This window comes from Cavia porcellus, unplaced genomic scaffold (genome assembly GCF_034190915.1).
Source record: "Cavia porcellus strain 051 isolate PalLab524CR breed Dunkin Hartley unplaced genomic scaffold, mCavPor4.1 scaffold_19, whole genome shotgun sequence".
Lineage (NCBI taxonomy): Eukaryota > Metazoa > Chordata > Mammalia > Rodentia > Caviidae > Cavia > Cavia porcellus.
In genome coordinates this window covers 40,240,403-40,312,491 of record NW_026947502.1, presented here as the reverse complement: position 1 = coordinate 40,312,491, position 72,089 = coordinate 40,240,403, and the positions used below count along the sequence as shown (strand labels likewise).

Genomic DNA, 72,089 nt, shown 5'->3' with positions numbered 1-72,089 from the left:
CATTCTTCTCAGCAATGCATGGGTCATTTTCCAAAATAGACCATATATTAATTCACAAAACATATCTAAAAAGTGCCTCTCCATATGTCAAAAACTAAAACTAGACCCATGCCTATCTCCGTGTACTAAAATAAAATCTAAATGGATCAAAGATCTAAATATTAAAACAGAAACACTAAATCTATTGGAAGACAAATTGGGTAAAAACCTTGAACATATAGGAGTAGGTAGAGAATTCATGAACAGGACTCAAACCGCATGGGAAATACTTCCCAGAATCAATAACTGGGACCACTTCTTATTAAAAAGTTTCTGCACGTCAAAAGAAGTCTCCAGTGTGGTGAGAAGAAAATGCACAAATGGGGAAAAATCTTACTGAACTGCCCCTCAGACAAAGGACTTCTGTCTAAAACATATAAAGAATTAAAAAAATCAGACCCCCAAAATTCAAAGACCCAATCCAAAAATGGGCATCGGAGATGAATAAACAATTATCAGATGAAGAAATACAAATGGCAAATAAATATATGAAAAATGTTCATGATCATTGTCATTAGAGAAATGCAAATCAAAACCACACTGAGATTTCATCTCACCCCTGAAAGAATGGCCAAGATCAAGAAAACCACCAACAACAAATGCTGGAGAGGCTGTGGAGAAAAAGGAACTCTCCTGCACTGTTGGTGGGAGTGTAGACTAGTGCAACCATTGTGGAGGTCAGTCTGGAGATTTCTCGAAAACTAGGACTGGAAGCCCCATATGACCCAGCTATACCACTTCTAGGCATATTCCCAGAAGAACTGAAAGCATCATACCACCGTGATATATGTGCATCCATGTTTATAGCAGCATAATTTGTAATAGCCAGATCTTGGAAACAGCCTAAGTGTCCATCAACTGAAGAATGGATAAAAAAGTTGTGGTATTTTTATACAATGGAATATTAGTCAGCTATAAAGAATGACCGCATCGAGACATTTATAAATAAATGGACACAGCTTGAGACCATACTTGTCTTAGTTACTTTGTGCTCATCGCTGAGACAAAATACCTGATGCCCAAGTTGGGAAAGGAAAGGTTTTTTTCTTACAGGTTTTGGAGGTTTCAGTCCACACTCTGTTGGCTCCCAGGCAGGCGGGCATGGCTGGGCTGCCTTTTCATGGTGGCTGCAAACAGCAAGCGGGGACCAGCAGAGCAAGACACAGCTTCTTCCTGTCATTACATCACATCATGGCTCCACCCCTATGTGAGTGGCACACTGACACCACCAATCCAACCACTAGACAATGAACGAATAACAAATGCACAATTCAAACTCATGAGGCCTGGGGGACACAGATGTAAACCATGACAATACTCATAAGAGAAATAAATCAAACTCAGATGTATAAATACCTAATAGTTTCCCTAGTGTAAGAAACAATAAGAATGCACAGAAGTATGTGGTAATCATGATTCCCAATCATATTGGTTTGAAGCCATATAATGTTTTCACTCATTAACCACAATGGTTTTAACCTGGGTTGTTTCGATTTTAGTATCTATGATAGCACGAATAGCTATTTTGAAGAAAGCAACACAACATAAAAGCTAGTGCTGATTTAATATCATCTTGTCTTGAAGTCCCATCAAGGTGTAGTACATCTGTTTCCACTGGTTTTAACATGTTGTATCTTACTATATTTCACTATATGCTATAGTATAAACAAAATTCTTTATAGGCAAAGAGATAATATAGAAACCATTGTTCATTTTCTATTAGCAGGTTCTAAATACCCTGTAATTAATTCTTGCATTCTCTTGAAAGGCTTCACACTATCTAGATATGCTTGATATTATAGCATGCGAAGTTACACTCAAATAATTTAAGGAAAAAGGCACTATGGCGACTACTATTATGTTAGATTATCTGCTGGTGAAACATGATGATGCTTGAATTACTTGGTTCTGCCCTGCATTGTTCTATTACAATGTCCTCTCTTATCTCAATCTCCCCCCTTTTTTAATTAATCTATTTTCTCTCAGTTTTTTAATTAAGGGAAAACTAAAAAATAATGGGACATATTATAGTAACTTTTTTGTTGTCCTATTAACCTGACTTGAACCCCAGTATTGCTCTCCCCATCTTGTTCTGTCTGGTTATTACATATTCTATTTTGTTTGATAGTATCAAGTTTTAGGGTATAGACAATTACTTTGAAGGCAATAAGATATACTATAATGCCCAATATGGATTGACTATTATCGTTTTTTTTTTTGAAGCCCTGTAAGGTCCTCAGTGTAGGTTTTATTGGTTTTGATCTGTACTGTTTTGATCAATTCTATTATACCTGATGATATAGACAACTCAATTTAAAAATAGCAAGAGGCACAATGGTAACCACTTTTGATCACCTGGTATTCTATTTTTGTATTATGTGCTATGCCCACCCTTCTGTTCTGACTCTGTTTTGCTTAGTCACATTTGGTTTTATTCTCTTCAAAAAAGTAATAAGAACCGTGAGAGTAATAAACTCTAAAAGTCTAATTGTTACTGTAAAAAAGAGAGGAAAGTAAGGTGGACTAAGGGATATAACCGCAGGTATGTTCGAGTGTGTAGGATGGAGAACCATATAACTGAGCTTTTGTTGGATCATTGAATGGAACTGTCTCCAATTTCACTGTATGAATGTCCACTTTATATGCTTTAATTTAGTGATATGGGCAACTGTTTTGGGGAAGATAATATGTAACCTATTAACTGGTGATTTCGTACTGTATATATTTTTTTCTTGAAATACTGTATTATTTGTACCCTTTTACTGTATTTTTTATGTCCTTTCTTTTTTTTCTTCTTTCTTTAAATAAAAAAATTTCTTTTGAAAAAAGTAGAAGAGTTAGGTATAAAGTCATACTGTTTATTTTAGACAGCTCTTCTTTCAAAATTTGTGTACAATACTGGAGATCACAGAGTTAGCCTGCATTTCTTGTGTGCTTGTCCTGGTTTGTAAATACAAGACTAGAGAAAATAGCATGTGGCTGACAGAGCACAACAGCATTTGGGGCACTCTGTGAGTGTGAGCTTACATGCGTGAGGCCAGCTGTGAGTAAAGACTGCTGACTTTTGAATGCTGCCTTTGCTGGGCATTTGAAGTTGCACTCATTATCCAAGATGGTTCTAACGGGTAGCTGAGAATCTGTCAGCAGGAACTTTGCCTTGAAACCCTCATCCTTTTTCTTTTTCTTGGATCCCTAAGACACTGGGACTTAAGTTTCACTCTTATTACATGACTTTAGGAATTCACTTTTATTTGGTTTTAAATCTCTTTGCTTTGCCTTGCTTGTATCATTTCAAAAATTTATGTAGAACAAAATCTAGTAGCTTATTTTTACACAAATCTTTGGGCATACAGTCATTTGGTTATTATGGTAATTTTAGTCATTTTTTAATTCATTGCATTTATTGTTATTATTATTATTATTTTTGATGCCAAGGATTGAACTCATGACCTCACACTTGCCAGGCAGCTGTTGTGTCCCTGAGCTAAATCCCCAGCCCCATTCAGAATTATTCTCAGTCACAGACAGATGATATCATTGGATTCTCTAGTAGGCATCACACTGGAACAAGGCCAGGTAAGAATAAGGCCCAAGGGGAGAGATAGCCCTTCGTTAGAATGCACATTGTTAATCAGCACCATCAGAAATCAAGCTGAATTACTATGAAACTTTCCAGAAAAAAAGTTCATGAGCAGATCAGCATCAGCTTGTGCCCTAAGGGAAAGAAAGAATTCTATCAATGTATTTTACAAAGCTGTCTGATGGCAGCCTGACAAAAATGTTTTCCCTGTAGGTCAACTGACAGGGAAAGAGAGACAGGCTTTGCTGTGCTTCTATGGACGTGCACCACCGTCCCACTGGAATTCTAGCGCTGAGGGCACACTGGTTAACGGAAACATGAATGTGCCATTTGGAAATGTGAAATTGCTGTCATGAAAATCACATGTCCATACACAGAACACGTGTAAGGTAGAATGGAGTCTACTGAAGATGTTTTAGGATAGCATAAACCTCATGCCTTCAGTCTCTAGTTTCATTATCTGCAGCCTACAGCAGCCTGAAAATACGAAATGGAAAATTGTGGAAGTAAACAGTTCACAGGTTTTCAGCTGTGTGCCTTCCTGAGCAGTGCAGTACTGTTTTTCGCTGTCCTTTGCATCGTCCTTGTTTAGCGTACCCACACACGTACCCTGGCTGGTCCTTACTCACTCAGTGGCTGTTTCAGTTAGCAGATCACTGTGATGCTATTACTGTGCTTGCATTCAGTGAACCCTTAACGATGCTCTCAGAGGACAAAGTATCAATGTCGAAAACTGTATTACATTGAATGCTCATAATCATTCGATTTTATTATTAGTTATTGCTGTTAGCTTGTTATTTTGTCTAGTTAACAAATTAAACTTTATCATAAGTATGTATACTTAGGAAAAACAGTAAATATAGGGCTTGATTTCAGGTATTCACTAGGATTTTACAACACACAATGTGGGATTGAAATATAAGATGAATATTTAAATTAAAAAATCATTACAGTAAAAGACACATTGCTTTGTTTCCTGCAAAATATTGTCCCTTGTTTCAATTATGATTGAATAATCCATTATCCTTGCCACTTTGTGACACAGTTCTGGAAGCCTTTTTTGTCTTTGTGAGATATGATCAAGTACCACACACACACACGCACACACACACACACACACAAAAGCACACACATGCACACACACACACACACACACACACGCCCACACACTGACAGTCACAAACGGTTATGCTGCTACTGAGTGGAGTGCCATTCCACAGGAAGGCAGGCTTGTACGGTGGATGTCCTCACCAGTAGTGGCACAGTGTGGCTCTGGTCTTTACCCATAATCAATATTTCCATTACAGGTGAATGCTGTGAATCAGTTGAGGACATCGAGACAGTGACTTACACCACCACTAATGGTACTTATGAAAGAAGACCTTGAGAACGGCTTCAGAAAGTGGCAAGAGTGATGGGTGAGTCTGAAGAACAGTATTTTGAAGGAGATTAATGGCAAAATGTCTTTCACTGTAATAATTTTTTGGGGGGGACTAGGGATCAAACTCATGAGCTTGTGCTTGCCAGGCAAGCACTTAAGCCACTGAGCTAAATCCCTAGCCCCAATAAATTTTTTTAAAAAAGTAAACATTCACCATATTTTCAATCATACCTTTGACACTCTGCACATATGGGGCAACTACCCCATGGACATGGTACAGGTGTGTGTATAAATTGAGTGTGTGTGTGTGTGTGTGTGTGTGTGTGTGTGTGTGTGTAAAACAATGAAGCTGAAAATTTCAATTCATTGGGACTTTGATGTCAAAGGAGAATATTTATATGAGGCTGCTATGTAGGATGTGGCTCTCTTGCCAAGTACTCCAGTTATTTAGCTTATTTCCTAAAGAAATAAGAAAAAGCACAGCCAGCAGACTTGAAGATGTTAAACATCTCTTCAGCCCCAAGTGAGAAATCACTTTAAATGAGACAAGAATGTGTTCATTTGTATTCCAAGCAAAAGAGGAAAAAAGCTTCTAAATTATTAATTCTCCAAGTGGCATGCACTATCCTGAGTTACTGTCCTGGTCTGGGCTGAATTTCATGCCTTTTCATTCTCTACTTGAAAAGCAAACTGCCATGGCATGGAGGACAGAGCTGCCCCCTCATATGCACGACCCCAATGCACACCAAAATTACAACTTCTAATGAAAGGGTTAGACTCCTGGGACTCATTCTTATCCATATCTTCTACTGGTGAGTGTTACTGACACAATATGAATTTGACTTTTCCCCTCAAGTCAACACTGAAATAAAAATGCATCTTACACTATAAGGAAATATTACTCATAACAAGGAAAGGAAAAAATATATGTACACATGTATGTTTAAAAATAAGGTATATTTAAAAACCATATACCATGTTACCACAATAGTAAGTCCTGTGACCTCAGGTCTGATGTACAAACTCTGAAGTGTGAAAATGTTAGAAAACATTTATTTTAATTTTGATAAACTTATTAACATACATATTATATTGCAAAACAAATATTTGCCAATTTACACAAGTGGACAGTATAATTTCTTAAAGTTATTAAGAGGATATTCAGTGTGAAATAGTCTTCTACCCATTTACTTATGATCAGAAGCAGTGTTATAGTTAAGAGTTGTGCAGAGAACAATTAGAATCAGGATGTGGAGTTTATAATAATATTATTTTTATGATGGTCACCAGGAATTAACACAAGAAAATGCAGGAAATCTATCCACAACACCAAAAACGTAGAATATTTAGTCAAGGGCCTAAATCCCACAGCAATGTCCCACATGAGTCCAGATGAAAACCCAGGGCTCATGAAAGTTCCTTCCATGAGTCCAACTGGAGGTCCAGAGCCCACAATAAGGATTCACACCAGTCACTGTTATGGATCTGTGCTGGGAAGGCCCAAAGGTCAGCGGTGAAAGCCAGAAAGCCTATGCCAGGGGGGTGAAGGAGCTGTGCTGGTGGGATGAGGGTTCTGTGCTGGCGCTTAGAAGTCACACTCACAACAAAGACCAGGGCTGTCCTGAAAAGCACTACAGCCATCCTCAGAGAAATGGAGGCCCCGAGCTCCTCCAACGACAAGCACAGTCGGGTACATGCCAGGAAGCCAGTGTGACGAGCTCATCCTAGAGACCAAGCAGCACACGTCTTCCCCTCCAGAGCCAAAAAGCAATGCTTGATGTGAGGACCAGAGCTTCTCCAGGTGAACCAACGGCTCAAACAGCAACTCGTAGGAGAACCCACAATGCCTCAATGCCTCAACTCAACAACGCATTAACGCCTTCCTTCTCCACCCCTCTATTTATGCTGGCAATTTTCCTCAAGTGGAACATCTACGCTCAGTGCCATGCTGATGTAATCCAGCTGGCATTAAGTTGACCACAAGTTCTTAATCCATAACAAGCAGATCATAAAAATCTTAGATTATCTTGCAGGTAAATCTGACTGTATCTTCCAAACAAAGCAGTAAAGCTAAAATATAAGACTCTAGGATTGTTCTTAGCTGGGATTCTTCATGTAGTATGTGTTTCTGCCTTAAAGTATTTAGCTAAGAAATATCTATAATTAATACTACAGTAATGAATAAAATTCTCTTAACAGTTAAATAGCTAAAATTCTAATAAATTCTCTATAGTGATTTTGGGGCATAGTATATAGTGTTAGCATGCTTAATTATTTGGGCTCTGACTGTGAGGGTATTTTCAGAATGTAGAAAGGGTTCTTGGCAATCTGACCAAAATGGGATCCAAGGTGAATAGAATATTTCTTGCCGAAAAGTCTCGTGTATTTCTACTACTGAAGTTCATTCTGCAAATGCTGATAGTAGCAACCATTAGAAAACATGCTTTTATTATAGTGCAGGTTTCTTAAAGAGTATTTTAATAAAAATAGCATTTGGCAATAAAACTCAGTATACAGTAAAAGATCTTAAAATTGCACCGACTAGAGTTCAGTAGGCGGCATGGGTTATGACATTGTTCTCTGGAGCAAGAACAGAATTTTAGTAGTGCAGGAAACCAAGACCTACTGAAGTGTCAGGTCATGGGAATGGCCTGCTACGCAGGAGGGGGCTGCCCCCTGCTAGCCAAAAGACCTTTGATGTTGTACCTCCTCCTGTCTCTGCCTCACCTCTGCTTCTGATCTTTAACCCAATAAACCCTAACTAACCTAATTGGTGGCCCAGCACACTCCTCCTGCTGTTCAGCCCCAGCCTAATGGCCAAGACTGGATAATTAAGCTTTTTCTTGGCTGCCCCCAGCCTGGCCTCCCTAACAGCTTAAGTCAGCAGGCTTGATGACCCTGCACGGCCTCTGCCAGCATCCCCTGAGTTCACTGGGACAGGTTTTTACATCCTTATGCTGAAGTCTTCTCACTGGGTTCTTTCATGAATCAGTTTTTGCCAAGCAAACAACTCTCTCTCTTTTCTTTTTTTGGTACTGGGGATCGAACTCATGACCTCGCGCTTGCTACACAGGCGCTTACACTGCTGAGCCAAACCCTGGCCTGCAAATAACTCTCTTAACATTCAACACGTCCAAATTACAAATTTCACTTCACAGCGGCCTCACACTGGACTGCCTCTTCCCCTCACCGTGCTCATGCCTTTTGACCCCATTTGAGATGTAAATCTTTACAACATACTCTTAATGAGGCTATTTATTTTTCATGTCCGATGAGATGGCCCCTTCTGTAATGGGTTCTCAGTTCTGAGATATGCCTCATAGGGCAGATACTCTAGTTGCTGCAGGAATTAACCTTTTAGCAGAAGATGGGCTTTATTACTAGATGCGCTTTCATAGTCCACGTTTGTGACCATTTAAGAATGTCACAGCGATATGTGAAGAGATTTTGCATCTACATATAGATCAATTTCATGAGTCACAGTAACCAAGGGTGAGTAACAATTTCTGCTAGCCGTGTAGTTAAAAACACTAATTTATTTTTAAAATGGTGCCGTACAGTCAACTCATTTATTTATGAAAGTGGCAGGAAGGAGTGACAGTGATAATTAAGGTCCACTTGCAATTTCAAATCTTATTTGGTCAACTTGCTAACCCATTCTCTCCCTTTTAGAGAAAAATCGAACATGTCCAAGGGTGGACACACTAGATACAGAATATTGAAATGGCATTCTGTGGGTGTCAGAGAAAGTGCTTCACAGTTTCATGAATGCTGATTGGGTGCTTTAGACTGCCTTGATAAGTGTATCTGGGACTTGGCACAGGTGGTTGTGCTCCTTTCATTTTAATCGGTGCTCACCTTATTTGTGTGTCTGCCAGTTGCACTTAAGCACATGGAGAGCCACTGAATCTCCAGGGCACCAGGGCTGGTGGCAGGAAGCTGTGATCTCAGCTCAGCATGGCTGAGGTCAAGAGGAACTAGAATATTTGCTGGAATCCCTAGCATGTAGTGTAGGTCCTGCCGGTCATTTATACACAACAGATCTTAGATGGAAGTTACCAGAAAACTTCCTTGAGTAGCTGCACTTTCTTCTATGTGCTTATTGATGCTTCACTTGATGGTACATCAGCATCCAGAATATTAAATCTTCTTTACACAATTAGGTTGTGTGCTTATGCATACTAACAAGTGTGTGAGCGTGGGATGTTTATTTTCTTCCTGAGGATTATAAATTCTTTTGGCAAGTACTGTCTCTTTGTATCTGACTGTGTAATATGTGCCCTGAGGCAACTATTCTTGGCCAGAACACATCCCACAAACAACAGAAATCGATAAGGTTTAAGAATGTCTTGAAATCCATCTCGGATGTGTGGCATTTTTCTACACTAATGAACCAGCCATTTGGTGGCTATCCTCCTGCATCCTTACATGGATGACAATGGTCTTCAAAATATATCTTTTATTTGGTAATCACAAAAAGAAGAGAAATTAGAATTTGGTTAAATATAAAATACTATGCTTAATGTTTTAGACAATTATTTAAGTGGCTAATGAATAAACTAAATTTTAAACCAAAAGTATAGCGGGTAATATTTTGAGATTTTGTAAATGTTCTTTACGTTTTCATTGTAATTTTTATTTATTTGTTTTGTTTTTTTTTTAACCCATCCTTCTTGCATCTTGCAGAGATCTTCAAGCATGAACTGGGCCAGCAGTTACTTGGTGATTCTGGCAGTCTGCGCTGGCCAGTGCAGGGAGATACAGCCTTGCCTGTCTGTTGGGTCAGACAGCACTGCGCCTACACTCTGCCTCAGGAGAGCAAAAGTCTGTTCTAGTGAAATAGGAAGAAAGGAAGAAGGGAACATAAAGCTTCCCATCTCTGAATTTTTTGAGGGGCCCATAGGACTGTACTGACCATTTTCGTGTGGTCAGCTTCGCGTGGAGGACATGTGAGCCTCTGTCTACCAGTGTTACTGTATCCTATTGCTTCTTTTCTTTTTTCTAGCAAATTTTGAAACTAATGTATGCTTTATCCTCTCATGGTCTTGTAACAAACACTTAGCAATTATTTGCTAGACACTCAAAATTGAGTGTCCGATAGTTGTGACCTACGTTGTGGATTTAACATTTCTAGTGTATCCCTCTGACATAATGTAAACGTATTCTCTACCCAGATAACTGTGAGGGATCTCAGTCCTTATGTAAGAACAAAGAAGTGATTTGAAATGAGTATGGCTAATTGCTAGTCTCCCATATAATGACCATGGGTGGTAATTCTTTCTGAGAAATGCTGATGAGGGCTTTGAACACATTTCTGGGAATCCTCAGCCATATGGTTGATCTTCCTGCATGAAAGCACCTTTGTGAAGCTACACCCAAGTGAGCTTAATATGTGTCTGTATATATTTTGTCATAGAAATACAATTTTCTTGCTACAAATAAGCAAGCTCTCAGGTCTTGGTCATAGTTCTGTTGCAGAGATACCTTTTTTTTTTTGGTGCAGTGCTATTTTCCTTCTATCATGGGTGGCGATGTGTTTTAAATAAAGATTTGGTGGTTGTCATTATTCTCATTTTGTAGATAAGTAAATTGGACACAGTGTGGAAATAGTTCCTGTAATTATTATATCTATCATCCATATATCTATGAAGAAACCATAAGGTTTTTCCTTGAAGTTTTCATTCAGAGGTCAGGAAAGAAAAATAGAAACTTGGTCAGCTTATTCACAGGAAATAAATTAAATAGCAAGCTGAGTGCAAGTAGGAGAGAGGAGTTCTAGGATTATTGAGAAAGTTAGCTCAGGGGGTTGTGCTGGGTTCAGTGGGAGAGGACTGGCTCCCCGTCCTGTGGCCTCAGGGATCTCCTGTACCCTCCCACTCTCTTTTGTGCAGAGAGTAAAAATTCTTTTTCTTCAAAGTGAAAGTACACATGTGGGGCAGAAAAAATGGTTCCAAAGTGTTACAAGGTGGGCGCTGGGTAAAAGGTAAATCTTTGTTAAAAGGCCCAGAAAAGTCTGTGAAATGTTGCCAAGTTTTTGTGGTGGACAGCTTAAGTCTAAGGAAATTTCAATCTTGTGCAACATACCCAGTAACAATAACAATACGATAAAAGCAGAGATAGCACAGTGATAACGCTGTTAGCTAGCTGCTGTGCAAGTTTCTAGGTGTAGATTCCTGTGATATGTATTTGACAAATGTAATCTTATTATAATGCAATAGTTACAAAAAGATAGTGTTGTTATACTCTAAGAACAAGGAAATTAACATTGATAGAGGTTAAATAACTTCTCATTGTTACAGTTTGGATCTGGAATCTCCCTTGCCTGTTGGAGGCGTGTTGCCAAGCTGGTAGCACTACAGGATGAGGCCAAGCTTTACAAGGTGAGCCTAGTTGCAGGAAGAAGCCCCTGGAGTTGGGCCCCTGAAGGGATGGGTGTGTCAGGACCCCAGTCTTTTCCTCTTTCACTTCTCGGTCACTGTGAAGTAAAGCAGCTCCACCTCACCGTTCCCTCTCTCAGTGATGCCAAACCATGGGCACAAACAAGGGAATTCGGTAGCCATGGACTGAATCTCCTGAAGCCATGAGTCAAAATAAATCTTTCCTCCTTGAAGCTGTTTTTCCTCAGGTATTTTGTCACAGTGACGGGGAGCTGACTAACGTGTGTAATGAGACCCAACTCATGAGGAGTTACATTTATTTAAGAAAGGGAGCAAGTTTCTCTTGGGTGTTTGTAATTCTGTCACTTTTTTCTGTAAAACTATGACTCTCAATCTCGATTATACTTTAGAATCATCTGGAGAGCTTCAAAGTGGCATCTGATCTCTTCCACTCAATTTTCATTCACTGATGTCGGGTGTGAATGGAATTTTCAGGTTCTTCAGGTGGTTTTAAAATTGTAGCCAAGATAGAGAACCCTTGCTTTGAAGTAATATTTTTTATTTAGACTTCCATTTGATTTCATCTCTCAAATTAATAATAATTTGTGAATATTTTATTTATGACCTGCTATCTTACTTAACTGTACCTTCCAAAAATCACAGCCTCTTTCAAGGCACAAACTACATTTGTCTTGTCACTTTCATCTCCTCAGAGATTAGCTGGGTATATAAAAATGCCCAAGTTCTATCTCTCTCTCTTTGAAAACAGTTAATTTCCAACTAGAAAATATTTATGATTGATTTTTATACCAACATTTAGCACTTTCATTGAAACAGCAATGTACTTAAAATACAAGGGTAAGGACAATTTCAACACATAAGTGACCACTGTCTCCACATGTGGCAGGCAAGCAGAGGAGAAAGACAGAGACCAGGAACTCTGCCAGGGTGCACTGTGCTTTGAGAAGTGCGTCCTTTGGGCTTTCGACCAGCAGTATGTCAGATTTCAGGCACAACTTTGAGAGTGTATTCGTGTGTGCGCTATGAGGTGCCTTAGAGAGAACCTTGGTCTGAACACAGAGCCCATGCATGTTTCCCACGTGTCTGACACATAACCCAAGGGCAGTTTTGCACCACACTTGTAGTTCATTTATTGTGACTGGGACTCAACAACATTGAATCAGGTGTAGAATTTTCACTCAAAGTGTGTCAGGTTGGCAAAAGGTTTTGGATTTTGAAACATTTTGAATTTCAGATTTTCAGATTAGGTGTGCTTAGCCTATGCAAGGATGTTTCCCAAGATGAAAAGCGGTTTTTAAAATGTCATTTTAGTTGTAATGTTTGAGTCAAACTTCTAAAACAAATGTAGGCGTAGGAAACTCGATGGACAGTGGAGAGAGCCCGAGGTCCCCAGCACTGCAGGGCATGAGTCTGTGCTCTGGAGGTCTCAGCCTGCACGGCAGTGCTGTGCTGCACTGTGGGACACAAAGCTCTTTTGTGGCTGCTTAGGTTGAGGCTGGATGCTTAACACAGCCAAAAGACATCTTTCAACCTGGACCACAATTCAGCCCCCAGCAGCTCATCAATCTGTTATTCCTTTGCAGCAGCAAACATTTAATACATAAAATAATTTTTTACTCCCTCAAAAAGAACAAAGATTTCTTTGCAAAAAATAGTCCTCGTTTAAAGTTACCTATAATCACACCATTCATACTTGATTGCACACTTAATTTGGAGTCCAAGTAATAAAGATTTGAAGCCAAGTTTTACTTATAAAATGAAATGATTAGCTTGGAAAATTGTGGTCTAATGCTTAGAAAGACTGGCTGTGGGGAGACACTGGCCACAACGCTGAACGGGGACACATTGCGTCAGTCATAGCGTTACTATGTGCACACTCCAGGGTTAACTCATTAAATGATCACATCGACTCTGTGAAGTGCACATCATCATCATCCCTGTTGTGCGGACAAAAACCAAAGTGCAGTGCAGCCAAGAAGCTTGCTGAAGGTCACACTGTGTGTTAGTGACACAGCTACCAGCACCAAAATCTTGGCCATCTGGTTCCAAAGCCTGTGCTCTTAACTACTATGTTAAATTCCCTCTCTAGGAAAACATCTCACTGGCCGATCAAGAGATTGCTTCCCACAAAAAGAGGCCATTCTTGCTGCTTCATTTAAAAATACTGCGTGTCTAAGAGGGGAGGTGGTGTTTGTAAGACTGCTGAGCAGCAAGGACTGGCACCATGTGTGCATCCCGAGGGAGTGGACATATGTTTATTTGAGAAGCCCTTCCATCCACAAGTGGTTAAAACCAAATATGTCAGGTCCAATGTTTGTGTCTGTGTTCAAGTAGAAAGAAAGTCTATGAAAGATTTCTGGATGAGTGTGTAAGAAACGGTCTCTGGGAAGAAGGTTGAGCTGTGAGGTATGAGGTGGCCACTAACTTTTCTTTCGGTATCTTTTGTGCTACACATTTTTCTTTCTTGATACTATAGAATGTTTCATAATATGTCAATGAAAAAGAATATCCCCCTACATGTGTACCAGATGGGTAAGACCAGACTCAGGAACTCTCAGTGGTTTTTGCGGTAATTCATATAGAAATTGTATCTGCACAAAGGAATCAGTACTGAGTTTGGGTTTGGGGGCTGTGAGGAAAAGATAACTATAAGAGTTAGAGACCTGTGGGTTCTGGTGTGCTTGGCTGTGTGCCCACAGTAGCAAGGTGAAGGGTCCCTGCAGGCTTCTGTCATGGGGCGTGAGTAATGCTGGTGACACACAGATGGGGCTGAGGGCATTCTGGAGCAGAGACACCTACAGAGCAGGATCCGCTGCCTCTACTGTACCTGCTGAGGATCTGCAGCACCAGGGGAACCGAGATGCGAGATCCCACGTCTGTTGGCATTATTTCTTGGGATTCGGAGCCCTTTGATAGGCCTTGTTTTGGCAACTTGCCGAGGTGATTGTGGGTAGGAGGCAGCCTGTGCCTATCTGAACTGACAGACATTTGTGCAGTGCATGTATCTTTAATAGAATTAGGTGTCATGAATGAAGAAATGTATAATTAAATATTTTTAAAACTTTGGATAATCAGATTGTAGAAGAGTAAAATGAATAGGTTTTAAAACCTTATTGTTTCAGATGTTAAGCATATACAGATGCAATCAATATTTTTCTCAAAGTGATGACCTTAGATGCCAGAATTTATTATTTTATGCATGAAATTTTCTCTAATAAGTATACACTGGGAAATGATTTCACATCTAACTTTTCTTTTAAGAAAGGATGAAATATTAAAGAGTTTGGATCAAATCTCATATAATAATTTATTTTATATAGAAATAAAAATGATTTTAATAATAAATATGCAGTTAAAACCTTATAAAAATATAGATGGTATAATACTGTATGGATTCTAAGGAAGCCAGAAAAATGATTGCTAATCAACTGTTGAATTAATATTTATTATAAATAAATGCTTATATTCAAAATTATAATAAAGCAGAATTGTATATTTTGTATGCTATAGTACTTTGAAGTCCCTCATATAATTAATGTGTAGGATTAATAGGAACACTTTTAAAATCAGTATTATATCATTTTATTGTTCCCTGTAGTGTTTGCTTCACTATGAGGGTCAAAATAAAAGTTCTTACTGCTGTCAGGAAAGGAGATTTTGGAAAATTTGTTTAGTGTGAAAACTAAAGGCCTCAGTGCCAGAGAGAGACAGTACAGGGTCAAATCTCAGCTCCATGCTAAGTAGCTGTGTGGCCTTGGGAATGTTCTTTAATTCTTCCTTTTTTATTGGTATTTCTAACACATACTAATTAGATTAATCCTGGGAATTAGACATATCACATCTCAATTACTTTTCCTCCCCTTCTCCTTCTTGTCCTCCCCTAGATGAATAAAAGTTACAGAGGTGTCTGACAGATACAGGAATCAGATGAATTAGTACACACAGAATAAAGCACTTAGGACCACGTGTGGTTCTCGGAGTGGGCAAGTCATTCGTTACGTTACCTTTGTTCATCATCTGAGTGTCAGGTAAGCGATCAGCTACTCTCACATAATATGATTGGCTCTTGGGAGACTCAGTTTATTGGCGCAATGAGCTCTTATGACCTGTTACAAGGAGAAGGAATGATACCTCGCACTTGTTGGGTGCTTGCTGCGTCCACACTTTTCTAGCACGTTGCATATACTACAGAAAAAGGAACTGACATTGAAAAATGTCACCAATAAACGTGATGAAGAAGAATTTTCTCAACATCTAACGGGTCTGTTTAGTGAATGTGAGACTATGAGTCCTGGGAAGAGAAAGGCCTTGGGTCACACTTCCTAGCAAGACGGCTCTGAGAGAAACGGAGGCTTGATTCTTCTGGGAAAGTGTATCATGAGAAGTTTTGTAAACATTTTTTTTTATGGAAAGATTTCGATTATGGAAACATGGAAAGGTCATCAAGAGTAGAGGTGCTGTGTTTCAATACCTCGGATCTTTGCGGGTCTTGAATCTGGACCTGCATATCCGCCAGTCCTCACCAGAGGGCGCGCTGCCCACACGTGTGCTGTGGGACCGCACCCAGGCTCCTGCGTACCTACAGCGCTGGAAGATGCGGTTGGGTAGTGGCAGCTGGGGTGGAGAGCAAGCTTCTTTCCAGGAAAGGTACTCACTCATCCTGTGACCCATGCATCTGCTCTTCAGATGCTTGAGCCTACATGTGAATCCCGTGAAGGGTGAAGAGGCCCTGAACACTCAGAGGAGAGAGACTTGTACTGTATCAATAGTGGGTGATGAGCTGAGCATCATACTGAACTTCAGGACACATTTGTGCTCGTTTTAGAGACTTTTACAAAGGTATTCTGTAACAAGAAAACATCTATTCTTAGATTTTTCCAAAGCTATCTAATCTGTGTGATCCTGGGTGTATCATTCAATGTGTTCCTCAATGTGTTCCACCTAAAGAATCAAGGGACTGGATTATAAAATGATGTAAATTCCTTAGTAATTTCTCTGAAAATAGTGTGGGATTCAGTGTGATGATTTTGGATATGTGTGGAAATCATGATTAGATAACTTGAACTGAAAGTTTCATATAACTGATTTGCACAATGAGCGAGAGAAGCCTAGAACTGCCTTTTGGTTGGAGATGACTTGTTGGTTACAAGAGGAAAACCAACAGGCTGGAGAACAAAAGCAAGAAGGTGACTGGACCACAGGCACGTGGTAATGACATTTACAGTCCTTGCCCTCTGGTGACTTCAGCAGAGCTTTGAAGATCTTTGTTCCTCAGGAGAATTTGCAGAATGGCTTTTAATGTACTAAACTCAGTAATTTTCAGCTCATTTCTGTTCTTCTTAGGTTATTTGAATTCTTTAACTCTGAGAAAATAGAGAATAGCAAGCTATGCAGCTATGCTCTGATTTCTAAGTGCTGGACAAAGGAGAAAAATAGAAACAGTGGAAGAAATAATTTACGAGTGCTTTGGTGCCCAGTGCTTGGCTCCGGGACATGCTTCCACAAATACAGGCAGATTTTCTCCAGGGAGGAGGAGGGCTTAGTGATGAGATTTTATTCACTCTCTGCGACCTTTGTTCCAGCAGCCTAAGTGGTACATAGCTGTGACCTGGAGTGAGCCAAGGAGTCAAAGGTTCAGTGAGTCAAAGGTTCAGTCAGAGGTTCAAAGGTTCAGTCAAAGACACAGTGAGCACCAACCAGGGCTATAGCTATCACGACGGTGACCTCCCTCCCTTTGCCTTCCTTCCTTCTCTGGTTTCAGAATAATAGTAGAGAGTTATCTTTTGGTATGTACCATTCAGTTGTTAAGTGCTCAATATTGTTACGATGTTTTTTTTTTCAAACAAAAAAGGAGTTTAAATTTGTGCAAGCATGACTCTCTTACTTTCCTTCCTGTAAATCTCTAAGCAAATTTTATTAGATGACCATGTTCTGAGTGTTTTAGTACCTTCCCCATGACGCACGAGGGCCAAATCACACCTAACTGTTCTGTTTATTAGTTAGGTTCAAACAACTTACCTGCCTATACTGAACAGTATAGTAACTCTATGATGGAGTAATATACCTCCACCGGGAAAATTATTTCACTCTTAATGTAATGACTGTTACTTGATGATGGGCTGCATGTATCTGGTTGGAAGTGCTGACTTCCAAACTTTGGGATCAGGTGTAATCTCCTTCACTTCCTGCTCCACACTGATTTTCACGAGAATCAGCAACCACTCAAAGCCTCGCTTTGCAAAGATGTGACAATTATCGTGTGATCGGAGTTTGAAACTATGAACTGTCTTGAGGTGGGAGTTCATGCTATATCTAAAATACAACATATATCATATTTTTCTCAAGTATTTAAATTGTCTGAGCAATTACTACAGCATCCCAGGGCACAGCGGCACATGGTCAAGAACCATGACTCTAAATTTTCACAAATAAAATTTAAGGAAATCAGCACCGTGATAGTGAGTTAGACAACCAACAACTTTTCCAAGACATGTCATTATGCAGATAGTGGGAGCTGAAAATGACAATCTACATAGCCAGGACGGCAAATGTGACTGTGGACAGGTGTGAAGGTAACGGTTCTATTGGAAAAGCGGTGGGAGAGATTCTTGGCTAATTTTAACTCAGTGGATGCAGTAAAGACCCTGAGAAGAGAGTCATACTCATTCCCAGATGTTAGGTCCCAGTGACTGCTGGTAGGGTGAGTGGGTTTTGAACACATGCGTGATGCAATGCTTGATATATAAATTATCTATATTTTTCTGCTACTTGTTGATTATACTGTAGCATGTGACTCCTGCTCCTGGATTTCTGTTATCTTAAGAGTACAGGGATCCATGTTGCTATCCATAAGAATTTCTTCTGTGGGTTAAGTCTTGTTAAGCATGCTCACTGTTACAAGCTAGTATTTCCCAAAGTATGTCTTATTAATTTACATGGAAATAGCTTTCTCTGTTTAGATATATTTGCTGAATGCTGGATTAAAAAAAGTTTTTATAGAGCACAAATTGTAAGCTTTAGGAGGAGAAATAACAGTATCACAGTTGCCCAAGACTCATGGTGATGAAGCCTCTTTGCATTGAAAGAAACCTTACATAGACTCTGGTTTCCACACACTTGAAAAGCAGCTCCTCAGGATTTTTTAAACTTGTGTTTCTTTTGAATTAATCTTTGAATAGGTACTTGTTGATCAGTCTGATTTATCTGAAATTACTTTCTGGATCAGGTCTACAACTTGAATTCCTTGTGTAAGTACAGTATGTTTTAAGTCTATCCTCTTACATTCTGGTCTTCTGTCAGGTGCTACAGTTAAAGAATGGGTCATTTGTTACTGTTACTTGGTTTTCAACATACTGGTGCTGAATTGTGTCTGTAGAACAATTCCTAATGTATTCCAAATTTCCTTGCAGGTGAATGTTTCTTGTCATCATAATATAACAATGAATAATTACTTTCAGATACTCATAAAGTCTTCAAGCCTATTAATACATACATATTTTTCTTTTAAACTTCTGATGATATGTTGTGTCATATAAACTGGCCCTGTATTAAAGACAGAACAAAACAACTATCCTAGCTTTATTTTATTTAATTAGCTGAATGCTCAGGTGAATGCTGGGTACCTGCATTAGGCCATTCAGTTGCAGTTAGCATTGGAATGAGACAGGCTGCCCCTTGCACTATTTGTGGCCAGTGTTAGCTCTTCCCACATCAAGCCAGCTCTGCAGAAGCAGAGTGGATGCAGCCTGGCATAGTTCTTACGTTCCTCAGCTTTACTGATCTCTAGCTGTAGTGCGATTCTGGGCAGCCAGAGGTGGAGGATCGCACTGATTAGTGCACTTCACAGGAGGAAAAGGCAGGAGAAAGGAAGCGGTATTTCCAGGTAAAACTGAGAGGCAGTGGGGAAAGTCCAGGAAAGTCTTTTTTGGTGGTGAGCTCATCACACCATTGCTTGGAAACTTTTAATTCATGGCTTAGTGTACTTTTAAGTTTTGGAAAGCTTATTTTATATTCCAAACTCAGAATCCAGTGGTATATTTAGTCTTTTGTTTGTGGTGGTGTATAAGGACCTACTCAGTCTAAATGAGAAAAGGAGCAAGCTTTAGCTATAAATAACTTCAAAAGAAAAGGAAATTACTGGCTTGTGCTTATGAAATAGCAATTATGAGCTTTCATGTTAATAACCACGGAGGCGCACTGTGGTACTCTTCCTTATCTGTGCTTTCCTTTCCCAGAGTTTCTGTTACACATGATCAACTGCAGTCTAAAAGTATGAGTACAAAACAAGATATTTTGAAGGAGGAACTGCATCGTAATTCTTCTATTATACTATGCTGTGGTAATTGTTCTGTTTTATAATTAGTTATTGTTAGTCTCTTACTGTCGGCCTCATTTGTAGGTGAAACTGTTGCAGGTACATATGAACTCTATAGGAAAAAGGTACTAGTACAGTGCAGATAGGATGCAGGCCGCCTGGGGATCAGGCATCCACCCTCTGGGGTCTTTGGCACACAGCACTGTGGAGAAGGAGGGGGCATTTGGCTGCCCACCCCTCTTTCCCATAGGGAGGCTGTCTGGCCTGAGGGTCACTGCACAAGCCCTGAGCACACAGCACCCCACCAACATGATGGGCGTTGGTGTCCGGAGCTCAGTCCCTGCTGGGAAGCGCTGTGCAGGTGAGTCAGGCATCTGTAGTCCTGCACTGCGATTGCATTCCACATGGAGGAGTGAAACACACTTCAGAACTAATTTTAAATTAGCCAGGTCTCTTTTTTAATAAAAACAAACCAAAGAAAAAGACGATTTGACACTATGAAAGAACTTTGTAAGGGCTTTAATGAAAAACAGCTCGGAAGGAACTAGAACTGTGAAGATTCCCTGGCATAGCTTGGGCTCCAAGTTAACAACTGGAGATAAATTAAAAGAGCCTGTGCAAGCCTGAGATAGGAACCAGAGAAGCACATTCTGTACCCAGAGTCGGGGAGTGAACGACAAAACATTTAATAGCAGCCAGATATCTGTGGTTCTTTAAATCTCATTTTGATTGAATGTCTTTAGATAGAGATTGAGAAAACTGTTCCCAGTAAGTTTTAGTGGGCTTAATATTTTGGTTTTTATTTTTTTAAGTGGAAAGTATTACTAAGGAGCAAAAGTTTTCCTTCTTTACCTTCTTTCCTTTTCCTTTTCTTTTGTTCAGTCCACATTTACAGGAGAAGTGAATACACAGAGTCTGATCCCACACCGCGCCCTGCTCCTCCTGCTGACAGCTGCTGGCCCGGAACTGGCCAGCACTGAGAACATGTGTGTCTTTGGGCGTGGAGTCTTCTGTCTTAAATACACGCGATGAAAGGCCATAACTATATAGCGTAAGAGTCTATTGAAATGGGAGTAGCAGATGGAAAACTGTAACTATTGTTCCAGAAAAATCTGGAGAAGATTGATAGTTTTATGAAAGAAATGAGAAAAACTTAAAATGGGATTTCTTTCAGTAAAATTTCTTTTTAAAAAGTCCTTTTTGTTTAAAAAAAAAAAAAAAGTACAGGTAGGAGCCGGTGGTTTAGGACCTGAGAGGAGGGCCGGGGAGGGAAGCTGACAAGCGGCTGCAGTTCACTGGGGAGGTGGAGGCCGCGTGGCCCGCAGAGAGTGCGGAAGGGAGTTGGGAAGAACAGAGGCTGCGGCACACGGGCTCTCACACCTGGGCCAGGGACACACGAGGTCAAACGTGCAAACAGAACAAAAGTGGTTTTGTAGCTGAGGCAGTCCCAGCCACCCACGGCTGCTTCGAAAGGCTTAGCATCAGTCTCAGGAGCTAATCATCAGTTGTTGTTTCTTGCTCACATTTTGGCTGGTGGCTCCCAAATGGAGGGTCAGGGAAGGCGATTATAAAATCCAGAACCTGTTTGGGGAAGGCAGGTTACTGTGCACGGTCAGCACCAAACAGACTCTGCAGGGTGAGGAGCGTAAGTGAAGGACAGGAGAGGTGAATGACGATCAAGGTTTTTGTTATGAAAATAATGCTTCTTCTTCTTATTATCATTGTTTTCTTTTGTACTGGGAATCAAACTCAGGACCTCGTGCTTGCCAGGTGCTTGTGCCCTTGCCATATCCCTAGCCCTCAAATTTTTTCAGAGTGCATTTTGGCTAACTGAACGCATTTTGAAATGCATCAGTATTAGCACAGCGGTGGCCCATTTCAGATGAGACTGATGCGTGTATTCAATCTAGGGTGTTGGGATGCTCAACTAACACATTCCACAATGGTAGAGACCAAATCTTAGTGAAGTTCCCTTTCCAAAATCTTGCATTTACAGAAAAACCAAGACTGGCTTCTAAGTTACTTGTCTTTTCATTTGTTTTTTTCTTTCCCCTAAAAAGTTTAAAATAATCATTCCATAACACTGCGCTGTAGTCAAAGACTAGAAATCTCCAACAGGGGTATAGACTTTTGTTTCCTGCTGGACTGGAATGACTGTGGTTGTGAAGCACTGAAGTCCCTACGTATCCAAAGACAATACTTCAATAGGCCTTCTTTAGGTAAATATGAAAATTTAAAAACTATATCCTAAATTTATATAGAGAGGTTTTGAACCATGGGTCAAACAGGTCCTTTAGCATAGTGGCACATATTTAATAGGAACTTTGCTGCCAAACCTGATTAGCTTACTTGGAGCCCTAACTAAGTGCCCTAGGCTGATGGTGATACCTAAGTGTGCCCAGTGAGCTAGTGATGCAGGCACTAAGGTGTTCATTTGTGCAGTGTCAGTAAATATGTCTTACATCGTAGCTTTGGATTGGGCAAAGTAGCCCCAGGAGTCCTCAGGGTATGCATCCTGTGCAGACAGGAAGAATGCTCACCTTTGCCTCATGCAGTGGGTCCAGGATGTGAAGACGAACCCTGTCCTGTCAGCAGTGGGATTCAACCACCAAAATTGCAGGGCTTCTTAAAAGTGGAATTCCAACCTGTTCATATTTATACTTCTGATGCTGTTCACTCAAAGTAAAGAACTCTAGTTTTAGTGAATTGCAAAGCTGTTTTTCCTGGTAATTAGAGTAATAGAGGGCTCCTGGACGGCAAAGGAAATGGGTAGAAGGATGTATCATAAAGTCAACTAAAAGTCAACTTTTAGTGATGAAGCTTGAGAGAGTTGAGGGAAAAGAAGCGTAAGGAAGAAGAAGTGGATAAAAAAGCAAAAGGAAGAAAGGGCAGAAAAACATAGTTACTGTGCTAACACAACATGTGACCAACCAATTTGGTGATTAGTCTTTAAAAATTTATTACAGCAAAAGACATATTTTCAATGACCCACCTCAAAATACTCTCCCCACTCCAAACACATAACTGCCATCATTTTTATCTAGTTTTTCTTTTTTTTTTTTGTTATCGATACCAGGGATCAAACTCATGACTGCCTGCTTACAAGGCAGGTGCTTATGCCGCTGAGCTAAATCCCCAGCCCCTTATTTTTGTCTGGTTTTGATACCAGGGCTCAAACTCTCAACCTCGTGCTTGCTAGGCAGGTGATTACGCCACTGAGCTAAATCCCCAGACAAATGCCATCATTCTTGCCATTTTTAAAGGCAGTTTTGGAAGTCTTCTTTCCTGTCTGTAGCTGCATCACCAGGGTGCTGCGATGTCTGGAATCAGCTCAAGGTTTTTACCTTTTGTGGTCACTTTCATTTTCTTTGTGGTCACTTTCACTTTGGGAAGACCTGCAAGTCCCACGGTGCCAGCACCTGTGAGTAAGGTGGGGGAGGACCCACTGTGATGCTTTTTAGGAGCCTGTCTTTCTGTTGGCTGGCATTGGGCAGTATTTTTGATCTGTGAAGAAGGATTATTATATTTCTCCTTTTCCAATGAAGGTACAGTCTTTTGGCTTAGCTGGCTAATGTGATATGAGTGGATATGATGCCTGCCACTTACAGGAAGAAATGTAAAGACCAAGTGCCAGTGAGAAGCTGTCCGCATGTCCTCCTTTCTGCTATAATTGTGGAAGTGCCTGCCAAGATGAAGCCCTGTCAGTTTCATCCCCAAGTGACAATAATGCAAGTGTTTTCCTGCCAACCTGCCCTGGACATGTCCTGTGAGCCAGGAAATTAGTTTCTGGTAAGGCATCACGATTATCTTCTAGTAGTATAACCTAATTTACCCTGTAGGAAATATGATTTGGGGTCTAGATAGAAAGAACCAGCCTAACAAACTGTAAAGACCTTGTAAGTTTAGTTATATATGAAATTAATGAAAATCAGACAGTGAAGTCAGATAACATATAAAACATGTAAGATGATTTTACTGAGTCAAGATATACTTGTAGATACATTGTCTGCACTGATTTATAATACCTTTTTTCTTTCTCTTTTTTTCCTATTATCTGCCATTCATTAAAAAAATTTTTAAAGGGATAAATTTGAATTATTTGTAGGAAAATGGATGCACCTTGAGACCATATTGTTAAGCAAAGTAACTCAGATACACAAGCTTAAATATTGCATGGGTTCTGCTATATGAAAGAAAATGCATTATAAAATGAAATAGAAATAAACTGGTGTAACTCTACTCCAGGATAATTTGCCACATCTCTCAAAATCACTAATGCGTATATTTCTTGCCGGTTATTTTTCTCACATATCTGGATATGCATTCATATATGCACAGAGAGGTATATCCAAATGTATTTATTTCAGGAATACTTGTAATAGCAAAAAATTGGAAACAAACACTCATTAATAGGTAACCAATTAATTGGGTGTAAGCGCAACACTTTGGGAAGTTGAGGCATAAGACTCATAAGTGAAAGCCCAGCCTGGGCACCTCAATGAGACCCTGTTTCAAAAACAAACAAACAAACAAACAAACAAACAAACAAAGATCAGGGATATAGATCAGTGCAAAGCCTTGGGTTCCACCCGCACCCCTCCTGCCAAATGGTGACCAATTGCATAAATGTGTTTACTTATAAAATTAAATAGGCACCTTTAAAATTATGAGACATATAATGGTAGCACACTAACTGAAATATTTGTTCAGTTGAAACAAGATGCAGAACAGTGTGTAAAGTATGCTAATATTTGTGTTTTAAGAAGCTAATGTCACATATACAAGCCACTCACATACATGTCTAGTGTACCTCTGGAAAGACACGTAAGAAGATAATGTCAGTAGCTGCTCTTGGAAGAGTTTTTTTTTTGTCCTTTTGACACAAGGTTTCACTGTGCAGTTCAAGCTGGCCATGAACGCACTTTGTAGCCTGGGCTGGCCTCAGAACTCCAGAAACCCTTCTGCCTCAGCCTGTCGAGTGTTGGGATTACAGGTGTGCACCATCATACCTGTTTTGGGAAGGGATTTTATGGAACAGGAGTGAGCAGAAAACTGAACTTCTCATCGTATCACTTCTAGTACTATTTAAATATTTTACCACAAATATATATGATCAAGTAAAAAATAATTAAAAATAAATAATACAGTATAAATAATTTCCTGCTTTCTGCTACCCATGACTACTATATAACAATTTTGCACCTATCATCAGGATGTACTATTAAATTAAAAAGGAAAAGAATCAAAATTTATTTCAAGTCACATAAGAAAGAACTTTGGCTAGGACAATTTTTCACTTGGGAAATTTACCAACTACCAGAATCTACTACCACAGTGAATAACATCACATTGATCTGGCAGGAAGCCAGAATTCACTGTGATAATCCCCTTTTGGGGGAATGATTTTAAGCTTCTATTTGGTACTTTGCAAAAGGTATTTGGAATCAAAACCTAACACTGTATTTCTCTTCGAGGCCCCTCATTGTTTTGAAGCCAGATAAGCTATTAATGAATAGTATATAACACATATTTGTTGTTTCAAAGGAAAATATGAACTGGAAACATTATTTCTGTTTTTTGTCTTTTTGAACTATGCAGTTCAGGCAGGATTTGAGCTCACTTGGTAGCCCAGATTGGTCTCAACCTCGTAACAATCCTCCTGCCTCAGCCTCTGGGGTTCTGGGATTACAGGCATGAGCCACCATGCCCAGCTGAAATATTATTATTTTTTTGAAATATTATTTTTTAATTGGGTGCGCATGGTTACTGCTGTATTTAAAGTTAGCCTCCCATCTACATCTCTAGGTATGATGATCCAGAATAACATAAAGGGATCTTAGAGATTACATTTATTTTTATTTTAGAGATTTAAAAGTATTGGGGCCAAAGGTAATAAATAAATTTCCAAATGTCATAAAATACAAAGATAACCCAAGTTTTCTGTTGTGTAGGATGAGAACATTTAATATTAAGGATGGTCCTGGTTTCAAATGCAGCATCTTTGACTCATGACCACACTGCCCAGGAACCCAGGAAACATTTTCAGTGGACTTGCTGTATCTGGTATCTGTCTTTACCTCCAAGATTACCTTTGGGTAAACCTTTGAGGAAGAGACAGAAAGCAAGTTTGGCACAAGGAATTGAGATTTCTCATTTTTCTCCACTTAAAAATGTATCTTGAGCCTCTTTTTCCTCCTCATGATTACCGTATGAGTATTGATTTTAATTAGTTCTGTCTATTAAGATTCCCCTTAGGTTCAGAAGCCAGCCCGGTAATTAACTGCTCAGCTCTCCCCTCTGGCAGGATTGGTAGGTGAATTACTGCTATCCATGGTCCAGTACCAGGATCAATGCTGTACAATGGATTCACCCTTAGAGTCCAGATTCCCATGGGTTTACAGCTCAGGTGTTTTCCTTATGTTGTTATAGACCTGGGAATAAGGGAGGAGGTTTTTCTGGTGGTAGCGTTATTCCTTATTCTTTATGGCAGATACACCTGTGTCAGAATGTCCCCAAATGTTGGCAAATAATGCAGCGATGTTCAGATGGATTTTTTGAAGCTCCTTGACATAAAAAAACTGACGATGGGAGAGGAAGAAATCATATCCTTTTGTGTTTCCTGGATGAGCATCACACTTCTGTTGGGTAATACATGGCCTGAAACAAAAGTTCATAGTATTTTCTTCTGCTTCCATTTCGCTCTCAGTTCTGGGAAAGGTGGACTTATGCATCTGTAATTTATTGGGCATATGAAGTTTAATTTCCCAGAAAATGAATGTGATGCTCAGACTTTTAGTATAAAATTTCTGACTCATCTCCTGAACTGCAGATTCTGTATCTGTGCAGACTTTATTGACTACATTTGTGTGTGGCTTTGTAGTTACAATATAAGAGGCGTTCAGGGTAATGGTTGTAATTTTGGCATTTGTTTGTAGATAATCAATTAATTGACTGAGAGCCATAACAGCAATACTTTTAAATTAAATCAAGATCGCTGCTATTTTATGGCACCTACAACTGAGGGCAGATTATTATTTTTACTGGAACAGCTCAACAGTTTATTATATGCTTGGTGCTGTTCAGAAGTTTTAGTTTTACTGTGATTAATATGAAAACACAAAATTTTCAGTGACCAGTTGAACAAATAGTGAAGGTGGCGGGTGTCCAGGTCCATCTGGTCCTATGTGCCACACAGTCTTCCTTTATGACTGCCTCTCCCTCCTGCAGTGTCCCGTCTGCCTCAACAGACTCTCTCCTGGGTCCCTTGAAACCTTTGCAGTCAGAATTTATTTCCTAAGGTTGGTAGCCAAAACCATCAGTCAAAGCTGAGGATTTAGTTGGCTTGTGATTTTTCCTTCTTGCCTGGTCAATTTGAAAGAGTTGGACTCAGATGGAAGTTGAACTTACATCTTCAAGTCCTGAGCCAGAAAAACTGGATCAGAGAAGTGGTCATTATAAAACAAATTATATAATCAAATGCCTGTCTTTTCTTATCTGTTCCTGGATGATATTTTTAAGGGCCTGTCATATGGTAGCTGAAATGAGGCATTTGGTGTCCCTCATTTTGTGTTTAGCAAAAGAACACTGGAGAAAAAAATATAGCAAGTCACTGAAGCATAACAGCAGCAGTGCCATGGACATTTATGAAGAGATGATGGCATGTCAACCTACTGGTGGTGTAGCAAAACAATTAGTAAGTCTTCTTTTTATTGAGTGCATGCTACTTCCATGACATCATACAATGCTTCTTACCCTCAAGGAGAATATATCAAGAGTGATTTAATCTGATTAAAGATACTGCTCTGTGAAGCAGATGAACTGAAGTGGAAATCACAACAGAGCCCGTGAGCATCTGTCATATAACCAAGCAAGAGGAGAGGGCTTCATGCACGAAGCTTAGAAAAGGTTTGGGTCATGAGGATCTAAGTATAGGAACATGACTCACAGCTGGATTTTAAAGGCAATTACACAACTATGACAATACTAAGCCAGATCTGATTTCCCCTTAGAATTGAGACCTGCAAAATAGGACATGTTATCTATCTCCTTTCACAGCAATATTTAATTATATGTCTGTGCAACAACAGAACAATCCTTTAAGCAAGACAGTGAGTGACAGCTATTGAAAAAGTTTGCTGAGAATTAATTTTCTTTAGTTCCCCAGTGAACACATGCATTTTATACTTCAGGATTATGGTTGCAGACAAAAGCAGTATAGAATAAAATGGGGCCATATTCGATACATGTTAAACATAATGCTTGAGACTTCCAGGGGAAAATGTTCATATTTCTTCCAAAGAAGGTTATAGAGAGGCTAAATTCACTGCAATGAAACATTAAATGTTTGAGGAGTGCCCTACCTTGAGATTGTTTAATAATGTTATATTCTGAGGCTACGGCTTCAGGTGTCTGATGTGTGGTTATTTTCACTGTTCTTCTTCTGGAAAATGGTGCTCTTGGGAAGCATAAACAGGACTAGGAAATAAGATTTTTTTAAAAAGCAGTTCTTTTCAAGGTACAGTTTATCCCTCTGTAAAGACTGGTTTAGAGAAATCAGCAGGATAGTATACTCCAAATTAGATCTAGGGTGTGAGGGCAGGCACGGAGCGGCCACCCTCCGAAGTGGAGGTCTGGGGTCTGTACTACCAAGTTTCTCTAAGTACATCAAACAGAATGGTTTGTACATCATTGTTTGATTGTCCACATTTATGCTTTGATTTGGTAACTTGAACAACTACTTCTAAGATGACAAAACGTAATTTTTCAACTGGTGATTTCTTGCTTTTTTTTTTTTTTTTGAAATTCTGTATTATTTCTATTTTGCTTTTTTTCTTTGTAAAAAATGTCCAAATTAGATCTAAATGCAAAGTTTGCCATTAAACACAATGCCGACATTGCATAGTATAAATAAACACATGCATCTGGAGTCGGACTGTCAGGCTGGTTTTAAATCCTGGCTCTGATGTGAACTATGAGAGCTTGGTCAAGCTACTTAGCATCTCTGTGAATTAAAGTCATCCTTATAGTCATCTCCGTCCTCATGAAGTTGTGATGAGGATTCAAGAAATCACTAATAAGTTATTTTATCCAGCACATGTCCAGAATGTATTTAGTATGTGTTGAACAGTACTGAGCTTTGCTAACTTAGAGCATTTGCTTATAAATGCGTGTGGTGGTGACTGGCATTATTTCAAACTCCAGCCATTTGCTATTGTTTCACATTGAGGGCCACCAAGCTTCATGGCTTGTTAGTGACCGCTGACTTTCTAACCCTAGAAACATCTTTAGTGATTGTGGACTCGTGACTCCTTTTGTAAAGGCTGAGGTTAATGGTCAAGGCTTACTTTTCCTCAAAGGCTACACGTTGATAAATTTCCCTCTACTTGATTTGTATAGAATTTATTCTCTACTTCCAAAAAAGATTCCAAGTGTCGACCTGCGGTTTGAGTCCTCCAGCTGCACTGGTATTTCCTGGGGGGTTGATTCTGAATTGTACACAGAGACCTCATTGTGTTCTGCTACCATGGGGCTGAACAAATGTGACATAATCACTTTCTTGTTGAAAGCAAATGTGTGGTGAGCTTACTGAGTGTGGAATTTCTGTTGGGAAAGCAGACACGGGGTCTCAGGCTCCTCCACATCTCCATGTAGACCAGAATGACACTGAGGCACTGCTGTGATGGGCGCGGTCCCTCTCCTCTCACGGGGGCTATGAATGTCTCCACAGCGCCTCCTCCTGCATGCCAGGCAGGGATGTTAGATTACTGCCAAAGTTTATGTTCAGCAAATCTGTTTCCAAATCGAAGATCACAGCATGCCACAGTTTCCTAGAGTCAGGCATCAAAATAGATCCAGTGGGCACTTTTTGAGTACTGTGTTGAAAAACAAAAACAAAATTAAAATTTAAGGTGATGGATTCTTCTTAGTCTTTCTTAGAGGGCTGGAGATGCAGCTCAGTGGAAGAATGCTTACCTGGGATGCTCCAAGGCTAGGTCAGTTCCCAGCACTTAAAAACAGAAAAGTATTTCAGAATGCCAAAATAGAGCTTCACGACTATCCTCCCCTTTTCTCTCTGGCTCTGAGGTTTCTTTTAGCTCCATTTCTCCCAAAGGAGACTGAGCTCAGCTCCTGCCTTCCATTCTGACCTGTCTCACCCTGATTCTTGAGATTCTTGTTTTCAGACTTGTTCTTCTCCAGTCAATATGAGCTGCATTGGTCTCTGCCCCTCTGCTCTCTTCAGTCTCCAACAGTCATGAGCAAAATGATCAGGTTTCTCATGCTACCTAACTCGGGGTCACTTTAATTCCAGGGCGGACATGTGTCCATGCATTTGTATGAGCTGGCAGATGTAAGGATCAATATATATTTAGCCGAGAATGCAACTCTTATGCTGCTTCCAATAAATCTAGGCAGCTTTGCTGTTAGAGTTTGTTATTGTTGCTCCTCTGAGTAAGTCAGGGCATTAAATGTTGACTGGATTCTGAAAATGTATTTATTTGTTTATATAGTTATTATTTGTATGATAAAATCAATACACAATTTTGTCACATTACTTATTAATATACTTAAAATACAGGAATGAGACAGTGTTACCATTTATCCTTTCTCTGCCTACCTATCAGTAGATACATGATAAAACATAGTTTTATGCATTATTCTGCCAACCCACCAGTTTGCTGATGGATTAGTTTGTTTGTCTTCAGTAAGAAATATTTAATGAATGTACAGAGGAAGAAAAGTACATACGCATTCAGGGGTGAGGCACATTACCATCAGGGTATGGAAAGAGCAAACTGTATTTTTATTTCCTGAAAAATTGTGTGAATTATGATGTTGTGTGTTACTTATTTTGAGAAAAATATGGAACTAACTTTCCCACAGTATGCGGGGACTTGAAAGCATGTGGAAGACGCATGTGCCCTGGTGGGTGCCATGGTGTTTCCTGTGGTTTTATTCTCTTTAGCAGCCTGGAAGCCCAGCTCTAGGTCTTGGTCTGCACCATCTTTCCTCCTCCTGGTTGAAATGAGACTTTCTCATATTCAGATACTGGCAGGAGCAGGCAGCCACAATGTTAGGGATCTTCTAGCTTCTACTGCTTTGGCAAGAAATTCAGAGGGGCTGCAACACTATGCAATATAAGATCAGGTCTTTTCTGAGGAATTTAAGGCACAAAGAGCAGAACATGGTGGAGGTCCTGGACTAGGTTACTGGCAGGGACCCAGGTCAGGGTGGGGAGGGAGGATGATTGCTTTTCCCGTGTCTTTTCAGCCGAGTCTTCGGATACTGCTGGAATCATTGGATTGTCAATTCCATGTGACATTCGTCCAGGCCCTGGGAGCCTCTTTCATTTCGCGGTGACAGTTGGCTTGTGATAGTGGGTAATATCTTATACAGATGCATTATCTCTTGCTTTGTTACTGTTACTTGATGTGCTTATTTAATTGCAAATTACGCTTAGCTTTACAGTCAAATGGAGGCCTACCAAATTCAAACATGGACAGACAGAGGAACACAGGCAGGGTTTAGTGAAGAATAATGGCACTAGAGCAGGAGTGAGATCCCAAGGTTTGGGTGCAGCCCTGCAGCACGGCTCGCATCTGCAGGGATGGACTGAGACATCTGAGGCCCTTTCCTCTGCTGGATTCTTTCTGTGTTCTGTTCTTCACGTTCTTGCTAGTCTCCATGTAGACTTTCTTTATGCTTTTTCCAGGACAGGCAAGGTCAATGATTCCTATTGTGATCACTGTTCTTTTTTTTTAATTTTTATTTTAAAAAAAGATTAAGATAAAAGAAGACATAACAACACAGGTCAGAACAGAGCAATTTAATCAATTTAATCTTCTGGGAATTATGACTATTTACCACAAGACGATCCGACATAACAGTAGCTACCATAGTGCCTCTTTCCTTGAAATATTTGAGTATAACTTCATATACTACAGCATCAAACATAAAAAGACAGTGTAAAACCATTCAAGAGAATGAAAGTATTCAGAACCAACTAACAGAAAATGAACAATGGATACCCTATTAGCTCCTTGTCTATAAAAAATTTTGTTTATACTATCACATATAATAAACCCAATAAGATACAACATGATAAAACCAATGGAGACAGAAGAGCAACAGTTTGGTAGGGCTTCAAAACAAGATGATATTAAATCAGCACTAGCTATTATGATGTCTTGTTTTTCTTCAAAATAGCTATTCATTTCATCACAGGCAATAATATCAAGCAGCCCAGAATAAAGCCATTCCAATTAATGAGTGAAAGCTTATAAGGGTTCAAGGCTACATAATGGGGAATCATGTACTTTTATAATCACATACTTTTATATATTTGAATCCTTTCTTACAATAGGGAAACTATTCTGTATTCACACATGTGAGTTTTATTTATTAAACTTATGAGTATGGTCTCAAGCTGCGCCCATTTATTTATAAATATCTCAATGCGATCCTTTTTTATAGCTGAGTAGTACCCCATTGTATAAAAATACCACAACTATTTTATTCATTCCTCAGTTGATGGACACTTGGGTTGTTTCCAAGATCTGGTGATTACAAATTGTGCTGCTATAAACATAGGTGCACATATATCACTGTGGTATGATGCTTTCAGTTCTTCTGGGAATTATGACTAGAAGTGGAATAGCTTGGAACAAATGGGACTTCCAAAACCAGCTTTTTGAGAAATCTCCAGACTGACTTCCATAGAGGTTGTACCAGTCTACACTCTCACCAACAGTGCAGGAGAGTTTCTTTTTCCTCATAGCCTCTACAGCATTTGTTGTTGGTAGTTTTCTTGATCCTGGTCATTCTTTTTGGAGTGAGATGGAATCTCACTGTGATTTTAGTTTGCATTTCTCTAATGAGTAATGATGATGAACGTTTTTTCATGTATTTATTTGCCATTTGTATTTCTTCATCTGAGAATTGTGTATTCATCTCAGATGCCCACTTTTGGATTGGATCCTTGATTTTGGGGGTCTGATTTTTTAAGAATTCTTTATATGTTTTAGACAGAAGTCCTTAATCTGAGGGACAGTTCACTAAGATTGTTTCCCAGTTTGTAGGTTTTCTTTTCACTATGCTAGAGATTTCTTTTGATGTGCAGAAACTTTTTAATAAGATATGATCCCAGATATTGATTTTGGGAAGTATTCCCTATGCAGTTTGAGTCCTGTTCATGTCTACCTACCCCTATGTCTTCAAGGTTTTTACCCAAATTGTCTTCCAATAGATTTAGTGTTTCTGTTTTAATATTCAGATCTTTGATCCATGTAGATTTTAATTTAGTTCATGGTGATAGGCATGGGTCTAGTCTTTTTGGCATATGGAGATCCAGTTTTTCCAGCACCATTTATTAAAGAGACTGTCATTCTTTCATTGAACATGTTTGGCCCCTTTATCAAACATAAGGTCGTTGAGTGTTTTTGTAATTTTGGTTGTATCTTCTAATCTGTTCCATTGATTTTTGGCTCTGTTTTGATTCCAGTACCATGGTGATTTTATTATAATTGCTTTGTAGTATAACTTCAAGTCAGGGATTGTAATGCCTCCTGCCTTGCCTTTGCTGTTTAGAAAAATCTTTGCGAATAATTCCTAAATATTTCACTTGTTTGACTGCTGGTGTGAAGAGTGTGGCTTCTCTTATTTATGTCTCTGTGATTTTGTTTTTAGTGTATAGAAATGCTATTGATTTTTGAGTATTGATTTTGTATCCATCTACATTGCTGAATTTATTTATTTTATCTAGGAGTCTTTCAATGTTTTGGGGGTCTCCTATGTAGAATATCATGTCATCTGCAAATAATGATAATTTAACTTCTTCTTTTCTTGTCTTTACCCCTTTTATTTCTCTCTCTTGTCTAATTACTCTGGCTCTGTTTCCGGTACTATATTAAATAGGAGTGGTGATAAGGGACATCCTTGTCTTGTGCCTGATTTTAAGATAAGGGCATTCAGTTTTTGGCCATTTAGTATGATACTGGCCATTGGTTTGTCATAGAAGGCCTTTATCATATTGAGGTAAAGACCATCTATTACAATTTTCTATAAGGTTCTTAGCATGAATGAATGTTGGACCTTATCAAAGCTTTTTCTGCATTTATAGAAATGATCACGTAATTCTTACTTTTGGCTTTATTGATATGGTAGATTACATTTATTGATTTACGTATGTTGAACCATCCTTGCATTCCTGGGATGAATCCCACTTGGTCATGGTGTATAATCTTCTTGATGATTTGCTGCATCCTATTTGCCAATATTTTATTGAGGATTTTTGCATCTGTGTTCATTAGGGAGATCGGTCTATAGTTCTCTTTTTTAGTTGGGTCTTTCTCAGGTTTTGGTACTAGAGTAATATTTGCTTCCCAGAATGACTTAGGAAGAATTGTTTCCCTTTCAATTTAATTGAAGGATTTGAGGAGTGTTTGCATTAGGTCTTCTTCGTATTTCTTGTACAATTCCACAGTGAATCCATGTGTGTCTGGGCTCTATCACATTATCAATTTCATTAATAGAAATTGGGCTATTCAGCAGTTGTACATCTTCTTGACCTAGCTTTGGTACATCATATGTTTCTAGGAATCTGTCAATCTCTTCTTTATTATCAAACCTATGAGAGTAGAAGTTTTTGAAATAGGTGTTGATGACCTTCTGTATTTCTAGAGTCTGTAGTGATTTCACCTTTTTCATTCCTTATTGCATGAATTTGAGCTTTTTCTTCCCTTTTTAAAATAAGGTTGACTAGGGGTTTATCAATTTTATTTATTGTTTCAAAGAACCAACTCTTTGATTCATTGATGCTTTGTATTGTTTTCTTAGTCTCTATTGCATTAATTTCTGTTCTGATTTTTATAATTTCCTCTCTTCTTTTGGCTTTGGGCTTGATTTGCTCTTCTTTTTCTAGATATTTGAGGTGTACCATCAGGTTGTTTATTTGTGTTCATTCTGTTTTTCTGATATGGGAACTCAGTGCAATAAACTTTCCTCTGAGGATAGCTTTCATTGCATCCCACAGATTCCGGTAAGTTGTATTTGTATTTTCATTTGCTTGTAGATATTGTTTAATTTCTTCTTTAATTTCCCCTGTGACCCACTGGTTACTCAAGCGTGTGTTATTCAGTTTCCATGTGTTTGTGGGATTTTTGCAGTATCTTTTATCATTAATTTCTAGTTTCATGGTGCTATGATCCATTAACACGCATGGGATAATTTCAACTCTTTTGCATTGATTTAATTGTGTTCTGTGGGCTAGTATATCCTCTATTTTAGAGAATGTCCCATATACTACTGAGAAGAATGTGTATTCTGATGTTGTTGGATGGACCACTTTGCATATGTCTATCAAGTCCATTTGTTCACAGGTGTGATTCAGTTCTGTTATTTTTTTGCTGATTTTCTGTCTGGTTGATCTGTCCCTTGATGTCAGTGGTGTGTTAAAGTCTCCTGTTATAATTGTGTTATTGCTAATTTGGTTTTTCATTTCTACTAATACTTGCTTTATATAACTGAGTGCTCTGGAATTTGGTGCATATATATTTAAGACTATTATCTCTTCCTCTTGAAGTTTTCCCCTAACCAGTATGTAATGACCTTGTTTATCTCTTCTGATCATTCTTGGTTTGAAGTTCACATTGTCTGCAAACAGAATAGCTACTCTTGCTTTTTCAGGGGGGTTCCTGTTGCATGAAGTATTGTTTTCCATCCTTTGACTTTCTGTGAGTATCATTTTGGGTTAGATGAGTTTCTTGTAAACAGCATATGGTTGGATGTTGTTTCTTGATCCATTCTGCCAGTCTATTTCTTTTAATTGGTGCACTGAGACCATTTACATTAATGGTTATAACTGTTATATGTTGGTTTATTGTTGACATGTTATCTTTCTGCTGTTGAATCTTTATCTTTCCATTCTGTTTAATTGTCTGCTTTGCTTAGTGGTTTTTTCCTAAGTGTATCTAAACTTTCAGTATTCTTTGCAGGGTTGGCTTGGTGATCATGAAGTTCTTCAGCTGTACCTTGCCATGGGAGTATCTTATTTCTCCATTGATTTTGAAGGACAGTTTTTCAGGGTATATCACTTTAGGTTGGAAATCATTTTCCTTTAGGATCTGAAATACTTCACTCCATGCTCTTCTTGACTTTATTGTTTGTGCTGGGAAGTCTTCTGTGATTCTGATAGGTTTTTTTTAATAGGTGATCTGTCTTTTCTCTCTGACCACTTTTAATATTCTTTTCTTATGTTGGATTTCTGGGATGATGATTGTTATATGTCTGGGTATAGTTTTATTTTGGTTATGGCTATTTGGAGTTCTGTATGCTTCACTGATCCTGATGTCAGTTTCCATTCTCATTTTTGGGAAATTTTCAGCTATTACTTCTCTAAATATCCTCTTGACATCCTTTATGTTGTCTCCTTCTTTTGCATTTATTCCTATCAATATTATGTTGTTTTTCTTTGCATTATCTTGCAGCTGTTGAATTGTTATTTCATGATTTCTTGTTATTTTTAAGAAATCTTTCCTTTCTTGTTCAGTAGCTGCAACCTTGTCTTTAAGGTCTGAAATTCTATCTTCACTTTCATTGAGGTGCTTTTTATAACTTTCAATGGAATTTTTGATTCCTGTATATCTCTTTGTATCTGCTTCATGTATTCTGTTTGTTTCTTATACTGTTCATCCAGGGATTCTATCTTTTTGTTTATCTCCTCAAATTTTTTAACTGTGTCTTCTTTAGATATGTTCAGCATCTCTTTCACTTCTTTTATCATTTCTTCTTTTACCTGGGAGATTATTTCTAGTTTGAATTCCTTTAAATCTTCCACCAGTTTCTTCTTTATTTCAGTTGCTATTATTTCAGGTATTTCAGGTGTATGGCATATGTTTTCTTCTATGTACATAGGTCCTAAGGTTTCTTGGGATGGGCTGGAGGCTTGAGATTGTGTTTTGGTCTTCATTTTATCATTTTGATATATTTCCATGTTTCAAATGTTATTCCAAGGCTTCTCCTGGACCTGTTGGAAGTCCTCTTCTATGCTCTCAGCTTTGGGACTCTGGCCGCCTAGTTCCCCAGATTGGGAGAGGATCACTGGGGGTGGAGCAGGCAGGACCAAGCCCTGCTGAACCAGTCCAGTGTGACAGGAAACCGCAAAGATGGTGGGAGCAATGATCTTAACTCCCTCCCGGGCTCGGGATGGTGTGGGGACACTCACCCCAGGCTACGTAGTCTCCAGAGTTGAGGGTCCAGGTAGGCGGCCCAAATTCCCAGTGCTGGCCGAGCATGGCAAGAAGCTGAAAAGTTCGTGATTGCTGTTCTTAATGCTTTCTCCAAGTTGTATTTTATTTTTTCTCCAATCTATAGCCCATCACTGAATCCTTGTGATGACTTTGAGAGTCAGAACTGATTTTCATTTATTTTTCCACATTTTGTGTTATGGAGGGTAAAACTAAACATGAGATTTTTCAACAGTAGAAAGTCTTTGAAATCTCACATTCAAGAGGTAGAAAATCAAATGAAAGCAACATACCTCGCTGAAGAATTCATGTGTACACACATTTTTACATATTATTTTGGCACACTCAGAGACTGCTATGGTTTACAGAATTTCCCCCAGAAGCTTTGTGTTCAGAGGTGAGGGTTAGGGAAGGGGACTATGGCTGACTTGCCATCAGGAGGTGGGTTTGGAGGTGCTTTGCTGAGGCACAACCTGGAGGGTTTATTTTGCTCCCTGGCTCTCCTTCTCTTTTGATTTCTGGCTGCTGTGGATGAGCAGCTGTTCTTTGTCCAGACTTTCCAACCTTGCCACTTCTGCCTTGGAGCCAGCCATGAACTGAAAATGTGTGACAAATAAACCTCTTCTCCTTTTAGCTGTGGGTGCTGGGTATTTTGTCCTAGTGATGGGAAAGTAATTGACACAAAGGCCCCTGGAGGTCTAACTCTGGACATTTGTTGAAGATTGCTTGATAGAAACACCACTGAGAGGGATTGAGTAAACATTCCATATCCTGAGTAGGGAAAGCCAGAGCCTTACCTGGTCAGGTAACACAGTGTTTAGGTCTCTGCCCAGCAGAAGCATTTTCATAACATTTTCATAACATGGTTCCCTGGATTTGGCCGTTGAAGGTTCCCTGAAACTGTTAACTCAAGATGATACAGAAAGCTGATTTCTGTATCTTATCTTAGAATAGGTATAGAAGCTTATCTCTACCTTACCTCCTGCATGTAACACCTTGGTATGCTTCTTGCTTTGTCTGCTTTGAGGGTGGAGGCATAATGGGGCAGAGTACTCTGAGTAAAAGGTGCACAGTGGTGTGTCACAGAAATGAGTCTTTTGGGCATCACCATGTTCACACAGTTCAGTATTCAAAGTATTCTTGCAAAGTCTGCAGCTATAGATGACATTTCCCAGCCTTTACAAAGGAAGAGAATTTAATCGGCCATCTGAGGCCTAAAGGGTGGCCCCTGCTGGGTACTTACAGACTGCTCAAGGCCTCCATTTTACATGGAATATGAGGCTGAAAGTAAATATAATGTTCCACTTCCTATTTTCTCTCAGAGCTGCCCAATGCTGGTGGCAGATTCATACCTGGGTGTGATTTGATTAATTGGAAAGAGATGCTCTAAGGTTATGTGAGATATCTACCACCATAAAGCAAGTATCTGTGAGGTTTCACAATCAGTGTGTCCTGGGGGATGACATCTTCCCTTAACACACTTGACTTGGTAGTTTGCCATTATAGAGTTGAAGTTGAAGATGTGTAGTCTACTTCTTGTTTATTCAGGTAGATACCCACTGCTACTCAAGCCATACCAGGATCTTTTGATAGGAATAACTCTGGTACTTCCTGTTGAGCGAGCAATTCCGATTCATTTCCCAGCGTGGTGCAGGAGACACTTGCATCTTCCCTGCCGTCTTTGCTGTTCACTGCAACCCTTTTCAGAACTAATCATTCGACTTTGCCTTAATGAGATTAAACCCAGCAGGGGCAGATATTCTTTTTTAATTTTCATTCCTGTTATTTAATTGGCATTACACACACATAATGAGACCTGAAAAAAAGCACCCTGTAGCAATCTGTTCAATACACATAACTCAGACAGATGCAGCCAGATGTATCCATGGTGACCTCCTTGGCTACACATCCATTAGAGAAGGTGGTCCGCAGAGTTTAACTCCTTGTGTGCCGCATGTGTCTGAGGTGGACTTTCTCTCTGCCTTCTCTCCCTGGAAAGGGCATTTTCCTGAGTTCTTGAGTTTCTTCCACTAGGAGTAGTCTTCTCAGCATCTGAGGCACTGATAGGAGCTTGGAGTTGAGTGGTGGATGGTCCCTGGGATTAGTGCTGGCCAACTTCCCTGTGCCCTCAGTGCCATAGACATGCTCTATGTAGGCCCAAGGCCGCATACTGGAATATCCTTAAGGAGAAATATTGAACCATAGACAACACCAGTGGAATGGACAACTAACATGATCATTTTCCTCCTGCATACTAGGTTTCTATATCAAAATCAGCTTTCCTTTCCAAAAAAAGGAGAGTGTAGGTGTCACGAGGAGTATTAGAAGGTCCTCTCTGATGGTCCATAGTATTTTTTAACATTTAAGTGCCTTTCCCTGGATTTCTGTCTGGGTCTGCTTCTTGATGCACAGTGGCTTTGTGAAGCACTGCTGCTTGGAAAAGACCACGAGGTTTCTTTCAGTGTGCTGGCAAGAACTTCCTCTCTTCCAAAACAGATCAGGTGAGGGTTATTTTATACACCAGCTCTCACCAGGTGATGATTCTACTGTGTATGTTGGAACTTCTCTTTATGCAGCATGTGGAAGATGAAAGTTTCTGTGCCTGTAATACACAGGACGTTAACATGTTATTGAAAGAACAGCAGGAACACTCATCCTCTGGTACGCTGTGTCCTGTCTTGTGGCTTTTCTCCCCTCAGAGCTGTTTCTTTCTAATGGCATCACAGATAATGCAGATTCCCAGTATGCCCCCCAAAACTCGTTCCAGATCTTCTGTGTTCTTATTGCATTTATTTCCACTGCCACCACCATGACCCAAGCATCCACCTGTAATTAAATTCTATTTAATTCTTATCACAGCCTGCAGGTTACTGGCACTGTCTTCCATAAGACCAATGTCTCTCATTTGGACTACTAAAATGAAGACCTCTTGACTGGCTTCCTTTCACTCTTTAGAAAATTAATTTTATTGGTATATTTTAGTATAAATGATGAGCATATTCATCACAAGGAATTTATACCTACATGTGATATAACTTGCTTCTTTTTTCCCTTTCCTCTCTCCTCCTTCAACCCCTCTACCCCTCATTTCCAAAAGAGTTGTTTCTATTTTTCTCTTCTCTTTTTATCTTGTCCCTTCTTTCCTCTCCACATCTTGTTTTCCTCCTCATCTGAACATTTGCTTCCCATTTCCCAATATCTATTATACATTTTGGTCTTTTTTTACACTTTTGGTTTCACACACTAGAGAAACAAAACCGTATTTAAATGACTGATTTATTTCACATAAGGGTATGGTCTCAAGGTGAATTCATTTATCTAGAAAGGTCTCAAGTTTAATTTTCTTTATGGCTGAGTAGTACTCTGTTGCATTAAAAAATGAATCCACCCCCCCCCCCCAAAAAAAACCCCACAACCTCTTCTTTATCTATTCATTGGTTGTTGCGCATTTGGGTTGTTTCCAAGATTAGCTATTACTAACTGTGCCACCATAAACATGAGTGTCCTGGTATCACTGTGATATGATGTGTTTAATTCTTTTAGGAAGATATTAAGAAGAGGAATAGCTGGGGCAAGTGGACTTCCAATCTAAGTTTCCGAGGAATCTCCATACTGATTTCTGCAGTGGCTGCACCAATAGTGGAGCAGGGTTCCTTTTCCCCACAGCCCCACCAGCATTTGTTACTGGTTGATTTCTTGATGATAGCTATTCTTTCTGGGGTGAGATGAAATATCAGCCTTGTTTTACTTTGCATCACTTTAATGACCAATGATGTTGAAAAATTTTTCATGTGTTTATTTGCCATTCCTACTTTTCATTTGAGAAATGTCTTTTCATCTCAGATGCCCATTATTGGACTGAGTCTTTGAATTTGGAAGATCTGAATTTTTCTAGTGCTTTATATATTTTAGAAATTAGTGCTTTGTCTGAGGAACAGCTGGCAAATTTTTTCCCACACTGTGGGTTGTCTCTACACTCTGTTGGTGGTTTCTCTTGCTGTGCAAAGCTTATGAGATTCAAGTTGTTGATTCTTTGTGATAGTTCCTGTGTAATTAGAGTTTTTTTCATAAAGTCTTTGCTGATACCTATATATTCAGGAATTTTACCTGTTCTATATTTCATTAGATTTAGTATTTCTGTTTTAAAATTTAGATCTGTGATCCATTTCAATTTTAGCTTAGTGCATGGTGATGGGCATAGGTCTAGTTTTAACCTTTGACATGTGAAAGCCAGTTTTTCCAGCATCAGGTATTAAAAAGGCTATCAGGCTTCCAGTGAACATCTTGGCTGCTTTGTCAAAGATAAGGTGGCTGAGTGTTTGGAATTACATCTGCATCTTCTAATCTGTTCCACTGATCATCAGGTCTGTTTTTTTCTTTTTTCTTTTCCTCTTCTTCTTCTTCTTCTTCTTCTTCTTCTTCTTCTTCTTCTTCTGCTTCTGCTTCTGCTTCTGCTTCTGCTTCTGCTTCTGCTTCTGCTTCTGCTTCTTCTGCTTCTTCTGCTTCTTCTTCTTCTTCTAGTACTATGAAGTTTTTATCACAGTAGCTCTATAGTATAACTTGAAATATGGGGTTGTGATGCCCCCTCACTGGCCTTTGTTGCCTAGAATTGCTTTAACTATTCTAGGTCCCTTCTGGTTTCAAATGATTTTTGAGATTATTTTATCTAATTCAGTGAGATATGCTATAGGTATTTTGATTGAGATTGCATTAAATCTGTGTAATAATTTTGGAAGTATGGCCATTTTTACTGTGTTGGTTCTTCCTACCCAAGAACAAGGGATATCTTTCCATTTTTCTGGTATCCATTTTGATCTTTTTCAGAGTACTGCATTTTTCAATGTAAAGCTCTTCTACTTCCTTAGTTAATTGATTCCTATATGTTTTATTTTTTGGATGTTATTGTGAAAGGTGTTATTTCTCTAATTTCTCTCAGTAGTTTGTTGTTTGTGCACAGGAATGTTGTCGATTTGTGAGTGTGGAATTTGTATCCAGTTATGCTACTGAATTTGGTTATTAAATCTCACTGTCTTGTGATGGACTTTTTGGAGTCTTTTATGTAGAGTATCATGTCATTTGCAAATAATGATTATTTTTTTCCTTTTTTCTCCTTTCTTCCTTTTATTTCTCTCTCACGTTTAATTAATCTGGATAACGTTTTCAGAACCATATTGAACAGAAGTGGTGATAGTGGACCTCCTTGTCTTGTTCCTGATTTTAGAGTGAAAGCTTTGAGTTTTTCTCCATTTAGCACTATGCTGGCTGTGGTTTGTAGGAGAGGGCTTTCATCAGATTGAGGTACAGACCCTCTATTCTGATTTTCTGTATGGTCTTTATCATGGATGGGTGGTGGACTTTGTCCATGCTTTTTCTGCATCTGTGGAGGTGATGTCTTCCACTGAAGACAAAATGATGAGGCCCCTCCAGGGTTCAGTAGTACCCTCTGCCTCGGCTTGTGCTATCCTTTCCTCATTTCCCTCTGCTCCAGCCTTAACTTGCTCCCCACCCCACCCCCCGCACCAGCCCTATGCCTCTTTCTGTCCCAGAGCTCTGCATTTGCACTTTACTTTATCTGTGGACCCCTTCTCTCTCCCCTGCATCGCCCGTTCTCTAGACAGAAGGCTGAGCAGCCTCCCTGGCTCGCACGTTCTGTGCGTTCTGTGACTTGGGTTTGAGCCATCGTGCTTTTTCCCTGCTGACTGCTTGCTTGAAGCACCCATCTGCAAATTGACCTCCATTTTCTACTTTGGAAAAGTTGTTTTCAAGCTGGAATAAACAAATATAGGAGACATAGATGAAACAATCCAGGGTCTGGTTGTTAGTTTAGGTGGGTTATATGTTTAATAGTGTATTAGATAAACTCAAAGTGAATGTGCATTTTTTATTAAATTTTTTTTATTTAAAGAGAAAACAAAACAAAACAGTAAAAGGATACAAGTAATACAGAATTTCAAAAAAAATAAACAGTAAGAAATTACTAGTTAATAGATTACATATTGTCATCTTAGAAATAGTTGTTCAAATTACAAAATTAAAGCATACAAAGTGGACATTCACACAGTGAGATTTCAAACAGTTCTGTTCAATGATCCAACAAAAACTTAGTAATATGGTTTTCTGTCTTAAACACTTAAATATACATGTAGTTATATCCTTTAGAGCACTTTCTTTTCCTCTCTTTTTTACAATAACAATTACACATTTTGGGTTTTATTACTCCCACAGTTCTTATTTCTTTTTTTGAAGAGAATAAAACCAAATGTGACAAAACAACACAGAGCCAGTTAGAACAGAAGGATGGACATAGTACATGATGTAAAAACAGAATACCAGGTGATCAACAATGGTTACCATAATGCCTCTTGCTATCTTAAAAAGAGTTGCCCTGGGTCTGGGGATTTAGCTCAGTGGCATAAGCGCCTGCCTTGCAAGTAGGCGGTCGTGAGTTCAATCCTCAGTACTGAGAAAAAAAAAAAAAAAAAAAAAGAGTTGCCCATATCATCAGGTATAATAGAATTGAACAAAACAAAGCCAATAAAACTTAAACATTGGAGACCTTATAGGACTTCAAAAGAAGGTAATAGTCAAACCATAATGGGCATCATAGTAAATCTTATTGCCTTCAAAGTAGTTGCCTATACCCTCAAACTTGATACTATCAAACAGAATAGAGTAAAATCAGTCAAAACAAGATGGTGAGAGCAATACAGGGGTTCAAATCAGGTTAATAGGAAAACAAAAAAGTTACTATAATATATCCCACTATTTTTTATTTTTTCCCTTAATTAAAAAAATAAAAAAATAATTTTTTAAAAAAAGGAAAAAAAAGGGGAGATTGAGATAAAAGAGGACTTAACAAAACAACACAGGTCATAACAGAACAATTTAAGCAACATAGTGTTTCATCACCAGATAACCTGACATGATAGTAGTTACCATAGTGTCTCTTTCCTTGAAATATTTGAGTATAACTTCGTATACTATAGCATCAAACGTATCAAGAGAATGTGCATTTTTAACTTTCATTTTTGCCCTGGTCTTCAAGTTCATCATTGACATCCATGACTAAAGCCACTTCTGAATCCTTTTAATGCAGCTTTGTCACCTTTGCTTCTACCTCTGTTGTTCGAGATACAGCATTTTTTGAATCATGTGTGATGCCGTCCCTGAATTTACCCCATGCTGGTAAAGCCCGCTTGTGTAGCGCTAAGACAGCCTTGTTTTTCTCCTCCCATTTGCCCTGCAGGTATGTATTTATGATCTTCACATTCCAGCCACTCACAGTATTGGCTTAGAAGTCATCTCTAAAATTTAAAGAGCTTGTTTACAATGACATCCAACATTTGCAATTGTTAGGTCATCTCCTAGGGACAATTACTAAATCTTTGTTAAATTCTGTTCTTTTATTACCAATTATGTGTGTTCTATGTTAATTTTCTGAAAGACAGTGTGCTGAATGGCCAACATATTTAATTTACTTGTTTATTTTCATTAATTTTAGTTGAGAGTTTTTTTTGTTGTGTCTTCCTAACAGTATTTTAGGGAGTATTAAATTGACTTCTGCCCCAGTTCCCTGCTACTTGACCTGGACACTGCTTTTAAACTCGAATCCATACTTCAACCCCCACCCCTCTGATTTCCTAGCTGAATCTCAGTTTGTCCAGGTACCCACGCCTGCCACACAACCATGGAACCCAGGAAAACAGCACATGTCCTTATTTCCATCCTGTTACCTTGGTTGAGGCATGAAGAGCTTAGTTGCAGATTGGCAGAGGAAAACGAAGGCATTGTCTGGTTTTGTTCATTCATAAATGCCCGGGTAGAACAGGTGATACCATGCAGGGTAGCTAAGGGGAGGCATGGGGTCTTCACGCAGCAGAGAGGGGGGCAGAACTGGACGAAGGAGTGAGAGGAGAGTGGATAAGGACTCTCTCTCTCTCTCTCTCTCTCTCTCTCTCTCTCTCTGAAAGAAAAATAAACTTCTGGAAACTACCCAGTTTAACTGAATTAATTTTAATTTCCACAAGGAGGACTAAACTGAATTTTTTATAACAAATAAGGGAAATGGGACTGTCAGGGTTAATCCTACATTGTACCAAAATGCCATATTTTGACATCCTTAAATATCCTTTTATGTGGGATGTGCATGGTCACATTTCTCCTTGTGAGTCTGCTGTCTCAGTTTGCTGTACATTGGTCTACTCATGGCTCTTTTAATACTGTACTTCTCAAGGGCATGGCCAAACTATAGTGGTTTAAGTCAACAGTGAATTGGACTATTTAGAATCTACTGATGTAGATAGATAAATGGAAATTGACTAAAAGATGGTCTTTTAAAATTGTTATCCTGACATGAAAATATCCAATGTAAAATTATTTAATGTTTTTAGACTAAGATGCTGTAGTAGTTTATTTTCTAGAATACACGGAAGCTTGCAGTCTTGCTCCCTTCTTTTTTTTTTTTCTGTCTTCAACAGATACCTAGGTGATAAGAGTTTTCAGATTAAGTAGTCTTCCACATTTTAAGTTGTCATTTAACATTTTTGTTATAGTTTTAAATAACCCAAAAATAATTTTCAATATTTCAATATTATAGTATCGATATTTAAAATTTTTTAATCATTCTTTACATTTATCCAACATATATGAATTCCATAGTATCTGAGTCCAATTAACATATGCTCAAAAATGCAAGAAGAATCTCTCTAATTTAACATTAGAAAATCTTGTAAAATTTCAATTTATCTTAGCATTTATATGTTTGTACTTTGGTTCATGAGCACTTCTGTTGGCAAACAATTTGGTTTGGAAACAGAGACCTTTGGTAAAATTTTGTTTTTGTTTGTAAGCTCTGCATCCGGTGATAGACTCAACCATAGCCATCGTTTCCAAAGTCAGAGAGCAAATAAAATTCATGAACTGAAGTGCCACCGTATTTCTAGTTCCCTTTTATGAAGAGATGCATTCTCACAGACTATATTGTTATGACTGAAAGTCTTTTAATTCCTCACACTTTTCAGGAGTAAAAATAAGTGTTATATACATTTAAGATTTTTTCATGTTTCTTATTATCTTAAGGCTCTAAAGAGTGAATATTTTTTCATCTAAGTTGAATTATTAGTATGATCATATTTCGTGTATGCTGACTCAAATGATATACATTTATTATATATTATGATTGATTACATAAAAGTAAGGTTTGGTTGGCGGGTGGCATAACCCATAGTGAATTTGATTAGAAGAGGGTGTTAAAATGCCTTGTTTACAAGACCATATATCATGTCCTGTTGCTCAGCCTCTAGTTTGGCCACTTGGGAAAATGCACCACAGTAGTAGCTCCATATATAAATCCAGTCCTTTGTTAGGAAAAGGTACATTGTGAAAGTGGTGAGTCCCCATGGGACCTTAGGGAGCTGGCTCAGTAAACCCATTTAGGGAGTCACACGGGACTGAACATCTAGATATCGCCTCACGTTCCTAGGATATTCAGGCTATTTTCAGGACTTACCATAGCCTACTTTGGAGATAAATCATTTAGTTGAGGGAAATTCACAAGAGTGTATTTCAGGCACTGCCTGGGAGCCAGAGCGGGACACAGTTGTGGGTGACTCTACGGCCCGGGGTGCTCAGTGCGGATGTCAGATACCTGAAGGTAAAAATGGTCAGCAGTGGATGAGAAAGTAAACTCATGTGTGCCTTTCAGCATGGGATAATAAATCATATTATCCCATAAGTAATATAAATAATAAATAAACGGAAAGTGAGTGAAGCATCACAGATGACCGTGTCTCTGAGAACAATGAAATTCTCCGGTGCTGAGGAGTTAGCACACCTCAGTGAGTGCTGAAACAAAGCTTACTTTTAGAAACCCATAGAGATCAGTTCTGACACAAGTTATAGTATCAGGAAGGGTGATTTAACCTCTAAGGCACAAGATTTCTGGAGATACAGATAAACAAAATATCAGAGTTGATAGCAAAGAGAGAACTGAAAGGATTTATCACAGAAGGCAGAAATACCTTCAGAGAAAGCTTTGCCCCCAGGTTAGGTAACCTGCAAGCCAAGCACGAGGCCAAGCTGCTGCATCTGGACTCACTGTGATTTGGTGCAGGCTAGACTTTACCATTTTCTTCTCCCTTCCTGGATAGACCAGTGTCTCGGCCTGCCATGGTGACAAGCACACATGCTGAATGACTTTACCACACCTTTCTTTCAGTCTCAATTGCAGGACCCACTTTCTGATAACTTTGCTACTGAGTAAACCATTACATAACGGCAAAGATCGCCAGTGACCTTATGCTTTCACCTTGGTATCTTGGCAGGTGTGATATACTATTTTAGTATAGTAGGTATTACAGAGTGTGAGCTGCTGGACACTTCAGCAAATTCTTTTGAGGGCAAGTTGAAGGGTGTCCCTGTTTTTATTTATGCTCTGACTTCTCGATGATGCACCTTTATTGAAAAGATGTAAATATCTCTGTTACTGTTCATTTATTTTGTGATATATCCGGTGGGGTTGAATTTTTTCCTTATTGTTCTCCCTCTAAGGACTGCCATTGTAATTTAAGACTTTGTTATTTTCTGTAATTGGAGTTCTCTGGTAATTGCAAATTATATTGGTAAGTACTTGAAAGGAAAATAGGTCATCTAAATATAAGCAGTTTTTAAACTTTAAACCAATACTAAGTAGAAATAAATAAAGTGCAAAAATTAATAAATGAAAGGGTTAGGTGGCATTTCCCTAACACTGTTGTATTTTGCAGAACCCAACCTTTTTTAAACCAATATAATAAATATTGCATGAATATATCACTGATGCAAATAGTATTTACTAATTAATTCATGATTATTCTAGGTGCATTCCTGACAAATTTATAGTGTTATATTTACATTCAAACTATGGAATAAAAGATTATACACTATATAAATTTTCCACTCATCATTTTGCATATTCATACCTAAAAAGTCAATGTGTAATAGTTATTAGAAGAGTTTAGCTGTTTTTGCTACTGGTCCAGATCATAATCTCAAGTAATTCTAGGAGAATATAAAGGGACTAAGAAAGGGAGAATTGGAGAGTTTAATATTTAGCAAATTGCTTCCTTGGGATTAAATGACCTTTCCTATAAATCAGAAGAAAAGGTGTTGGATGGATGCTTCCTCTTGAAGTGTACACAAGCCACAGGCAAATGAGCAGAAGCACTTTCTGAAGCAAAATGTTACATACAATGTGATTGTTTTGCATTGCTGTCTATTCTTCTAGAAGCTATTACTGAACATAAATCAGGTAAAACCTCATATATCACACTTATTCGTGGGCATTTCTTATTAAAAGCAACTTTATTTTCTCACCTGAAGCATCCTTGCCTTTCCAAACAACTGAAATCTCCTAAGGTGAGTGTGTGTATGCTGAGCCAGCTTCTTGTGATAAGAAAATGAATATTTTGCAATGTAAGAACAAGATGGTACTATTCAAAAGGACAGTTTCAAGATACATTAAAATTTCTCTGAAATAATTGCAAAGCGATAGTTCTCTGGTCTTCCTGGAAATTCTGTCAGTTGATTTGAGACATGGGAACTTTCTTAGTACACTGAGGAAATCACAGTTGTGAACATCTCTTTTTTTAGATTAGAGAAAAATGTCACCAATCACAGTGGTCATCTGAGAAAAGGTCAGATTGTCTTCTTCCTTCTTTGAAAAAGATCTATTATAATTCACTAATCATTTTTATCTGATTTTCCCTATCTGTTCAACCTTACTTTTGATTACACCAAATGAATTCTTTGCCAGACTCTTTTCTGGCACATTTACTATCCTTCTCTTCCCAGTAAAGACTTAGGTTATATTTCCTTTCCTTCCGACACCTCTGATCCCCTCAGCTACCCAAATTTAAAGCCTCTCTGCTCACTGCAAAGAGAGTGCTCAGGTTGGTATTTTCTCTCCAACCTGATAAGTTTCTAAATACTCACTGTCCTTTTCAGTGTGATTGAATTCAGGATGTCAGTGGAGAAAACATTTGTAGAGTTTCGGGTGAATCTTATCAACAAAGGATAGCAAGAAGATGTCAAGGTAACAATCAAAGTTAGATTTTTACCTGTCCTTCATGGGTGCCCATTTCTTCTTCTTTGAAATCCTGTCCTTGAGTTCTCATAGTCCTGGTTCAGTAATCCGTAAGTAGAAACAGAGTCTGAATGACACATTCCTTCTAATGATCGTTGGTACCCAGGGGCATCATTTCATCTGTGCTTTTACGGTGCTAGTTTTTGAATAGTATTTAAGTTTCTACATCAGTTTTTTTTTGCCAGAAGATTGTAGTAATTATGATGTCCCTTCTCAATATGAAAATGGACATAAAGTAAGTTGGAGTTAAATGAAAACCGTAGTTAGCATTTACTGAGTGCGCATGAGAGGGTCAGTATTGCCCACATCCAGCAAGCTTTCGCTGGAGGTAAGTAAAAGAAGGCCCCCAAATCACCCTCTAAAGGTTCATGAAACAAAGAGCTACATTAACATTTTCCAAATGTCCAATCACAAAAGAACAAGCTGTCCTAAGACTCCTTTCCCCTAACACTTTCCTCTTTTGGTGTCTGTTGTAGAGGAGCCTGACTAGGCTTGGGGACTGAAACAAAAGAATGGAAGGATAAAAGCCAGAAAGGCAATCAGCTGGGCCTCCTCCTTCATTGCTTTACTAGTTGTAAAACTGTAATATTCTGGTGGAACAAAAGATTCCAAATAAGGTAAGAGTGCGGTTGTTGATTTTCATGTTCGATTAGGCAATTGTTCCTAAAAGGAAATTGTTTTTGTACTTAAAGTGGACTGAGAGACTTAAGAGACCTGCAAGAGATTTCATCAGAGATGCAGGAAGAAGTGAGTCCACATATGTGGTCTTCATGGGTAGTAAACCAAGAGTTCAAGTTGTTTTCCATTTTTGCCCTCTCTGGTGTGTAGCTTGTTCCATTAAACAAGTACAGCTGTTACTGTCCAGTTCCTAATGTGCCAGTGCAGAGTGGCTGGGTTCCCTTAGATAAGAAGAATCCTAGATAATTAAAAAATAAAAGTATACTTAGCCAATCCTGGCTCAGGCAAAACTCCCATGCCTTCTAGGGGAGGCTGAGCTGGGCTGCTTCCCATGCTAACTCTATCTCCCAGAATACCAGAAATTGAGATCCAGACAGTCTGACCTGACACCTTCCCCAACCTCACTGCCCACAACTGGTCTCTTTCTTGTATCTCATTAGGGTGCAGGCCCATGGCCTTGGAGTGATCTGATGATCTGACTCCATCCACATCTCCAAGGCTGATAAATATGAGCTTCTGCCCTGCCTTCTGCTAGAACCCTGTCTTGTTCTTCTCACTCTAAATCCTCTCTTTCCAGGCTTCTTAGCTGTTTTTGGATACAGCAGCAAAGACTGCAGTGAGCAGCAATGGCTGAGGGGAAGTCCTATTCATAGACAGTCTCCTTTTGCACAGTTAAAGTGATTCTTGCAGAATAAAGAAGGGACAACGCAGGAAGAAACTGGGGGTGACTGCTATAACAAGGGGTCAGTTTCTGGCCCAGATTGTGGATGCATCACAGAAAAAGACAGAATCCCTGTTTTCAAGCTGTACTTTTGGAAGGAAAAAGATTGGTTTAGTGAGTCATTTCTGAAAGCTGGTGAAACGTACATTTGTAGGCTTAGGACTGTGCTATAGATTGATCCCGATTTCATGTAGTTCAATGATGCTTGTTGAAGCAATCGCTGTTAGAAGGAAGTAGCAGCGATGTGAAAGCTGAGGGCTGAATGGGCTTCAGCTCTCCTCAGCACTGAGCCAGAAACTGCTCATTTGTTTTCTTTTCCCGAGGATCAGCTCATGGTATTCAGACAAGGTGACAACCACGCCTGAAGAAGCTCTGCTGAGCCGATTTACTGTGGGTATGTGGGTGCAGAGTTTAGGGGAAACCTATGACAAATGAGAGATTTTTTTCCCTGCTCAGCAGATCTTTTTAGTCTTCAAAAATGTGAGCAGTTCTTTGGAAAGACACGAAGCATCCTAGGGACTATGGCCCCCTTCTTATTCTCACAGGACATGGGACCATGTCATGTCCTTTTACCTGACAGAATTCAGTTGACTTATGTCAAATACAGTGAAAACCAGGCAAAACCCTGGAGGCTGATGTAGCATTGTTATGCTACAGATTTGACTTCTTTCCTGTTGACAGACGCTCAGTGTGGCTGTGTGGCTGATTTTGATCTCAGTCTGGCTAGAGGGTTGTTACCTCAACACTGGTTGCCAGCAGTGGTCTGATAATCAGGTTCTGGCCTTGCCTTCTGAAGACACACATGGATCATGGAAAACCGGAAGCATGTGCAGATTCTTATTCAAAGAAATAGGGTCAAGAACACCTTGGAGTTAGAAATAGATCATGGACTTCTCATTTCTTAATATTGGTCATCTCAATACAACTTTGTAACATTTCTCTTAATTCTGAAAGAGAATTGTGTGATCAGAGTTATTATTCTTAGACAAGACATCAAGGCTAGGACATACGCTCTGTTTGCATCTTTTGTTGTTCTCCATCATTTTATTATTTTGGGTAGAGATGAATAAGGAGGGCAGCTTTATTTGGCTTCGTGGCATATGGGGAGAGAGATGATTCCTAAGGGTACTAGAGAATCGGAGGTATGACACATGAACAAGGAGTTAGATAATAAATACAAGCAGCTAGCTCATTTTTAGTAAATACGAGGCCCCTGGGCATGGAGGGCCTAGATGACCATTGCATGGTAAACAGATTGATGGACATATTCTTCATAGTCTAGCGTCTCAGTCCACGTGGTATAGAATTTGTGTTAAGGCTGTGGTTGTCTGTCACTTTGCCCACTGAGTGAACCTACAGTCTGTTGGCTCAGTTCAGTATAGAAATGTCTGCACTTTGATTCTGATCATATCTGGATAAGACAAAGTATTGCTTCTGTGCACCCCGCTGTTTTTTTTTTTTTTTTTTTTGTCTTTTTCTTTATCGGTATCGGGGATTGAACTCACAACCACCTGCTTGCAAGGCAGGTGCTTATGCCACTGAGCTAAACCTCCAGCCCCTGTGCTTCTCAAGGGGAAATGTTATGTCACTGATTCCTTATTCAGTTATCTTTGTCCCCAAATTTCTGGAATCCTTACTGAGGCATACTATTGTTTTTTTCAATAACTGATATGTACTTATTCATTGAAAACGAAATCATTAGTAATTAAAATAACCTACTACTCTTAAGAGACTACTTTAAGTTTCCAGCCTAAGCTTGCTATTTTTCTTCCACTTGGCCTCTCTGTAGTTTCCCCATGGCAGATACGATCATTTAGAAGGGTTTTATAGCCCACATTTACTGCAAAGACTTCTGGCAGGAAACCAAAGGCACAGGTTTACTTAAACTGGGCAATTTGGAGGGTTTTGGTGTAGGCAGGGCGCTACTTCAGTATCCCAGGACCAATGAAGGGAAATCCTCAAGGAATCAACCACAGTGACCCAGATGAGAAGCGGCCAGGGGAAAAGAATACTTTGATTTCCCTCTGGAGCTCTCATGGGTACCTCTTGTTGGCCAAACCAACCAGAGGGCTCATTGATACAGGGCTTTGGGAGAACTTATCAGGATATGCAGAAGAACCTAGCTCACTTCACTGACATGTTTGAAGTTTAATTCTGGAAGTAATAAGGTGTCACTGGAGGATTTTGATAAGGGGACTGATGTGTTCTGATGTGAGCTCTGCAGAGTTTATTCTGGCTGCTATTGGAGACTTGACTATAGGAAACAACGGTGGATGCAGCGTGCTATGCCTAGGGCTCATGCAGTGGTCCGGATTCCTCCTGTGTTCTGCGCGGAATCTGATCACTGCAGATGCCCTCTGTCCTCCTGACGTGATCCGTAGCTCTATGAGAAAGGGCCACATTTGAAATGTGCAAGAAGAGTGTAGGTGTCAAGAGCCAATTAAATTTCTAACTTCCTCTCAACTATCCAGCATTGTAGTGTGACTGGATACCTGAAGTTTGAATGTGTGTTTGCATTGTCAACTGGGCTTAATAATATGGTAGGGAACAGAATAAAGGTCTTTAGTTTTCTAGAAATTTTATGAAGATGCTTTAAAAAAAACCCAGATTATAATGTTCCAGATTGAAATTGTTAAGGAACAAATCAAATGTTAATGATGGATAATATTTTAATACTCTGTTAAAAGCATATTGATTTAAATTGTTTAGGAATCCTTGAATCATTAGTTAGTATTCAAGGGATGACTATCATGTAATGAGATGGCTTTTAACAAATTCATTAAAATGCATCCAATTGACAAAAAATAAATTGAATGTGGACTATTTGTAAGGCAAGTGAGAAAGACTAAACTGCATGACACAGTTTCTGCCCCCAGGAACCTGCGCATTGTAATAATTTTTGTACTTCGGTATGATCACCTTGGAAGGCCGTCATCTCTCTCCAGTGAGATGGCTCCTCAAAACAGCTAGAACTTCTCTGGAGTTGTCTGCAGAGTCGATTGGACATATTTACTTGTGCATGTGCACAAACAGGTACACTAATTGTCACTTCAGGACTTAGCAAAATACAATTTGTGGCTTGACTCATACTTATTTTGTATGGCCCCAGAACTAAGAATGACTTTTATATTTTTACACTTATAAGTGGTTGAAGAATTAAAATAGCAACAATAACATGTTGTGGCACATGAGAATTATATGAAATTCAAATCTCAGTATTCATAAACAATGTTTATTTCATTATATTTCAGTACAAATGTTTCGGTATTTATAAACCACGTTTATTTATGCCTGTATGGCTGACTCCATGCTGCAAGAGCAGAGATGTGGAGTTTTGGCAAAGACCACGTGCTCTTAAAGCCAAAACTGTTCGCTGTCATGGCCTTCACTGAATCACGACCTTTGGATCATTGCTTTATTTTGTTATGAATTCTTTACTTAGAGCCTCTGTCTTCTTCCACAGATTTTACTCTGAACTGATGTTTTATCCATTCTTCAAAATCAAACCTTTCCTCAGAGGTCAAAGTTTTATTTTGCTTTATTGACATTCAAGGAGCTCTGATTCAGGCTGTGGGGCAATCCCCAAAGAGTTTACCAGCACTATGAGAGATGGTTATGTTGTTATTATTCTGAAGGTAGTGTGTGTCCCTGAGTTAGGTACGAAATAAGCCATAAAGAGGGAACAAAACCTGGCTTTCGGTAAGTCCTGGAAGAGAATGGAACAAAACCAGGTGAGCCCACTTGCGTTTTGCCTTTAGGTCCCCGCTCCCTGCCGTGTATGGTGACCTACGCTTCTGAGCTGACTGGCTGCTGTCATTCTCTTCTAATGGCCTCCACTTCATGGCTTCTCTTTGTCAGTGGCTTCCACTGTCACATTACCTCTGTGTGGGTCTCTTATGGGCATCGTGCCGTGTCATCTTCAGGCGATTTGGGAGGAAGGGTATTACTGGTTTTGACACCGACCATCTTGTAAAGTGTGCTTTTTGTTCACAAAGGCTGACCTAGGTCAGTGGTGGTGAGCCTATGGCACACATGCTTCAGGGGCTGTCTGTTGCTGAAAGCTTTGAGAGGTTCCCCACCACTGACCTAGGTCCTTTCCCAGTGAGTCAAGGAGTCCGTAGATGACTGTCAGAATGAGTAGTAAAGAAAGGAGTAAATTTGACTTGCTATCTTCATGTAGCAAATGCTTGTGTTTAGAGTCATCTGTTGACTTCTTGGTCCTTTAATAGGCACTGGTACAAGACCTCTGGACATCTAGGACACTGATCAGAACTGAGTCTGTCCTCTTCACGGTCGAGTTAGAAAGCCAAGGAGCATTACCTAGATGGACTGGTACAGCTGAGAATTACAGCTGTGGTCAGTAGCTGGGAAGCTGACTGCAAGATATGCTAAGAGGAAAACAATGTGGCTGTCACTGATTGTCATCCAGATAAACTAAAAGGGGGCAGCGAGGCATGCTGAGGTGATTTTGGGATACCGAGAGGTACAAACCAGGTGCTCTCAGGCTGGGATCACTGCGTAGCTTTACTGAGCTGGTTTACATATCTTCAGTTTGTTCTCTGAAACAAAAATTTGACAGTTTTTTAGTCAGTTCATTGGCATATGTGGAGGTCTTCTTCATTCTGTAATCAAGAAATTTGAGTCTTTAAAATAGGCCATCAACCCTGTCTTAGCTCCAGACCTATGTAGCCTCTCTCTATCTGCTGTTCTCGTTACTTGTGACTTTTCTCCTGTGATTTGATTTGAACATGTTAAGTAGAATCGGAGGAAACCAGAGGACTGTAGGATACTCATTCTAGAGACGGTTTGTTTTGTTCTAGGACAGTCAGAAGCAATGAGAAACAAAGTTACCGTGACTCCCGTGGCCCCAGCCTGGTGATGGGAGCCCTTCCTCGACGACTTCTCTGTGACACTGCGTCTGGCTTCCTTGGAGATTCAGGTCGCCCACTGGGGTGAGAGCGGGCTTGTCCCTGGGGGCTTACCTCTTCCATTCTCAGGTGTCCTCAGTTTCCTGCTATAACTCAGCTCTCTGGTACTGAGAAGCAAAGAAGGTCCAGGTTGTGGCTGTGACTTGGCCCTTATCTTTACCCCAGGATACTGTGGCCAGGACAGGACAACTTGAACCATGTTGAGAATGGCACCCTTGCCAGTTTTACTTGAATATTAGGGATTAAAAATTAAATCGCTTCTTAGGGTTGTAATGTAGGGGGAGTAAAGAGGTTTTCTTTCATAAAATATTTATTAATTTTCATAGAGTTGCTAACATCTCCTTTTTCTGTGCTTTTCCACCATAGCCTGACCTTAGCTGTTAAAAGTGAAAATTACCTCCAACTATAAGAATGGACTCTGAGTGGCTCCTCACTAATGGGTCACTACTCAGTTGTTTGTCTTTATGAGAGAATGAACAAGAAAAATAGCAAAGTGTGCTCCAGGTCAGTCATGGCCAACCTCTGGCATGCATGTCACAGTGGGCTGTTTGTCTCGGTGAGAGCTCTGAAAGGTTCACCATCCCTGTCCGAGCTTGTACCTGTTTGCATCAGAAGAAGGGGATGAAGGCAGCTGGCACAGTGAAGTGTGATGCAGGGCAGGGGCATAGCTGCATGATGTGACAGGACCCATCTGCTGAACCCATCCGGATGAGAGACAGGAGCCAGAGGCACATTTCAGACTTGTGGACAGTTTGAAGCTTCAGGTTAATTTTAGAGTGAATAAGATATTTTGAAATTATACAGTGATCTCTATTTAAGTGATAACAGCTGTGGCAACTTGAAACACCAATCCAATTTTTAAAGGAAGATAAGCTGTACATTTCCTGGGAAGCCCAGCTGAACTAATATTATCTGGGATTCTAGCAAAAGTGCTACTCCTGTCAAGTCAACACATGGTCCAGCTAACCTTTCATACATGGATGAAATAAGATTAGTAAAATGTGGCAAAGATGCTGGACAGGCTGGGGGTGAACGGAGGAGGCTGGGACAGTTGCACTAACCCAGCCATCAGAGGTAACTGGGGAGCTGCCTCTACCCCAGAGCCTGGGTGATACAGTGAGTGGCATGTCAGGTGCATGGTTGATGGGGGTGTGTGCATTTTGATGTTGGCATTTGCTGGGTTTCTGGTGCATGTCGCCCCTGAACTCCAACAGTAATATTCATGAGTCTGCGCCCTGCACCGAGGAGCGTTCTCCAGCCTTGCAATGCTCCTTGCAGCCATGCTTGGCTGTCCCCTTTCCACAAATGCCATGGCCTCTACTGATGCTTACAGTATCTGTCTTGTGCTCCATGGCTTTAAGGGATAACCCATTTCTGTGTCCTTAAGCATTATTTCTTTCTACTAGTTTTTCACTGAAAATGAGCCATTTTGAGATAATAACAGCACAGTCAATATCTTTCAGTGGGAGCACGAGCAATCTTGTCAGTATGTATCTAGTCATTGTTCTGCTGTCCTTTGTAAGGCTCACACACCAAGCCATTCTTTCATAGGCAATTGGATGCTGCTATGGTTTATGTTTGGATGGTGCCCCCAAGCCTCATGCAGTCATGGACATAGTTGAATCTATCATTTGTGATTGGTTTGTTTGTTCCCTAGCACTGGGATGGGTGATGTGGGTGCTGCATCATAAGGGCAGGAAGGAGGCATACTTTCCCTTTTTTTGCCCTGTTTGTTCTTTTTGTTTGCAGCTGTGATGGAGGGCTGCCCCTCGGCCATGGCACCCTGCCTTGGAGCCAGCGGAATATGGACTGAAACTTCCAAAAATTGTAAGCTAAATAAACCTTTCCTTGCTTCACTTTGAGCATCATGTATTTTGTTTCAGCAATGAGAAAAAAAAAGTAACCAAGACAGATACAATTCCTTTTTTGTTTTGTTTTGTTTTTTGTGGTCCTGAGAATTGAGCCCAGGACCTCCACACCAAGATATGTCCTCAACCTTTTATTGAGATGGTTTTCCCAGGCTGGGTTTGAACTTATGATACTCCTGCCTCAGCCTCCTAATGCTGGGATTGCAGATATGCAGTACCATGCCTTGCTGGATGCAATGATCATGCTACTCTTTTCTCTCCCTACTTTCAGCTCTCTCCCCTCCCAAAAATCATTTCATTCATTGTGGTATATATTTGATGCTTCCCAAATGTGAGTTGCAGCTTGGTATTCAATGAAACACACAGCTCACAGATCCCCTAGGTGATCCCCTGGGTGACTGAGATCCCAGGGCAGTGGGACCAGGCCACAGGATGGAATAGAGGGCAGGCCGGCCCTCTTTCTCTATTTCTCGGTAATGAGCCTGGTTATTTACAGTGCCCTCTTTGCTCCCTGACTCTGTTGACATTTTTCTTTTCAGTTTGGATCTTGGCCTGTCTGGTGCCCCTCTCACAAGGCATGTGCCATTTTGATTTTAAAATAATGGGAAGAGTGTTCCCACACTGCTGCTTGGAGATACGACTCCTAAACTGTCTACAGATTGCCAAGTAAGTGAAATGTTTTGACAGGGAGAAATGTGTGTTGTCAACATTGCTTTCCTCATGGCTGAAAAGAGAAACTGAAACCGCACTTCAGCACGGTTTGGGTGCTGATGACGGGAATGAGCTCCTCAAGATAAGCGATTGCAGACCATTTTGTCTTCCTTTATGCCTCATTCTTTTCTGATGAAATGCCCAATGGAAAGGCTAGCTTATGTGTTTTTAAAAGAGACTGAGAGGCAATTCAGGGAAGGAACAGTGACAGCAGCAGTTCCTCATCATGGGAGAAAAACTCTGGCACCTCTGGAGAAGCAGCACCACGTTCGACCTAAGTGTCCTGAACCGTGGTTTGAAAGGAGACTCAGAATGAATGCAGGCTTTTAAGGTAGATGCTGTGGGTGTGTAGAGTTACTTGTGATACATCAAATAACAGACACTGGCTAAAAATAGAGAAAAGAGGAAGAATCCTGGTAGAGTGATACATTTAGGAGACCTTGTGGAGTTGTCTCTGGGATGAAGTGAATCACAGAACTGTGCAGTGGCATTGTCTCCCAGCAAAATGAGGCTCTTTCTGTTTTCCTGGCAGTCGGGCATGGTCCTGCCAAGGGCTCGTTGGAAATACAAACGTGACAGGTGGTTGGAGACACCCTTCTCACCACTGTCTTCGTGCCCAGGCCTGCATTGTGGAAGCTGCTCTTGAGTTTATCACTTAGAAAATACTCTTGATTGGAGAAGATGTTCACAGTTTTGCCTTTCCTGAGACTTGCTAAGGAAACATTTCTTCTTACCAGTTTCCTTTCATGGATGCACTGTGCAAGATGGAAAGAGGATATGACATTGGGGAATAGCCTGGACTTTCAATGCAGACTTAAAACTCGTGTCTTCTTGGGCATCTACTCAGTGCAGGAGTATTTGGGAGTCACAGATGCTTCGTCCAAGATAAATAAAGCTAAGTTCCTGTCCTTACCTAGCTTCACATATTCTCACTTAAAAAATTAATTTTTACTTGGATGGACTATAAGAAGGGTGTAGGTGGAGTGATGAGGTGATTTATATGGGCTGAATTTCCTTATATGGCTGATCCTTTGGGTTTGAAAGTAGGTAGCTCTTAGGTTGATTCCAGCATGACACTGGTCAGTACAATGTGTTTCAAGCTGCCTAAGTCTTTGTTTCTCTTACTTTTGTTTGTTTCTTTCTCATTTTTAAATGAAGATAGCAATGCCTCCCTTGTGTGGCTACTAAGAGTGACGTACCATGTATATAGAGTGTGCCACACAGTACTTGAGGCATGCGTGTCTGTCCGCAGTGTCTGCTTCTTCTCCACTGATTTCAGGCTGCCCTGTGTCTCCTGCCAGCCTTACAGATGCCTCTCTTAAGCCTGCAAACATCTCACAGGTAACTGCCAGCACAACAATGTCTTCCTGGGCTGTGCTGTGGCCAGCTTGTGGACATGGCCATGGAAATGAAGATGGGTTACTAAGGACCAAATTTCCAAGATTCAAAGGGGTAGTGATCCTCATGCCCTTTAAAGAATGATCATACTGAAAAGGTCTTGCCCTGGTATAAATTACTGTACAATTATGGTGGTGGTCTAACTTGGTGGAAGGCCAAAGTGGGAACACTTACCACTTCCTGCTTCTTCTTCAGCCCTAATTGCAACTCCCTTTCTTTGTTTGCAGGGGAAGAAAATTCCAATCAGTTCCTCACACGTCATCAATGCCCACCCCAAGCACCACCTCTGATCAGAGGTCATGAAACCTCCCGCCATGTTTGTCCCTGGCAAAGGAGGTAGCCCACCCGCCACAGTCATGTGCTCCTTTCCCTCTCTTTTCTTTTTTTACTTTTTGCTTCTCTACTGTGCCAGAAAACCCTAACACACATGTCATTTTGGAAGCAATAGGTGTCTCATGAATATTCTAGCCTTCCTGTTCCCCCTTTCTATCCCCAGGAAGTTGGATGTGCTCCGGGACTTACTTTGTCTAATGAAATGTGGGTAGAAGTGAAGTGTGTCACTTCCAAGAGGAACCTTCAAAAGGCTTCACTTTCACTGCCCCTGCTGCCAAGGAAGCACATGTTAGAGGGGGGCTCGTATCAGCCCAGATCTAGGAAATACTGCAAGAAGTAAGATCCCTCTGTGCATCGGGTTAAAAATACACGTGTGTTGTATTATACCACTGAGATGTTACAGTTGTTTGTGGTCTGCCTAGATAAAAGTAGAAAATTGCACACATATTCTGACAATTTCCCTTTACCGAAAGATCTTAGGGATTATTCTGCTGAAATTGCTTTCAGGATAGCATATAACAATCACAATCGTATGGAAGAGCCATGCTTTTCTCTGTCTTACAGCAGTGTTACTTGGCTGGATCACCCACCATATTCATCAGAATCAGCTCTGAAGCATCTGCTGCAAGCAAGTGGCTGGGCCCCAGGGGGCCTACTGGGAGAATGTGTCCCTCAAAACCACGTTGTGGGAAGGCTGGCCTGAGTTAGAGTTAGGGGCTTTTCTAAGATGCAGGAAATATGAGATACATTCTCCACGCAAATTGAAAGTGACAGACTCAACTTACATATGGTCTCTTTCATTATCCCAAGTCCACAATTCTAAACAATCTGAGGGACAAAAAGTGCCTCCCTTCCTACTCCCACTTTCCTGCTCGTTAGGCAGCCGCTTGAGGCACAGTCACAAAGAGAAGCTTCAGAACTTCCGAGTAACAGAAATGTGAGTTGGAATGTTTGCCCCATTATAAAAAATAGTAACATGAATCTAAAAATTTTGTAAAAGAAAAGTAATTCCATTTTGTTCTTGCCCTTTGTGCATTCATTTAGGTTTTGGTTTATCCTTTGTATCTACTTATATGTGCCTTTGTCTATAATAACACTCTAGATTGTGAGCTTCTTAAGGGCAGGGATGAACCTCATTCATTCTTACGTTCTCTTACAGTCTGTTATGGTAGTGCTGTATACATAACTGGGCCTCTGCACTCCTCAGCTTCCTGTCTGTGTATACGCAGTTGAGGTAATAAACTTAGAAGGAAGAAAGTTCTTTTGAATCAGTGTATCAGATATCCCTTGCAAGAGCATTCCCTCACAACCCAGATTCCTTCAGCATGGCCCATTTCCTCCAGATTCCACCACCTCGCAATGGCACCAAGGTTAGAGACCAGCACTCAGGACTTTGGGGAACATTTCTGATCCAACCTATAGCAGCCCCTTGTGCCTGTTGAATGCCTCAAAGTAGATTAGCAGGGAAATGGCATTTTCACACACATGAGAACCAGGGTGACGGCTGGCTCACTGCTTGAAACTCTTCCTGTTGTTCACATCGAGAAACTCCAGAAGAGACAGCGATGTGTTCCAGCTGCTGGTGCTAACAAACATCAGGCTTTTCCAGACCTGACAGACTAACCACACCCGCCGGCACTAAGGAAGCTTAGGAGGAGTGCTACCTCGTGTTGTTCAGTGAATGTCACTGTTCCTGCTGTGTTCTCCCCATATTTTATATTTTTTAAACTATCAAGATAGGAAGAGAGGAAAAGAAGAAAACATTACTTTACCCACAGTGGGAGTCCTGGTTGCATGGTAGGATTCTGTTGAGATCTGATGGTAAATAGGAGATACGAACAGTTTCTGTGTTGACTGTAACTTCACACTTTAGCTTTAGAAAATATGAATGAATATGGTGCTTACTATGATGATGGTTAGAATTATCTCATAATAATTAATAACCACAATTTTCTTTGTAACGGATCATAGTGAGCTTAGCCTTGGCAAAAAAAGAAACTGCACTCTTGAACTCTGATTTTGTGATAAGTTGTGATGGTGGGGTGAGGGATATGGGGAATCTTGGGCCTGAATTCTACTTTTTAACCATTCCAAATGGATATTTTAGTGTTTTCTGGCTAAAGGTCTAAGTTTGGAGAGAACATGCATGCCTCCTGGCCTGACTGACGCTCATTCATCTTCCAAGGGGCCTTCCAGATGGCCAGAATCTTGGGAAGCCCTCTTGTGAACTGGAGTAAATCTCCAGAGGTAGACAGACATCCCTTGGGACTTTCAGATGTGGCCCAGGTTCTAGGAGTAGGAGAAGCCAAACAACTTAGGGATTTTTAGTTCTACTTCCTTTTACAAAACTTATGGTCATTTCTGAATTCTTGGGATGAGAGGGTAGAGTACAGTGAAGTTGGAAAATAGTCATATTTCCCTACTGCAAGCTCTGCACATCTGGATTACCAGTGAGAATTTAGTTGACTGATGAGTGGTTGCTTTTGTACTCAGAAACTTGATATGAGATTCCAATGAAAGAGGTGCTCAAACATTTGACTGTTTTGCTCACTACAAAGATCTCCAGGAATTTTTTTTTGGTAACTTTTCTGGAAAGAAGAGCTGAGCAGGAATCCAAGATTTATACTGAATAAAGTACATCTGGCATATTATCTGATTTTTAAAAATTAACTTTTGTGTTTTAAAACTTTAAGTATGTTAGATTTCATAGGTAAATGGATTTAGTAGCTATAATTAACACCATTTTTAATCGGAAGTCTTTGAGTATGTGTGGGTATGTGTGTATGATGCATATATTTATTTTGCCGTGCCTGGGTCTAAACTCATATCCTTCCTGTGCTAGGCAACTGTGCTGTTACTGAATTATACCCCCAATCCTTTTTTGGGTGGAGCAGGGCCAGGTTATTTAGCACATTATCTCCTTTACTTTTGTCCATTTGTTCTTAGTCACAGAGAGTACAGTGCCAAACACGACCTTGGGTGAGTTACCTAACAGCTTTAAGTCTGTCGTCTCTGAAAGCTCAGAGTGGGACCCAGTGACATCTGAGGCTCTGGCCAGCACTAGGAGTCTCTGATTTGGATGCACATAGGGAAGCAAAGATCACACATGAAGCCTCACACAGCTTCTGTGTTGGTGATGGTGAACCTTTTAGAAACCAAATGCCCACACTGCAGCCCCTACCCCACTTACTGAAGTCTCAATACTGCAGTTAAACCTGAACGCTTGGCTGCTGGGTGGTGTTGAGGTAACATGGTTCTCACTGTGGCCGAGAGGGCTCTCTGTGCCTGTTGTGGCTCTTATGCTGCAGACTTGCCACAGCCGCTCTGCACCATTCTCTTTTGATAACTTCTCTTTTCCTTGGTGTCCGGAAAGTACCATTTCATAAATTGAGGCCTAAAAATAGCATTTCTCTTTTAATTGTGAAGCAAGTTCTGTAAAAATGGAACAATTAAAAATTGTTGAAACATTAATTTTAGGCCTGCACATTATTTCACAAGCCCAATCCCTTTGTTTCTTCTTTGTTGAAGGACGTAAGTGGCTTGTTCTTTTGGCTTTCATCCATTATCTTTTAACCCTTCCTGTTCAGAATACGCTGTGTCCTTTTTCCTAGTCAGATGAAAAGCCTGCATACTGTGCTCTTCCCAGTATCTGTCCAATGCTGGTTGTGCATGGTTCATATTACTCCAGATTGTCATTTTCAAAGGATAATTTGCAGATTGTGGGATGAAAAGATGCTTTAGCTTTCCTCCTCAGATCTCTTCAATGTACTGTCTGTGTATTGTTTCAGAAAATCCATTGAAAAGTAGACTGTTTCCTTCCTGGACTTGGCACCATCCAGAAGGGACACATAATGTATTGTCGTGTTTATTGTGCATCATTTGGCTGTTGACACTGAGGCCTTCTAAGACTAGGAAATTTACAACCAGGGAGGTCAAGCCTCATGCCTGAAGTGAAGGACAAAGTATTTTGTTGTTCATTCCCATCTCTGTTCTTTTATGATCAGACAGTAAGCAATGTACTTACCAAAGTCAAAATAACCTTCGCTTTAGAAAACACACTTGTCCTTAATTGCCAGAATAAGAATGCACAAGCAGCCTTCCTCCTCATGGTGGAATAGAGGCTAAATTGATGTAGGTTTGAGTGTTTTGTAATTTACCAAAAGTGGTATGCTCAATTATGTTTTAATTTACAAATATGTATATATACACCAGAGAAGTGCAAAAATGTCTTGATTCTGAAATATTTACATAGGTTAGATGTATATTTCATACTTATGCACATTTGTGCTATGTATTTTTTGTTTTTAGTCAAAGCTATGACTAATAGTCCTATGTCTGTGCTCAAGTGCATAGCAGAAAGAGCTTGGGTGGTGGAACTAGAAAGCTGTGCATTTGAATCCTTGCTACCCTGTGACACAGACATATGCCTTATTTACTTCATTAAAATCACCATAATAATAATATTTTCTCCTGTAGGGGTGTTTTAAAGACTGAGATTGTACATGTTGAAAATGTCTATTTTAATTTTTAATTTTAAAACAAAAAAGAATAAAAATGATGATACAAAATTTCAAAACAGAATAATAGATTAACAATGGTTAATATATTGCATATTTGATGCATATTGCATCAAAGCAGTTGCTCAGAATACAAGATATAGGCATGAAAAAATGATCAAATAATGAAAGCACTAACTGCTCTTTTTGATGAACAGAGATTAGCAGCACAATTATCTATCACCTATCTGCCTGTCTACTCTCCCTCTCCCTTTCTTTTATCCTTTCCTTCATCCCAGTTGCTATTCCCTTTGAGCAGTTCCTTCCTTTTTCACTTTCACAGTGACTATTGTACATTTTGGATATTATTTACTCTCTCAGTTTTTTATGCTAGAGAGACAATATGATGTTTACACATGCAAGTCTGATTTCTTTCACTTATGAGTATGGCCTCAAGTTGCATCCATTTACCTATAAAAGCCTCAAGTTCATCTTTCTTTATAGCTGAGCAGTATTCCATTGTATACAATACCACATCTTTTACAGTGCTTGGTCCATTTTGAGAACTCTAGAAGTGTTTACCATTATCATTGCCATTACTCTTCTCTCTTCTCCCTATTATTGGCACAGTAGTACACAGAAAACTCATAATGATAAATCCTTTATTTATAAGAGGCAGAAAAGAAATGTTATTCCATCTTTACAAATATATAACTATGTTTTCTAGATAGTCTTTAGAGACATTGTGGTTTTAAGAGTTTTAATTAACTCAGAAAGCAGATGAAGGCAGTGAAATAATTCTTTCAGGCTAAGATGTTTGGTAACTATGCTAACCTTAAGATATACCTAGTATAAGATATAAGACACATCTTGTATTTTTATATATATCTGAACATAAAGTTAAGGTTGTTTGTTTGGAAGTAGGCAGTTTCTAATACGTTTTCCTATTCATTTTCTCGATCTAGGACACAATTCCTGGCACACATGATTTAATGGAGGACAGATTATTTTGGCTTACGTTTTTCAACGGTCTCATTCCACAGTCACTTGGTTCCCAGGCAGGGAGGACATGGTGAGAAGGTTCGGTGGAGGAAAGTTGCTCATATCATGATGGTGAGGAATCAAGGAGGCAGGATCCAGGAGGACAGATGCACCCTTTTGTAGTCACGCCCCCAGTGCCTTGCCCCTTCCCACCAGGCCTTGCTTCCTGGCAGCGGCTCAGTTGCTGAGCTCACCAGTGCGTGAATCTGGTGAGCACAGTGCCCCCATAATCCAATCCCCTCCCAAAGCCCTGCCTCTGAGTACACAAGACTTTGGTGGGGAGGGGTTATTTGCTGTGTAGTTATAGTAATTCTTGTGACCACAAAGCTTCAGCATGGCCAAATTCAAAGGGCAGAATACAATTAGAAAACAAGGGCCAGTTCTATTCTGAGAAAGGCATGGAAAACATAGACGTTGGTTGCTTTTCCTAGCTAAGATCTGAGTTGACATGCATCTTTCTGGGTGGTAAAGTTAAGGTGATACATTTGCTGCCAGATGGTGACCTAGAGAAATGGGCTTGGGGAGAGAAATACTGGGGAGTCAAATAAGGCGCCATGTGAGTTCTCCGTCATCTGCCTGAGAGGTTTTTGTTGTTATAGCCCGTTAAGATTTCATTTTCCTAAAATTTGGCCTTACGTTGTGATAGATATCACAGTAGGATTAAATCTAGGAAAATTAAATCTTAGTGGGCTTAATTTCAGAAATATGGTATATTGAAAAATCACAAGACAAGCTGGGTGTGGTGACACATGCCTGTAAGTCCAGCACTTGGGAGAGTGAGACAGGAGGATCACTGCAAATTGGAGGCCAGCCTGGGCTACATAGAAAGTTCAGGACCAGACTGGATTACATAGTGAGATCCTGTCTCAAAACAAATGAATAAACAAACAAGTAAAACCCCAAAACAATACCAAAAACAATCAGAAGACAAGCAATAATGAACACCATTTGAAATAAAAATTATAGTTTGAGTATATTTATCTTTTTATTTCCCCCCTCTTTCTTCAAACTAAATAGAATTAACAAGTGAAACTGTTAGAATCTACTGGTGAGCCCCTCCCTTTCCACACATATGCCAGAAAACAAAAATCTTATCCAAATCCATCCAAAAATTCCTATTTGAGCTATACAGGCATTGCATAAAAATTGTTTAGCTTTCACTTAGAAGCACTCTTTTGAGAAGAAGAACCATAATGTATATTAATAGGTAAAGAAAGCTTTTAAGGAAGGGTCATAAAACCTGGGGAGGCCATAAACTCTGGAGTCAGATTTCCAAATGAAAGTGCTGTGGAAGCTCAGAGCACAGCTAGGTCTGAGTGGAGTGAAGTAAGCCACATTTTTGCCCTGGATTATGGAGTCCAGTCAGTGAGCTCTCTACCGGGCTCCACACTTCCCTCCTTACCTCATTTTACCCATTTATTGCTGTCTGAATGTGACTGCTCTTGCTGGACAATACATGACTTAATGAAATGGAAAATCTTGATTAGATAAATTTTTAGCAAAGTTTCAGGATAAGGTTCAGAAAGATGTCCTTGCTAGCATTTTGAGCTGAACACATTATCATCCTAAACTGTGTGCTCACCTTGCAGCTTACTGTGGACCTTGCTGCCTCTTGGAGCTACAGGGAAAGCCCAGCTCTAGTTTATCTTGGGCTCACTCTGGATGCCTAGAAATAATCCTCTGTAAGCATCAGCTTTCCAGATGGACTCTCACTTTTCTGACTTTCAGCCTTAAAACTGCCTGTGTCTTTCCAGTCTTTGGAAGGTCACAAAAAGATATTTGTTGCCAGATTTACAGCTCTGATCAGTGTACATCCACGTTGGACCCACACTAGCTTTTCCACTAAGCTCTGGGGGCTCTACTGAGGCCTCCTGCAGTGCTGTTGAAGCACATTTCCTGCGAGATCCCTGTGCTGCTGGGTTTGTATGTGTTTTTAATCTATGAATTTTCTACATTCCTATGACTGTTCACTAGGCCCCAGCCAGTGCTGTACCACATGTGAAAATGCCTCCTCTCCCAAGAGATAGCTCAACACTCCTGCTTGAATGGTGTGAACAAAGGTGCTGAGCAGGCTTGGGAGGGGGCTTGTTAGGTATTTTCCTAGGACCACTGGCCCAGGGCGAGGCTTGGGCCCTTTCTCTGTAGACACATTCAGCCTACCACTTCCTGTGACTGTTCTGTAACTACTCTGCGTGAACTCAGAATATGACAGTGTGTTTATTTTGCATGGGTTTAATTGAGCCACAGTTCCTTTTGTTTTTCCACTCCTATAGGATTATTGGACTTCCCAATGTTGGTAATTCCAGGAGAGAAGCAGCTCTCTTAGAAAGTAAAGGCATCACTTTAAAAAAAAAAAAAGTGTGGTTATGCCCTTGGAGATGGGAGACGAAAATGTCACATATGTTAGTTTTAATCATGTGATTCATTTTTTCGCTGAGATTTGGACAGTTGTAACATCTTCACATTTATAATTCTTTAAGAGGAGAAAGCCAGTAGGGAACAGGGAGTGGGAGAGGGAAGGAGAAGATTGAGACCAAGATAGTGCTGAGTACTGCTCAAGTTGGAGGGTATGTCACGTCACACGTTTCCGGGAGAAAGGCTGGTGACATGCTGAGTGCATTAGTTAAGAGGAAAGTGAAGAGGCCCTGCACTGTAGTTCCAGTTAGAAATAGGGATAGTGTTTGGCCAATCTTGAGAGAAGAAGAAGGTGAAAGGGCAAAGGGTTTCCAAAATAGATCTGGGTTCTGTGCTTATTACTTTTGAGTAAGACAATAGAGCTCTTTTTTCATTCAGCTCTTCTTCATAGACTGTTGACTGTATGCCAGGGATCACACTCTAGGGATACAGGCCTGTCATCATTAGTCACATCTACATCTTTATTAAGTGTTTGCATCAGTTCATGTACGCTAGATGCTCCAAGGGAGTAACTGGAGTCAGTAGTAGCCTTCCTGGATTCTGTGAAAAGACAAGATGCATGTGCTTCTTCTATTACAGTGTTCACTGCCTAGAAACAAGCAGCCTCACATCATTATGCAAATACTAGGTAATAGAATGTGTATAAATTACAATAGCTGCAATTACTCACAGGAAAACTTGTTGGTATTTAGTTATGTTGTTGTGTGCACTATACATTATAACTTGTTACTTTGTTTTTTTAATATGCTTTACCCACTTAAGTTTTGAAATAAAAATGAAAAGCTAGTGTATCATCATTTTGCAAGGAAGATATATATGCTTCTTATATTGCATCAGACAGGATAATATGTTTTTTCATTTTATAATGGGAAACTTTATTAACATTATGAAATGAACACAAGTAGAGCAATATCTTCCAATCTACTTGTTACCAGTAGATAAAGTCTGATGTGGTAATTGCTAGCTGAATGCCAGATCAGGGTTATTGCTGAGCTATAATCATTCACTGTGGGATGATCAGAGCGTCAGTATTGTGAATGATAAAGAAGCCACATCCACTCACCAGTGTTAATTAGCTGGAGAGGTGTCCCAGATGGTCTCAAAATGCTCATATTGTCAATACTGTTATTTAGAAATGATTTACAATATTTTTACAGGATCTGTTAATGTTTTTATCATAAAGGCCTATTATTGTTTTCACTATGAATTCTGTTGTTGAAGGAGTTGAAGACATGGCAAGTATTTATTTCAAAGCTTTCTCTCTTTCTCTCTGAATATATGTACTTTAAAATTTTCTAAGGCCCTACGATTCCAGGAGTGAATGGTATGTTTATGGTCATATCATTATTGGCCTTAGTTATTCATATGACAGTGTCCAGGTTCAGCCCTAGGAAAAGGTAAGAATCTGTTACTTTTTTTAAAAAATGACTTTTCTCCTTTAATCGTTTTCGTTTGAAAGTGAATGTTATTTACCACATTATCTGCTTAAGCATACCTGATATAACATACTTTTTGTCACTTAATCATGGTTTTTCTTCTAATATTAATGCTTTCAATGTTAATTAACTTTCTAGAAGTATTTATCTTATAATCAAAAGTGGTCTTGAGTGAAGTTGCTATAATAGTTAATTCCTGAGTAAGTGTAAATATAAATATTTTTAGAGAAAAACATCTTTAAGAAAAATGTTCTTCAAAGTGTTATAGCTTACAAATACATTCCTGAAAATCTGTTTGCCAAGCAATTGTATGCATTAACTCATGTTTACTCACCCCTCAATTTACCTTATATAATTTTCTAGGTTTGACTGAAAGATCATGGTGATTATAGTTACTGAGAAAGAGTAGCCCCTGGACTCATGCTTGTATAATATTTGGATATTTATCAGGTGTAAATATCTTATGAAGGTCCTTTCTAGTAGAGAAGTGATGAACTTTCAGTGAACTTTGGTTTTAAACTTAAAGGGATTATGGTTTTATTTTCTTTTTGATTAACACATAATATTTGTATATGTGTTACAGTGTGACTTGTTAACTTGCATATACAGTGTGTACAGCTCATGCCTTTGCCTAGGTGTGTTTTACAAGGAGGAAACATGGGTGAAGGAGTTAGGTGTTTGCTAAGGAATGTCGATTACCTTTCCCACTGTTGGAACAAAACTTGCAGTAAAGGGATTTATTGTGGTTTGTAGTTTCAGAGGTTTAGTCCATGTAAGCTGGTTCCAAGGAACAGATATCATGACAAAAGGGTATGGTGAAAAACACTGCTCAATTTCTGGGTATCTGGAAGTAGAGGGGCTTGGAAGGAGAGAATAAGATAGAGACTGGCTATAGTCCCAGTGATCATATCCCATGGCTCCCTCTGACTGGGCACCCCTGCAAAGTGCTCCATTTACCTATGATCTCATCAGTGGGTCAAATCATTGGTGAAATCAGTATTCTCACAATTCAGTATTATCTCCAAGAATTTCTTAATCCAGTCAAGTTGGCAATTAAGATTAACCATCACATGTCCATCACTTGTCTAGTTAATATCTAATCATGTCTCCTTAAATATACTTAATCTCCAAATAAACACATAAAAATGTCATAATTCCATCTAACGTGATGTAACTATCTTGCACACAGCTGAAACACACAAATTCCTTCCCAAAAGAGGAAGTCAACAATTGCTCAAAGTTCCAAAGATTCCTTGAAGACTCAAGGCAAACTCTCAGCTGTGAAATTTGTAAAATTCAAGAAGTAAGTTAGATAATTCCAAGATACCGTAGCATAAGGAAGGAACAGGGAAACAGAGAATAATACCAAAGCAAGGCTGAAAGACAGCAGGGCAAACATTAAGTGCTGTAGCTCAGTGTCTAGCACTGGGGTACCTGGTAGTGAGTGCCAACGGGCTTGACAAGCCCGACCATGTGGCTTTGCTGGTTGAAGACCAAACACCATCTTTTTCTCAAGCTGGTTGTGTTCATGGCCTGTGGCTTTCCAGACTGATGATTCACATTCCTGGAATCCCCACCTTCTTGGTGTCTTTACTGTACCTTGCCTCACTCCCACAGCTTCATATACCATTCTCTCACTTGTTTCTGGTTCATAGCCTGATTCTGCACATGTTTTTGTCTGGCCTGCCAGGACTTCCTTTGATCTCTAAATAAAAGTGTCAGTGGCCCTATAATTCATTTCTACATGCTCCAAAAACAAGGAACACATGGAAAATGCCAGTGTTTATCACCAGCAGTAACTGTAACTAGGCTCTCTTAGAGTATGACTACTGCAACCTCTAAGTATTTGGATGGATGAGCATGGTGAAATGAATCCCAAAGAACCTGTTTTTTTTTAGGAAAACTATTTTTGGTTCTAGGAACTCTCTCCACTAAGGCAATATTTTTGTACCTTACAGCCTGTGACATGAGGGGTCTTTCTGATTCCTAACATGTCCTGAAGGTATCTTTCTTTTTGTACTATTTAAAAGTATTTGGTTTCTTTTTCTTGATACTTCAGCAACCACACCTTCTTTGGCCACAGCTATATAATGATTCTTTTTGGACCCAAATATAAGTTTTTCAAAATCTCTGCTTTGTTTTTCTCCACAGATTTTTCACCTAAATATGTTCACCATACATCTGGCTAAAACAGTCAGAAGTATCCATGTCATAGTCTGAACACTGGCCTGCCTTGAAATACTTCCTATTGGATCAGTTAGTCCAAAACTTTTAACTTTAGCCTAACACAAAGTCTTAGAAGATGGAAAATACCTCCCCCCACAGTGTAACATGAATGGACAGTCTAATTTTCAACAGTCTTCATTTCCATCTGACACTTCATGAACTTAACCCTTTTTATCTGCATTTCTGTCATCATTCTCATCTTCTGATCTCAAACCACAATACCCAATGGACCCTGTTTATAGTATTCTATTATTTATCTGCCACATTTCCCAACTTTTTATAAGTCTTTCTATGAAAGAATCCCAAAAGCTTCTGAATTACATGATCACATAGTCACAGCCATGACTCCACTGATTGCTACCAGTTTTCTGCATTGGTCAGCTTTCCATTGTTGGAACAAAATATCTGACACAGCTTAGAGAAAGAGAGATATTTTGTGACTCACAGTTTCAAAAATTTAGCTTATGGGAAGATGGCTCTAAGACAGGTGCATTACAGTGAAAGGGCAAGGTAAAGAAAGCTGTGCAATTCATGATGATCTGGGAAAAGAACGGTTAAAAGGACCCAGAAAGAAAGGGGCCAGGTGTTCCTCAAAGCCGTGTCTCCATAGCCCACTTCCGCCAGTTAGGACTTATCTCCTATTACCTCACTCAGCTATTACTCATGAGTGGGAATCTTGTTGATGAAGTGGGTGCCCTCACAACCCAATCACCTCTCTAGCAGTCTCTTGAAATTGATGGGCATGGTCAAGTAGTATCTATTAAT

At 39.6% G+C, this 72,089-nt stretch overlaps 1 long non-coding RNA gene across 9 annotated transcripts; it reads left to right on the top strand.

The window, feature by feature from the left end:
* Nucleotides 1-19,057: 19,057 nt before the first annotated feature.
* On the top strand, nucleotides 19,058-60,730 carry LOC134471644 (uncharacterized). 9 transcript variants are annotated; one of them, XR_010041162.1, is made up of 14 exons: nucleotides 19,058-19,280; nucleotides 19,633-19,736; nucleotides 20,595-20,763; nucleotides 21,773-21,931; nucleotides 23,258-23,501; nucleotides 26,203-26,357; nucleotides 27,287-49,690; nucleotides 55,293-55,424; nucleotides 55,767-55,904; nucleotides 57,150-57,227; nucleotides 57,808-57,934; nucleotides 58,717-59,320; nucleotides 59,605-59,713; nucleotides 60,275-60,730. It is a non-coding gene; the product is annotated as an uncharacterized LOC134471644 (long non-coding RNA). The 9 variants fall into 9 exon arrangements; XR_010041160.1 differs by having other exon boundaries at nucleotides 59,874-60,730; XR_010041158.1 differs by having other exon boundaries at nucleotides 27,287-44,198; nucleotides 49,550-49,690; nucleotides 58,717-60,730.
* The last annotated feature ends 11,359 nt before the right edge of the window (nucleotides 60,731-72,089 follow it).